The following is a 72,089-nucleotide window of genomic DNA, read 5'->3' on the forward strand; positions in this document are numbered from 1 at the left end:
ATGGGTGCATTTCTGAGGGTAGAGGTTAGGAACACTGTGCTAAGGGACTTAGGGCCATATTTATACTTTTTGATGCAAAACTGCGCCGACGCAGTTTTGCGTAAAAAATATTACCGCCGGCAAACGCCATTTCTGTGCGGCGTGTGGGTGTAAAATTTATACTTTGACGCACGGCGGCGCATACCACAGGTGTAAGTCATTTTTTTTACGCACACCGCAGTGTCGCGTCGTAAAGGAAAACTACGTTAACGCGGCGCAAATGACTGTGAGCCAATTTACGACACCGCAAACCGGATATGCAGCGTTTTTTGATACAATAGCGTCAAAATTCCCCGCAAACACAGCCAATTCAGCAGAAGGGAGCCAAAATGGATTCCAGATGCCTGAACAGACCCCAGGAAGATGACAACAGACCAGGAACCAGCCAGGAGGACCCACACAAGAACCAGGACAGGGAGAAGAAGAAATGAAAGTGTTGCTTCAGTGCAGAGGAGCAGTAAATTCTGGTAAAAGATGTGACGGAACACCAGCACCAACTGTTTGTCACCTCAAAGTTGCCAATCAGTAGGAGAGAGGCAATATGGCAACAAATTGTTGACAAGATCAACAGTGTGGCAGAAGTACGCAGAACAGTCATCGAGTGCAAGAAACGCTGGCATGACTGCAAGCGCAGGACCAAGGAAAAGATGGGCAGGAACAGGAAGGCAGCACTGCAGATTGGAGGTGGGTGTCCAGCACACCAGGAGCCCCTGGACCACATGGAGGAGATGGTCGCAGCTGTCATCACTGAGGAGGTCGTCACAGGGAATCAAGGACAGGACAGCGAAGACTACCAGGAGACAACACAGATGCAGGGTTAGTCGCATGGGAAACTAAAATGCACTAATGTGAACTGCAACCGGGGGGGGGGGGAATACCTACTACACAATGCATGGAAGTCATCATATACATGGAGTGGCATGGGTAAAGGGGTATGGCACGGGGGCATGGCCCGTACAGAGAAAAGCTGGGGCACACCATAACACAACACCAACAACATTTCCATGGGGGTATGCTGCCATGCCAACGATGTTGCAAAGGTAAAGCCACGGCAGGAGGGAAGGGCACAACATCAAAATGACATCCCGTCACACGTCAGCCACTATACCATCCTACATTAACTAGGGCCCAATTAACAACCTCTAGCCATACCGACAACTGGAATGTAACATGGACAACAGTTGCCACTACCACCTCCGCTGTGTGTGCTGGTCAAGTAGCCAATGGCAGTAATGTCCCCATGGATCATACACACCTACATTAGAGGGTTTAGCATGACGACGTTAACAATCCCCTGAAACAAGACAAATGTTCCAGTCCTGTCAAATGTGAATGCCCATAGTTGCTGCAAACATCAGCCAATGTCATCAACATTAGGAGGTACACAGCACTAATGTCACACCCATGCTGCACATGTCAGGGTCTATCCTGTGCCTGGGTCACAATACAACATCCCAAATGTCATACTGCTCAGGCAACAGCATTGAGGGGGAGGACACATGTAACTGGTCACTGAAATACACCTGCACAGTCAGAGGAGGAAATAGGACACTGCTACGAAAATCAGGGCAATCCAATGTACCACACATTCCCCACCATCAGCTGTACACATTACCAATGCTGACATCCATATCGTGCCATAACAATGCTATGCATAGTATACATTACATTTCAACTACATATAAGTGGATGTGAAACATCAGAGACTGGGGCAGGTCCAGATTGTTAAGTGTGCTGCTAGTACCATCACAGCACCCACAGTCAGTGAAAGGTCTCATTATGAGAATGGAAGTAGGGGGAGGGTTGAGTAGGACAAGAAGGTGGCAATTCACTATTTGGCCAAAACCAACACCTAGAGGATGTGATGCTGACACGTCCACTAACTGACCACAATGCATGTGACATGCAGGTGGGGCATAGGCCGGGGAGAATGCCCATCTGAAAGTCTGGATCAATGAACAGGAACCAATATCACAATGTGAAATCATCACAAGGCAGGCATGTCACATCACAAATGCCACAACACAGACACACTAATTGTACCCTATTTCATTGCAGAGGATGATGGATCCAGTCCAGGACTACCCTGATGACATGGATGACGAGCTGACAAACATCAGTCAGCAGACCCTCCAAGATGTCCTTGGAACCCTCCAGACCCCACCTTCAGTCACAAGGAGGAGCACAGAACAAGCAGCCATCACAGAGGACCCACTCACAACCCCAATTGTACAACCTTCCAGCTCCAATACAGCTGAGGACTCAGACGACACAGGCACCAGCTTTGAGAGAACTGTAGTGGGAGTACAGCGGGACTGGCCAAGGAGGTGTAGGCGGGGATGAAAAATATGGCAGCCAGCCTTGAGAGGATGCGTTCGTGCATGATGTCATCTGCAGATCAGGCAGCAGCCATGCAAGCGCTAACATCCATCCTGCAAGGACTACAACAAACTGTAAAGGAATTCACCACTGCAGTAAGGGAGTTGCCACAACACCTCGCACCCCAAACCTTCTACTGCATGCACGAATGCAATCATGACCCCCTCAGGGCCGACCTGGCTGCCTACCATCGTGATGTGGCTGCTATTCTAAAGAACCAGCAGATCCTCCTTGCAGCAGTACTGCCCTTAAGACCCCCAGAGGTAGCAGCTAGCGGGATGTCTGACTCCACGTCTACACACACTGAGGTGTATGTTGCCCCTTCACAACCACCACCACCAAGGGCAGAGGAGGCAACACACACATCAGAAGATGAAGACCAGGAACAGATCACCTTCACACGAAAAATGTACCCAGAAGCACTAGTCCCTGCCACATGGCCACCTATTACCAAGGTCCTGAGCTTCACAACATGCCAGTCTTGCAACAACTGTACTCAAGCACTGTTCTGCAAACCACTGTCTATCTTGTCAGCCTGCCCTGTGATTGTCTCTCACTATCTCATTGGCAAATCCTATCCCTCTGCACTGTCTGACACTTCACCCCAGAGTGTCCAATGAAATGTCCTCTTGCACATGTGTAGGATCACAATGGAAGATGTCACTATAATGGACTCACAATCATGGACAATGTACATATAGCACTACAGCACTTTTCAATAAATAGCACTTACACAACCACTTTGTCTCTGTGTAATGTGACACATCAACCGTGCAGTAGATCACTGAATTTTGCCTCCTGTCAAATAACATAGCTTGTCAATACAACTGTCCTGAAATAATGTAGGCTGATAACTATGCACAGTGGCCTGGATTCTACCATACTCTGCCCTTCCGGGAGGTAATATCTGAGGAAAAGACACCATAATGCTGTGTTGGACAGAATAATGCTTCCTCAAGGGATATCTAAACCATAAAATAGTTCCTTCAAAATGTTGCTTCAATGCAAAACTAACACATGTAACATTGCCCATAATATAAGCGAACAGTCACCAGACTGCATGCATGGAGGTGTATGAGTTTACATCCAAATAAGTAATCATGCTGAACAGTGTAACAAATGATCTATGTGAGTTCTGTACACTATACTACATGAGAGCTTTCTACCACTCACATTATAAGGGTTTCCTTGGACATCAGACTACAGTCAGACATAACAGAGTGTCCCCAATCATAAATCTGGAAGCACTGTATGTGACATTGAAAACATACATTATGAAAAAAACAAGTTGGGATCCATAGTAACTGTGATTGGTGGTTGCAATGAATGGTCTAATCTTTGCAAGGTAGCTTTGAGGTAGCTGCCAATGTTACAGCTCAGTTGGGATTTGCTAGCAGCATAGGACACAACATGTAATACAAAAGAAAAACTGTACACTCATGCCAAGACCCTGATCTACAAGCATGTCACACATACTGTAAATGGTGTACTACATATTTATTAAACAGTAAAAACAGAAGTGAAAACTCGGGGAAAAGCCTTACCTACCCTAATCTACTCTAACTACTCATTACCCACAACTATCCCTAACTAACCTAAGCTAAACTTACTTGTGACATTTAACGAAATGTTCTAAACATCAACCCCCCACACTCCTTATGGACGGGACACATGGAGGACAACAGATACTAACCTAAACACATACTATCCTATACTAAACAAATATATATATATTTTTGTTTTTTTTGTTTTAATATGTTTTTTTTTTTTTAAACACACGAACCCCAACATTGACGCCCATACCCACATACTTAAAAATAAACAGTAGAAATATTCAGGACCCCCCACCCACTAACACTAACTAAGCTAACGTCCTATACTAACCTAACACTAAGCCCCCTAAACCCACACAGTATAAGAATCAGGAAAGAGGAGGGAGGGGAGGGAATCATGTCCGTCAAAACTGCTACAGGTTGGCCCTCCGGAGGGTCCTCTTGATTGACCGCACCCGCCGGTTGACATGTCGCACCTTCTGCTGCAGTCGCCTCATCTTCCGAAGGACACGGTCCAATTTACGCTGCATATGTCCAAAAGCAGCAGGGTCTATGGCTGCAGCTGGGGTGGTCTGGGTGCCAGCCGAGGAAGTGTGGGGCCGTGTAGTGTCCATGGCTGTGGGCTGCCCTGCAGGTGGTGCTGAGCTTGGGCCTGGAGCACTTGCTGAGGATGTTACCCCAACGGTCCCAGCTGCTGGTGGTGCCACCTGGGTGGTAGTGGTGGTGGTGCTGGTGGTGGCTGTGGTGAGTAAAGAAGGGCCGCCTTGTGGAAATGCCCTCCAGGCTCCGGAGGCCCGTTCGTGCCGGTATCTGCGGGCCATTTTTCCGTACCCAGACTCTACTTGAAGTATGTGCTGATACCTCATTGCCCGCCGTTGAAACTCCCTGACCTGGATGGGTGTCATATTTGCAGCTGTGAAGACAAATAGAAAATCTAACATTAGGAACTGCATTGTGTGAAATGGCACAAGAAGTGAATCAGACAATACATCAATTGTACTTGTAACAGCTCATATCATCATACAGATCATTGATTGTCCCTAAGGAAGTACATGGCAAGCCAGCCTACAAAGGTTCTGTCACACAGCACATCCAAACCCTACAAGATGGGTAACAACTGGAATGATTTTGGGTTCTATGTTCTGCCAGTTGTCAGCTAACAATCATGCTGCACATCCTCCGCCAATGCCAGGGCTACAGATGTCATTGTACGGGATGGAAATCTAGGGCCACATGATCTGCAAGTTCTAAATGGACTTGCTAGTATAGTACTCATGTGAGAAACATGAGTGTGTATACTAGGTTCAGACAAAAGATTCACTGATTTACATGTCTGTGTACCAAACTTGTATCATCAGTCCTAGGTACACTATTCACAAACCCATGCCTGTGTTTGAGGGTGGGGGTGGACTAATAACTAACAATTTCAAACAACGGGGACACCCAGGAAGCTTAGGAAAGCTGGACATGTGTTTGGCTCAACACACACACCACCGGTAAGGAATATCTCCAAATAGGAGACAGCAAACCCTTGACCAATCCCAGCGCCACACATGTTTGGAAATGCAGACCTTTGTCCACATCATTTACTACCAGTAAGCCATGACTTACAACAAACACAGAGATGCAAGAACACCCCTGCCCATGAGCTGCATGCACACCTAGGCCATTGCACTCAAGTGCCACATACTCGTAGCACTACATGTGGAGCTACATGCTGCTAGGAAGTTCAACCTACAGTTTAATCAGTACATTAGTGAATTGGGAAGCAGAAGTATGTAGGTAAGCATTTTTCAGCCCCATTCTGGGAGAAATCGGGTCTGACTGGCTGACTATATCACAAATTAGGCCCAGTGCGACTCTTTCTGATTCAAGTGTTATCCACATGACTCATCCCTATTCACATTGCAGGGCCTATAGGACTGACCTAGAATCCCTAAATAAGACAATAGGATAAGGATTGGCCAACTCAAAGATGGTGATAAAATGAAATTCCACTCATGGAACAAAACAAAAGATTGGCCAGTGCATCACACCTTGCTATGTGTCCAACACACAGGAGTCCATCACACATCACCAGCAAACACAACACATAACAGACATATCAACACTTACTGGAGTTGTCTGGGTCCTCGACTTGAGCCACCTCGCCAACAGTGTAGGGTGCCGGTCCACCTGTAAGGCATGGAAGAGAGAAATGTGCTCAATGTCTGTGCACTGTACAACAATTCCAAAGAAAAATACTATGTGTAAGATTACATAAGTAAGTAAAGCCAGTCAGACATGATGATACTGCATCCGATATAGCACGGCTAACATGTACATACCATGGATCTCCAGTGAGTGTTACACACACATATCTGCCCACATGCAGTGGCCCTAACTATCATGTGGTGGCAAACATGCTCCTTCATTAGTGAGCAGACATAATAATGGAGTGTATTCGTCTCATCATGTGTATCCAAGAGAGACATCCAAAGCCACTTTCCGTGAGGACTGCATTACGAGTCAACCAGCCATTGTAACCATGACAAATTTATGACACACAGGTACAATGTACAGAGGGGCAGGGACAGTTGTTAGCCCTCATGTTGTTACAGTTTCTTCATTTGATGTGGCCCAGCTATGATGAGTTGTACCAACCATAGAGATATGAACCCATGTGCATACCTTTGGCCAGCCATCCCTAAACGAAATGTGGCACAACAAACTCCAAATACCAGTCTAAGATGTTAGCTAAACGCAGCTAGAGCTTGCTCCCTATGTGTCCACATCCAGATCTGACATGTATCCGAAATGAAGGAGGGGCACAATAATCCCTAAGATTTTTGGAATTTCCATGATCGGTTTCCTTACACACTCACCAGACACCATGAGACATATGTTTGGGCCACATTGCTATCATCAATTGACGTGAAACCTGCACTCATTTTCAGCCTCATGTAGTGTTTCAAAAGTCAGTCTAGCTGTTGTGTCAACAAATGTTGGTAATGAATTGGAAACTTCTATACCTCACAGGCAAATGTGACCTATATCTATACACATTTGGCTCATGATTTGTGTTGCTGTTTGACACAGAGGCTGCACTAACTTACATAATGCAAAAGTATTCAGTAAGTTTGCAGAGCTCTTGCTTCCTAACAGCTAGCAATTGCGGTCCTTAACAAAGTAGATATATGACCCTGTATGTTTCAGAAGCATTCCACACACTCAACAACATTCCCGGCAGATATTGTAAAAATCATCTGATGTAACTACAGAGCATTTAATCGTGCACATTTACATGATTTATACTCACCAACAGGGCCACCAATCACAATCCCCAGGTGGTCCACCAGATCCTGCTCCATGGAGATAAGGTAAGCTCAGTGGTGGTTCAGCTGGTGGTCATTCCTTGGTGTCCGATAAATCCGTTGCAGTGATGCAAGACCTTTGCCCACCGGAGCCTCCGTGCCTCAGTGTGATACCCCTGTATCACTCGCCCACCTGCCTCAATCATAAGGGGTACACCAGCCATATAAAAGCACCCAGCTCCTCCTCACCCATCTTGCCAAGACGAGGCCTACCCAACATCTTAGCAGCAAAAGATAAATAGGCGATAAAGGGGAACAAAGGAGCATAGGGGGAAAGTAGAATAGGAAAAACTTAAACTAAACAACTAACACAGCCCAACTATACCCAAACTAACACTACCCACAACAGGCTCCCAACAAAACAAAGACAATACTTTACAACACAATTGTACACAAAAACACTCAGACAGGATACAACAACAAGTTTTTATTCACAAAAAGACAATAAATAGACCACACAGGAGACAAAAGCACAATTTGACCAGACAAAACTCTCAACACAGCCACACAGTCAGGAAGTATCACAGACTGCAAAGTGAAAGTGAAAGTACACCCACTGTACATAATCTGTAAACAGGATATCCTATTACATTACTTCCTGCCTAAAATGGCGGGTGTTTTTATCGTTATGCATCAAAATTCTTTGACGCATGCAGTCTGCGCGTCATTTTTTTCGACGCACAGGAGTATAAATGAGCCCGCATCCATATGTTTGGAAATAGTTTTACACTTAACCAATTTTCTGAGGTACAGTGTGGAAGATACAGCTCAGGGGCAATGTTTTTTTCAGGGCATTATGCGTCGTTTTTCGGGCATAAGCGTAATTGTTTTATGCTTGTGCGTCATTTTTTTACACGTATCCTTCAACATTTCAGGCATTAACTGGGTTTGGGTCATTTTACCATTTTAATGTTATATTACATTTGTGACAAAACTGAGATAGGGTGATTGCACCCATTTTGGTCATGACGGTGTATGGGCACAAGTGAGACATCATACTACTGCCGACCATGATCCGCTACTTCATTTACAGGATTTGCACTCTTGACTGACGCACTAGATGGCCAAACATGTGGCCTACATATCTGTATTTCACAAATTGGGCATGTTTGGCGTCAGGAGAGGATAGCAAGGTGACGCACATAAGCACAATACCTCAATGCCTATGGCTCAATGTGTGTGCATTGGCTACTAATGTAGTTGTTGACCCACTGTGTGTGCATCACAAGATGCATCATTGCAAATATGCTTGTATAAATGTGAAGTCTATGTGTCCAACCCTCAGATGCAAGTCAGTGTGGAAATGAGAGAGGACATGTGTTAGTCATACATGTAGCAACATCTGTTGTGTGCACTTCCTAGTTTTTGAGTAACGTAAACACCACAAATGACAAAGCATGCACCGGATAGATGCCAGACGCTTGTTCATGTCAAAGGTCCAAAACTTGCCCATCACATGTCCTGGAAATTTGGATACTGCTTCCTAGGCACTTGTTGGTGAACCCACCGTGAGTCAGGCACATGTACAGACTAAGGGGGTCATTCCCGCCGCCCGCCAAGCGGGAACCGCCAGAAGACCGTACCGCGGGCAAAAGACCGCGGCGGTCATTCTGGGTTTCCCACTGGGCTGGCGGGCGACCGCCAAAAGTCCGCCCGGCAGCCCAGCGGGAAACACCCTTCCGAATGGAGCCGGCGGAGTGGAAGGGGTGCGACGGGTGCAGTAGCACCCGTTGCGAATTTCAGTGTCTGCTAAGCAGACACTGAAATTCTAAGTGGGGCCCTCTTATGGGGGCCCCTGCAGTGCCCATGCCATTGGCATGGGCACTGCAGGGGCCCCCAGGGGCCCCATGACACCCCATACCGCCATCCTGTTCCTGGCGGCCGAAACCGCCAGGAACAGGATGGCGGTATGGGGTTCGGAATCCCCATGGCGGCGCAGCAAGCTGTGCCGCCATGGAGGATTCCCCTGGGCAGCGGAAAGCCGGCGGTACACCGCCGACTTTCAGTTTCTGGCCGCGGCTGTACCGCCGCGGTCAGAATGCCCAAAGGAGCACCGCCAGCCTGTTGGCGGTGCTCCCGCGGACCACGGCCCTGGCGGTTTTTACCGCCAGGGTCAGAATGACCGCCTAAGTGGGTACCATGTTATTGACACAGAAAGCCAAAGGTGAACCACAAATGTAATATCATGCCGCAGTTGTGGTCATATGACTGAGCCACAACTCTCCTGTGGCAGTGGTGGACCAGCTGACGAAGCAGCACGTGGCCACATATTTCCAGTGATCAATTGCACAGAGGTGTCTGGTTCATGTATGTGGTCCAATGTTGATCCTGTATATTTTTAGGGGTCTATGTTGTCACAGTTACATCCAGGTCTCATCATGAGTCAGTGACGGATATTCCTGTATCTACTGAGTATCCTTCGGAGATCAATGGAAGTAAAGCCAATGAGGACATAAGAACCTACATGGGTATGGTGCCACCCCGTCACTTCAGATGTGTTATGAGACTGTCAACAGGGCAACCTTGGTGTGCTGAGTGAGATCATATCTCAGGAGTCATGTTCCGGCAGGTGTCATTACAACATTTGTAAACAGGTTGGCCTGTAAAGTTCCCACTGCATCTGAGAACATCATAGCCTCTGTGTTGATTAATCTTGCAGCTATTCGGCATGCACAGCCCATCAATATGTTGTGAGCAATGTGATTCAGCGTGTGAACTGTCAGGGTCCTAACATGTGTGGACTTTTCATGCACATTATCTGACGTTGCTGGTTCTGCTGGAGGCACCATACCCAATCCCTGCATACGGCCATGGTACACTGTCACACTTTGTCGCTCATGCATACATGAGACCCAGACAAGGGATAGGCCCTGATTTGGGTATTTGGAGACAAGTTCCCAATTATGGTACGATAAATAAGCAGATTATGCTAAGTAACTTTTTTGAGTATGCATTGATGAACCACCTGACAAAATACCCCCGGATGAATGTGAGGGTTGGGAAAGCAAGTATTATACATATGTAGCCACAAGGAACCTTTAGGGTAGCGCACAGACAGGTGCCAGTCAGGCTGAAAGGATGCATGGTCAATCAGGATCCAGCAATTTCACAAGGCACATACTCAGTGGTCTGACTAAGACTGGTCGGAGGAAGAACAAGACAGTTGACATGGAAAACTGTGTTTGTCCTGTGTTTTGGAAGGTGACACATAAACCCAAGGGCTGTGTTACACAGCTTATTTTTCTAGCAATGCATAACAGTGTGCTCACAGGTGTGTGCTACATCAGTTTCTCACAAGTCTGTAGGTGAGATTTGAGTTCAAATGGCCAACAGTACCTTTCACATGGGAAGCAAACTACAGGTGAGAACAGGGCTTAGAGACTACAAGCCAGTGCATTATTTAACCTGATGTCCATGCAGACAGATGTACTATGACTATGGCATACCAAACGAAAGGGTGAAGCACACTGGATTACTATTGTTAGTCTGTGTGTGTGTAGAGGAGGAAATTTCTGGGTACACATATTACAATTCCAGGGACCTCTTAAGACAGGTGGGATGAGACCAGGAGCATGGGTGTGTCAGGACTTAGGACATGGGCTGACATGTACATGGAATGTCATGTGCGCAATGCTTGTCATAGGTGTGGCACTTGTGCTGTCTATGTTCTGCTTATATGGAATTCTAGCCACAGATAGTCCTTGCAAAGATAGGTGCTGTACGACTTACTGCTGTCAAGGGTCTGGTCATACATTCCTGTTACCAATGCAATAGCACATCCACTGCCTCATGTATGAGCCTTTTTTCCCTTATTGACTGATGGTGTCTTACTTGTGTGCCATATGCTGCGACGAACCATGTTGCCAACATGTATGTGTGAAATAGGTATGGTCCTCTGCTATTGGCCTTCAAAGGTGAAACGTACAGGATATATGTCATTTACAGTGTGTGTGAAAGTGACTGTTGTATAATACGCATCACAATTGCTTTGGAAATTTCTGTGTCCTGATGGGTATGTCAGCAATGCTCCATGAGGCTACACTCTTATTCTGATAGTTAGAGATAAAGGTGAGAAAAAATGATTACCCAGACCATGATATGGCGTTTATTTACATATGTTGATACAGTGGTGATGGTGAGTTGTTTCCAAATAAATTGTTCACAATATGTTGGCACCTACGCAATTCAGCAGCTGTGTTTTGTTGTTCCCCCTCATGTTGTAGGCCAGCATCCTCCTCTTCCTCCTCTTCATGCATTTGTGGCTCTGGTTCTAATAGGGGAATGTTCCTTTGTACACAAATGTTGTGCAGGATGGCACATGTTAAAATGATCTTGCAGACCATTTCTGGTGAGTATAGGAGGCTGCCACCAGTGATGTCAAGGCACCTGAATCTCGACTTGAGAATGCCAAAGGTCCTCTCGACTATGGTGCATGTCCTCCTATGTGCCTCATTGTAGGCACGTTCTGCTGCAGTGCTTGGGTTGCCAAATTGTGTCATAATCCATGGCTGGATCCCATACCCCTGATCAGCTGAAAGAGAAAATGATTGGGATCATGTTGAAGTAGCTTGCCCCATTAATATCACCTTGCATGGTAGTGGTTGTCTTTTGTTGTCTGTGACTCTTTCGTGTTATTGTGTTGATTTCTAGGCTTCTAGGATGTACCGTCTGCATTGGGTTGTTTCCTTGGCTGAACGAGTGTTTGCCTGCTGACTGGTTGTCAGCAGTATGTTTTGGGATTTGCAGTACAGTGTGCACTCCCTAGCATTGTGACTTGTGATACAGGTGTTCCTGTGTCTTCACTGGGGGTGAGATGATAGTTCCATACACAAAATCAATTTGACAGTGGTGGTAACACGTTAGCATCTATGTACCCTGGACATCTCATACTTTTAGACATATGCAATGGATTAATTTAAACATCAGTGAGACACTTACATTTACCAAGGTGACAATTAGCCAAACCTCTCCATACGTTGTGATCATTGACGTCTTAACATTAGACTGTACACTAATTTTAGATGTGTGACAGGTTCACTACAAACCTATCAAACATGCCTAGCGGTGTCACGACCTCAGTGTGTTCCTGTTCACATGTTGCTGTCGTGGTGTATGTGTTGTTTGTCCTAGAGGGTTGCTGTGCAGTGTGTATATAAGTAGGTTTCTGTACTTACCAACAAGTAGTCCATTTCCATATCGTCCATCCTGGAAGTGTTGATTGATGGTACAGTGACGGAAGATGAATGAGTCATGGACACTCCCAGGATACTTTGCCACGATGTTGGTGATCAATCCTTGGTGATCCACAATGGCCTGCACATTGATGGAGTGTGTGTGCTTCCTGTTGCGGTATAGGTGTTCAGTTGCAGCAGGTGGCATAAGGCGTACATGTGTGCAGTCAATGGCACCAAGGACGTGTGGGAATCCATTAATGAGGTAAAACCCCTGTTTTGTCTCCTGCTGCTTCTGCTGTGTGTTTGGGAAGCAGATGTGGCGGGGTGTGAGTCTGATGATGGCATCCAGTACCTTGGGCAGGAAGGCGGAGAATGATGGCTGTGAGATCCCAGCAACCAGGGCGCCAGTGGTTTGAAAAGAGCCACTTGCCAACATGTGTAGTACAGTTAGCAGCTTGGTTTCTGTTGGGATGGTGCGGGGTGTCAGCAAGCTGAGTGCAAACTGTGGCTCAGTGTTGCGCAGCAGCTGCTGAATGGCTTGCCAGTTCAACCTGTACCTCTGGATGACGTCATGTTCCCTGAGGCCATGAAGGGTTGTCCTGATGCGGAATATCCTCTCCTGCATTCTGTGTTGCCTTTGGGGTCCCTGCTGGTCTTGTAGTAGCTGCTGTTGTTGTTGCTGTGCTCTGCGTCTGCGTGCACGCTGGATGAGAAGCAGCTCCATGTCTCCCTTTTGCTGCTCTTCTGTTGCTTCTGTGTGTTCTGATTAAATACAGGTGTATTTGCCCCATTTTAACGCCTGCCCTGACCCAGGCGTTAATTTTTGACGCAAATCGGGCTGTACGTCATTTTCCGACTCCGCCTCCCGGCCATGCAGGATTTTTGCCCGGCAGCATAAATACGACGCACGAGCGTTTAAGTCATTTTTGGGACGGGAACGCCTACTTTGCATATGAACAACGCAAGGCGGTTTCCAGCATCCATAAAATGATGCACACTGCGGGATTTTGACATCCGCGGGCTCGGGCGTCAAAGTTTAAATATGGGGCAAGGTTTGCGCTGAATGTGTTCAAGATTTTTGACGAACATTTGGCGCAGGCGGAGTATAAATATGCCCCTTGGGGTACACTTTTATGGACAAAGGGTTATTTGCAAAGGGATAAGCATTTGTACTGTAATTTGTTGTAGCTTTTATATAGTGCTTCATACCCCTATCTGGGGTGCCAAATGGCATTTTCCAGATGGGTGGCACACTACACCATGGGAGAGTGTGTGGTTGGCAGAGTGTTATATTTGTTGTGATCCTTTGTTGGAGATGCTTGTGTGTCATGTGCAAGTGACCAGAGAGGTGCACTTATTTTGTCTTTAGGGCACAACCCCTAGTAGTGTGATTGAGGAGAATGTGTGAAGGATCGGCACTCAAGTTCTAATTTTAGTTATGACTACAAAAACTTAAGTAGCTACCCAGCACCTTCCTGGCCAGAATGGCAACAGTGTATTTAAGTGTACACCAACAAGGGGAAAATCAGACACACCTAAGTAATCCATATGGTAATATGTACAAGTTAAAGATGCTCTCAGATGAGTAAAATTGTGCCTTATTGGGTAAGAATGGGAGTTGGGGGCATGAAGTAGCCATGCATATTTTTTGAAACAGTGATAACATGTATTGCTGTACAAATACATCTCATGAGCAAGGAAGAATTTGAAGCACAATCCAAGTTTGCAGCTTATGAAGAAACTGAAGTCTTTAAAATGCCCTAAATTCACCTCCTCCTGCTAGGTCAAATAAGCCAAAACAGTTAATACTGCTGCTCTTTGATCCCAAAGGTGGACATGCACTGCATGGGTGATCTCTATTAGTAGCCAGAAGTGCGAGGGTGAGATATGAAATGCTTGATGGGTTACTACCCTGTTAGCCCAAGAATAAATTGGGCTGCCCAATGTTACTCTTATGACCTTACCTCTCCATGTTAGCCCAGTACTTTTCTTTAAACTCCAGTGATCCTTACTCTTTTGGATTTAAATCAGGAGGCATCCTCCTACACATCTAAAATGTACTCTTAGACAGCATCTTCTTTATTAGTAGTGAATGACAGTTCATAGTTAAAAAGGCAATGTGTTGCAAGCAGTCATACCTAAATTCTACTGTTGCAGATAGAGTAGCAGCATTGCACGGGTTTGGTAGTTTTCATTTTGTTTGATCTTAGCCTGGTATTATCTGACCTTTTAGATTTATGTCCCTTCTGCATGGTATCTGTAGATTGGCTTCACAAGAGGAGAGATGCTTGCTACCTGCACTGCCTCAGCACATCATTTCCCCCGATCACTGCACAAGTGTGCTTAAGGAATGGGTTTTAGGACTGTTCTCGGCCTAGGTATAGAGCATACTGTTTTTCCCCTGTACCACCATGAGCCAACTTAAACTTGACTCTCAAGGTGGTCAGCCAAGACGTCCAAATAAAGGACCTGAGTGTCCACATTAGGAGTGGGGAGGTTATGGATGTCTTTCCTTTGCTAGGGTAGGGTAATGGATAGAGCTTGACCTCTGCCCTATTTTCTCCTCCTCACATCCCTCCCTGAAAGTGTGGTAACTTAAGTGCATTCCTTCTACCAAATCGCACCTTTGATCTTCTCACTTTGTTTCCTTTATGGCAGTGACAAAAAGTTTGGACTTTTATCACATGTGGGGTCATCCCTATCCTTTTAGAATATCCCACTGTAGAGTACTCATTCCTGTGTTTTGCCCTCTGTCTTCCTGCCTTATATTCTATATGCTCCCAGGAGTCCATCAAGGTGGACTCCTCAGAGCATATAGTATAAATCATTGCTCTGTGCTGCTACTCAGTAGATTTCAGACATACATCATACCTAAATGTAAAGTGACTGCTCTTTGCCATGCCTTGAGAGACTCCACAGTCAGGGTGCATTGGCACCCTCCTTTGTTAGCAAGTTTAATCTCTGGAAACTTTTCGAGACTAATGTTCTATGTGGTTTGAACTGCAAATGCAGACCACTACTCCTTGAAGTTGGTAGGTATTGACATACGCAACTGAATCTAGTTACTTGTTTATGACTAATTTTCAGTAACTACTGCCAAACATATGCAACATCAAAACACTTTTCACAAAGGCTACACTATGCTCACATACTTGTATCCATCCATACCATGGTGTTTAATGTCTAAGATGCCTTGCACTTTTTCATTTTAAATTCATTTATAGGCACTGCAACAAAACACAATAAAAGCTCAACTCTGGTACTGATGCATGACATAAAAATATGACCCACATCAGCCATTTGAAAAAGACGTACTCTTCATAACACTCCCATGCAGTAGCATTGTACCTGTCTGAGCTTTGGTTCATTACAAGGGATGTGAAGTCCTATATAAATGCAACAACAGTACAATACATTACAATACACTGAACCTGACAGCACTGTCTGGCAATACTACTGGTAATACAGCACTCTATGACCTATATGGGCCTCTTTTGTTCTGGCAATTTGTGGTGGGCACTGGAAGTTCAACTTTACTTTCCTAAACTCAGTCCTAGAATATTTGGTGAAAGCGCAACTTTACCCCAAATATTCCAAGAGACGTACTTACTATTCTAACTCAAGTCCTGGAATATTGTGGGGAAAGTTATAAATTACCCCAAGTATTTTTGGGATGGGTTGAAAAGAAATTATTTGGATTTGGATAAAATGCTGTCCTGAGAGCGCAGCTCAAGGCAAAAAACTAGCACTACATTTTTAAACGCCCAGAATGACAAAGTTGTACATATTCTGTTTACACATAGTGGGGTTGTTGATGATGTCGCCCTTGAAGCATATGAACACAGCTTACAGTGTGGCATTAAAATAGTTCTGCAAGTGTTTCTTGAGGAGAAGCTTTGACATTAATTAGGCATTAGAAATCAGTATTATACCACAAAGTGACAGATTGCATACACATCAGAAACACAGTACTCTGAACATTACCAGCAGAAATGTTTCATTTGTCCAATTAAAACTGCATAGGTTGGGATTTTGATTTGTGCTGGCATTATTTCAATATTTGCCCACATCAGTGTATCATAGACGAATCACTAGTTATAGACTGCTGATCATTTGATGACATACAGAAACAAAAGTATTGTCTGGAAACTAGCTGACGTGTTTTTCTCACTATGCATGCCACACTAATGAACTGATGGGTTGGAAACTTTTGTTTTACATTTTAATATTATATTATTTATTTTGAGGTTCATGAAACTATAACAACGGTGGCATGGTCCTTCACATAAGAACATGTCAGTTCAGGTTTGTATCCCATATATTTATTTATTCACACCACATCAGGTGTGCTTTCCCACTAAATTCTGTGTATGGAGAAATGCCCATATTTTTGTGGCCTCAAACATGAATATATGGCAAAGTCCCAGTGAGTAGATGCAAAAGATACCTTTAGACAGCAATGACGCAGGAGTGCCTTTCTGGGCTTGCCTTGATAAATATTTCATGAGCACATTGTCCTGTCACAAAAGGAACTGTAGCAAAAAGGTTTTTTTCATTGAAATACATTTGCAAAAACTGGTACTACTGTGCTATCTATTCCAATCTGTAGCAGCTGTATTTAAGTTGTGATTGCACTCAATCTCCTTTTGAAAGATCACTGACAGTAGCCTTTAAAAAGACAAAGAGACAACAAATCTTTGGGTCTTTCCAATATGTTAAAAATACACAGTTTTATGACATTTTCCCATACTGGCTCTGTGGGTAGCCCCACCCCTATTGCTTGAAGGGTTAGCCCCACTCCAAATTCTTACAGTGTTAGTCCTTTCCTCCTCCACCCCCCTTCTGCACCCCTAGGTTCAAGTCTAGTTGCACCCCTGGGGGCAGCTTTCAGTGTAAATTGCTTAAACTGTCTGGTGTGGGATTGAAATCTCAGTTTGATCCACAGTTCAGTGGGTCTTTGACACATCAAAACATTCCCCACTGTCAAACAGCCTTTTCACGTCTACGTTGTGATGCATGTCAGAGTGTCATTCACATGGAGAAGGCCTGGGTATCATTGATAGGTTTGTAATACTGGCAACCAAAGGTTTCCACTAACTCAGCCAAATGAGCCACAAAGACAATAACCAACATTACTGATCACATGGAAGCACAAGGCACATGATACATAATGAACTTTGGCTTAGATTCAAAGGAGGCTGAGAGGCATAATCTGGAAGTGACTAAAAAGACTCAACTGAATTTGTGTCGACTGTTGTTTTGATAAATAGTAATTAGTACTGTAGGTTTACTCAACTGTCATTATTTAGAACTAAAACACATACTCATGACTCATATCAAGCAACAACCAAGACCAAGTGCACACATACTGACATACAAATATGTAATCCTCACAAACACAACCCTACACAATGCTGAATGCCTTTGTGCACACACACATGTAACATTGTTTTTCAAAGCCTATCATCATATATACACCTTACAAGATAGAGATAGGAAGTTTAGGAAACTCCTTTTTTAGGTGGGAATCATTCCTTACACAAAATACATCAACAACACTCTGTTTTTCCTGCATAGCTATATTTTTATGCAATAATTTCAGCAATAGCGTTGCTGTGAGAGACAGACGTCCAGTGCATGTTCCAAATCGCACCAACGGCACCGAAACACGGGCTGCACACAATCCAAAACCGGTCTGAATGACAGAGACCAGTCACACCCCAAATGTTCCAGGAGTGTTGCTCCAAAGTGCTGCATCATGTGTTCACGACACAGCTGCGCTGATGGGTGCGCCCACATTCGTCCTTGTTGTGGCGGGACAGCCATTGCGTAAAAACAACAGCAACAGCAAAATGCCGGCTAATAAAGCCAAAGTTATCGGAAATCCCCCAAAAATGCTTCCGAAACTTGAATGAATAGCCGAAGGTATTAAACCGAATATGGAAGAGAAGGTGTAAACGAAAACAACACCAACAGCTTTGAAAAAATGTGTTAATCCAGCCGTTCTGGACGCATTAAATATACGTCCCACGAGATCACCAAAGTGGCTCGGAAAGTTGGTATTTAACAGGGACTGTATTTCCGCTGATGACCTTGCCACCTGAAGTGCGTAGGTCTCGCGTGCAGATGTAAGGGCCACATGCTTCTGAAACAATACAGCCTTTAGTCTACTTAACTTGTCGAAATTCCCTTGGAAGTAGCAATGTGAGGCAAGATATCTGCCACCTCCCTTAATTTAGTGGGGGGAAACAACACACTCCCGCAGCAAGTAACAACCTTAGTGACCGAAACAACGTAAACTATTCCGGCCCGCATGCCACAACAGTCTTTGAGTATTGAGGAGGACGTAGCTGCCGTTTGAAAGCACCTGGAATTTGCGTTTAATCAAGGGGACCGGAACTCCCTTCAGATAGCAAGCCAAGTTTGCAACCGAGGCATTACATGCCCCATGCAAGGACAGCTGTTTACAAATCATCGAATGGCTGAAGTCTTACATTCACTACCGCTAAGAAAGACCTCTTTCATGCCATTGAGACATTTGTACAAGAAGGGAAGCTCCCACACCTCATGGATACAACTATCCCCCAACTTCTCATATCTGCCTACCGGAACATGTTTCAAACAAGAAGTGAATTGTAACGTAGAAATAGGCAGATTAATAACCCCGTGTATTAACCACTCTGCAGACGGGATTTCAGCCACGGTAAAAGGAAATCTTTCTAATTTTTCAACGTTGAGCATGACATAAGTCGCCTCCTTTTTAGCCATTAGTTGTTGTTGTCGCGTTAAATTAAAGGAAAAAAATATCTCCCTGGCACTGATGTGCTGTCACGGAACGCGACCCGCCTTCAATGTCTGAAGTGTCCAACCCAACTGCATAAAGGACCGGGTCTGACTTTGTCCATGATATAAAGAAGACATATCAGATCGTATAATGTCAATAGCAGAAGAAACAATGTTGTTAATCGTATATATTCTGTTGGACAAGGTGTGAATTCCATTATCCACAACAGCTAATGACTTTTTCAAATTTTCCTGATCTATCTGCCTTAACTGGGCTGCAGCCTCCTGCTGGGAAAGTTTCCATATTTCATTGTATACTTCGTACAAGAAACGCTTCCTATGTGGTGTCTTCGGGCCTGACAAAAAATCTTGTAAGTCAGTGTTATTAGACAGGAAGTGAGATGTGTCTTGACTGCATCTAGCATGGATGATTTTAACCATTTTTGGCACAATTTACCCACGCTATATGTAGTAATTATTTCACCATGTTCTGATGATAAATAGCGAGGGGCTGCCCGACTCGTCCGGAACCCCCCCGAGGAGGTGACAAAACGTTGATGACACCCGTTGGTGTCTATAGGCCACAATAACCCCCCACCCAGACGTGTCAATGAAGTGTTAAATGTACCATTCTGGACCCAGTCTGTAAGCTCACTAAAAGTGGCATTTATGTATTTCTGCCAGTTATTAATTTTTGCAGGGACAGGTATACTAGGCATGTTCAATACTCTAATCATTGCTAAGCCCAAACAGCTAGTCTCTTGTACTGTTTCATTTAAAAAAATCATTTGGACGGGAATGAGACATGCTCTAAACAATGTTTCTCTACCCTTTGTCTGCCAATGTTTTGTTCCCCAAACACTTTTCAAATCAACATTATTTGACCAATATTGATAACCTTCAATCGACAGTCGGGAAACAAAAGAATCTGAGTGTATGAATTTCGTATTAGTCAACAACATTTGCTTATCTTTAGACGGAGTTAACTTAAAATAATATGACTTAGCATTCATTTGATGATGCCCAGAAAAATACGTAAGTTTGTCGGAATAAGTTTTGGAACTTCCCTGCGGGGGAGTCGGGCAATGTTCCCATTGCGTATAGTCAAATATCGTTTTTGGACTACTTGCTTTGTGTATAAAATGGTGCCCATAATAATTATAGCAAAACATGTCACCATAATTGTCTTTAAACTGGTAAACATCTTCATTTTCATAGGCAGTATAATATTGTAATTCAGTCATCATGGAATCGACTGTCATCACATCCCAATCATCAGATACAATGCCTGGTATTACTATATCATTCATAGATAACTTTAGGACATACAGTATTTGAATTATCTCAGTCGGACCATATATATCAAACAGTACTTTATCCCACACAATCCCATCCGGAATTGGCACTGCAGAAATGTTCACAAAGGACAAGTCTCTTCAAACCCTATGTGATGAAAAATGTGGCTTCAGCACCTCCTCCACCTGTTCAACCGCTGATCTCTCAGGAAGAAAATGACCATGTATCAACAGAAAAAAGGTAATGACAAACCCTATCCAGAGAAAAAATGCTGACATAGTCAATAAGAGCCACAGGTAGTTCCAAGGAAAAACAAAATACGTATCTTTAAGCCAACACATCAGCTTACGTGGACCTGACAGGTCAGTAGTCGAAGAGGCAAACGAGTCCGATAGACCATCGTTGTTGTTGGCAAAGTACCCAGAGGCAGTTCGTGCAAAAGGTGTCGCCGTATTCAATGGAGGAGTTGGTGTTTCTCACGGTGGTACACTATAGATAGCACCATCCATCACGTCAGTAGTCATAGTGACTCGATCAAATGTTTCTAACTTATTCGTTGTCAGTGGAACTAATGCGAGATCATCACCCACCCTCCCGAAGCTCAGAGAGGCCACAGTGTTGGTATAGAGAACTTGAAGTGGAACATCTTCCCCAGTAGTGAGAGGGATTCGGGAACTACTGGGCGTTCCTCTTGGTCTGCTGTGCAGAATCGGCCACATGTTGTAACTTGACATTGTCAATAGAAACAAAGCGATTTTCTTTGGCACCTGGCAACGGGGGTAAAATAACAATTCTCGTTCCGTGTATCCCCAACACAGGAACTGGTGCTCGATAAGAAGGGCCGATATTTTTTTTCACTGCAACCTTTTCACGCACAAGATCCCCTACTCTGGGAATCCAACCAGTAGGTGTTACTGGCACATCCTTAATTCCTGTGGAGGCAGCACTTTTAGAAGAGTTATCTTCTCTGAACTGTTGTAATTCCTGCAAAACAGTGACACAATAATTTTTGTCAAAAGGCCGCCTCCACACCAGGACCATCAAGATCCGGAACAAACATTTGTGTTCCGAACAGGCACTCATATGAAGTACGACCCCCCAGGGACCTTCTAGGCAGGTTATTTAGTGCTCTCTGAATTCCATACAGGTGGGTTAGCCAACTACGACCCGTACCTAAGACTCTGGCTGTTAAGGATTGCTTTAAATCACGGTTTAATCGCTCCACGACAGAATTTCCCTCGGGATGAAATGGAGACGAGTACTAGAGTTGGACCCCCAACAAAGCCATGGTGTCCCTGAATGCCCTTGAGGCAAAAGCAGGGCCCTGGTCCGAATGGAATGCCGCAACTGCATATGTACCGACAAAGACACGCAAATCTTTAATAACAGTTTGAGCGTCAGCCGAGCGCTGTGGCCACACCCACACAAATCTGGAGCAAGAATCAACAGCGACTAGTATATATTTGTAAGCACTATCCGGTGTTAGTGGACCACAATGATCCAAGTACACACATTGTAATGGTCTGTTTGATATTAAGAGGGGTGTCTGCGGCAGGCGCTTAGCTGTTGAAACTTTAATTTGTTGACAGATGTCACAACAAAGGACATACTGCTTAGTCTCTTTATAGAGACCAAGCCACCAGTAACGGGCCTGTAATAGCGAAATTGTGGCGGCCACGCCAGCATGTGCAGATGCCACTCCCTCATGCGCTGCATTAATCAATTGTGGTCTTACAACTTTATTGGGGATGTCGCGTACGCCTACGCTAGGTATTTTAACCTCAGCATTGAGCATACTTCCCATGAAGTATTGGTATTTATTAGGAAATCCTTTAGGATAGGGCGTGCCATCAACTGTAGTTTTTATGGCCATCAGAATCTCTGTGTCTGGTTTGGAACTCGAGTGAGTCACTGCAGCCATAGTGGCTACCGCCACTGCCGACTTTGCGGCTTCATCAGCCAAAGTATTCCCAGCAACGTGTATTCCAACGCGCTGGTGTCCAAGAGTATGTACAACATGGACTTTGGTTAGCGTCTCCTTCAGGTCTGCTACCTTCCCCCACAGTAGTCTGTGTTTTATGGGTTGCCTTTTGAATCCCTGAACCCATTCAAGCGCCAGTAATGTAGGTATTCATTAAAAGACTGGCCACAATAATACAAATTACAGACAATCAGTGTGAACTGTGTCGGATCTGTATGTTCTAATGCCATCAATAGAGCTTTCAGCTCAGCCAATTGTGCCGTAGAATCCCCTACGGTCTGTGTATAAGTATGTTAGGGGCAGAATTTCTTCCCCTCCATATGGCCGCTCACTACCGCACATGCCACAGAATATTGGTGTTTTGTTCCTACTGCCGGTTGCGCATAGCCATCGGTGTACATGACTACTTGATATTGATCAATAGGCAACGTGTCAGCGGGAACAGGATATTCAACTTCATATTGCAGAAATTCTTGAGTTTGTAATTTTGGGTCAAAAATGTAATCTACATCCGTGGCTGTTAAAGACGTAGCCCATTGTATCCATCGCGCGTGCAGTGCTTTTGCGTTGGGAACGCTAGCTTTTGTAACAGCCTCCAGGGCCGGAATAGGGGAAACGACAATAATGAGTTTACCCTGGGCAAGAGGTCGTTCTTTAATAACAGCCATCTGTACAGCAGTGAGAATTTTCTCTGTGGGTGCAAATCGTTGTTCAGCAGCCGAATACAAGTGGGACTTGTATCCAATCGGGACTGTCTCACCTTCATTAAATGTGACATACGTAAACCCAATGGCCCCAGCTATCACCATGATGACCAAATGCATCTTATTGTCCTGTGTATGTAAATGTTTTGCCGCTAGTAGATCTGCTTGTAACTCCCGAAGAGTATGTGTATGTTCAATTGTCCAGAATTTGCTTGAGAAATCAGGACGGATTAATTTATATAAAGGTTTAATGCGTGTAGCATACTCAGGAATGTACGTTCTGCCAAAATTTAGAAAGCCCAAAAAAATGACTGGAGTTTCTTACTCGTATTGGGTGGTTGCAATTGTGCACACTTTTCTAAGAATTGGGGTACTAGGCTCTTACCTTCATTCGACAGCTCGTATCCCAGGAATATAACGCTGAGGAAGGCAATTTTAGATTTTTTGAAGTTAAATTTGTAGCCAATGTCGGCAAACCCTACAACAATGCGGGCTACTCGTCTTAAATGTTGTAGCAATTCGTCATCCGTGAGATATATATCATCTACATAAGACAATGCTTCAGGGTCTAACTCGTGTAAAATTGCAGTCACACGAGCCGCAAACAGTCCCGGGCTGTTCTTATACCCCTGAGGCAAACAACAGAATTTTTTCTGGGAGCCTAACACGCTAAAGCTTGTCAAATCCCTGCTTTCGGGTGCTATATTCTGGCAGAAGAATCCATTCGAGATATCTAAAGTCGTTTTGTATTTTTTCCGCACAATGTTGTTTATCAGTGTGGCGCTATGTGAATTTTGTATAGCGTATGTACGTGTATGTCCGTTCAAATGTCTGTAGTCTAAGACTATTCTATATGAATGATCTAGTTTAGCTACAGGGAATAAGGGATTATTCATCGGTGAGACACAGAGTTCATTTACCCTTGTGTAAGTATATCCCTCACCGGTGCCCTTGCTTTATGTTTTATGGGATACTGCGGTTGTGGCTGAGGTTCACCTTTAATCGGAATTACATGATATTGAGAATCCCTATCCCACCCTATGTGATTTCTATATAAGGCAAGGACTTGTGCTAGAGCCCATTTGATACAATAGGACTCTGCGAGTTCCCCTGGAACAAGGGGCGAGAACGAAGGTTTAATAACCTCCTCCCCAACTGGGCAGGTGCGGACAAAATCAGGCGGCCAATCCTGTTCAGCCAGCAAAATGTCATATATCTTTACTACACGATCCCAAAAGATTGCGTGTATAGTGCGTTCAATGTCTCCTTCCAATTGTAAAGTCACTGTATACACCCTATCGGATTCAGAGACACGCATATCAGCTGTTTCAACTTGTATGAAGTCATCAGTTGCTTTCACCTCCAGATGCTCTAGAAGATTCTGGCGAACTATTGTGACCTCTGCCACGCTGTCTAGCAGTGCTAGTGCCCATGTCTTGTTCTTCAAGAGAACTCTCTTCCTAAGTGCCCGCTAACTGAGACTGCTGACACCTTTTTCTTTTTAAACTGTTGTTTTTGTTGTATCGGTTTCTCTTCCTTCTTGACAGAAACCTCAAAAGAGCGTTGTGATTCCTGTCTTAGTTTCACATACTCTGTTCTCCGCTCTGACCGCCCACCTCTCTCATTTCTCTTTTCCGATGAGTCCTGAAAGGAACGAGATTGGCGTGTATCAGTGAATTGATATCTATCAGGCATTTTTAGATTATCCCTATTTCTGAGATTATACCTATTCTGCGGGGTCTCCGTGCGTGGAGATTCTCCCCTTTCTTGTCTGTTGTTTTTTCTCCCAGCGCTTCTTATTACCCTTAGGTTGCTGTTTAGCATTTTCTTTACTAATTTTTCCCTGAAACTGAGGTTTTTGAGGTCTAGCCCCTAGGCTATCTCGACCGATACTGGAATATGTTTCCGCTATTATTTTTGCCAGTTCCCGCTCCTGATCTAGTTGCGGGACGTCACGAAGACGCATACGCATTGCAAGTGCAACTGCCTCCCCTTTAAGACTACTTGGGATTATTGAAGAAACCGTGGCAAAGTTGCCCATCAGTTGCATTCCTAAATCTAAGGCCGGGGCAGCCCCATATTCATCCTGAATTTGTTTAAGCACTTCCGGTAAGTTGGCCAATGTCGGTGTACCGTGTGCCGCTGTATAGAGCACGGCAAACACCGTGCCCCATGTATTACAATGTTCCACTGTGGGAACCATGCCAAATGGTAAACACATAGTTAATATTCTATGTTTGTCCTGAGGTCCCGTATGGGGAAATACGGCCTCCAGCGTATTGATTTTCTGTGCCAGCCAAAATGGAGTCTCCTCCCGTTTTGCTGGAACTTTACCCATGATGTGTACAGTCACCGGGTTTATACCTGGTGTTACTGCATGTGGTTGTGCCGGAGCAGCACGTGCTGGGTTTGTATTTAGTGTCTGCATCACAAATTGTACTAAGAGTCTATATGTAGCCGTTAAGTCTGTATATAAACAACGAACTTCAGCCACCGGCATATTTGCAACCGCAGGATGTGGTGTATATGTGGCCAATAAAGGCCAGGTCAGACCATCATTACTTAGTGGACCTAACCTTACCGGTAATATTGTATGGGGTAGGGCTCCATCAAGCCAATTATTATGTTCTTGATAAGATAGAGGTATCTCTAGGTATGCGTATGCCCTGTACTGGCCAGGCGCGTTTGCAACCGTATGCGTGTGAAATGTATTTGTATTCCCATCAACTGCTGGAAATGTGACCCAGGAGTAAAAAAGTTCTGTTCTATAGGCTGCGTGGGCGGCCACCACAAACGTGACTGGACCACCCTGGATCGTAAGACCATGTGCAAGCAAATGTGCTGTGAGGGGTTGTCTCATATTAAGAGCTATTTGTATTACCTGGGGATTCGCCATTAGAAAAACAGCGAGAGCTCAGAGAAGGCACACCAAGACGGGGCCCTTCCTTTTAAGGTTCAAGCTTGAACAACCATCCGCTATCATTAGGGTTACCCATACTGCGGTGGTGGAAGTCCTCAGTGCCACGGACGTCTCCGTTAAAGGAACTGAGGGATCATTATAGTATATGAGACCAAGAGAAACTGGTGGACCCGAAAATTAGAGCCAGACCAATCGTTGGCAGGGCCATGTCGCGTAGGCTCTCATTATCCTAATGAGACTACTGGATTTTTGGGCGGCAAGATCATTCACAGTGTGGGGGACTAAGTCTGACCCACGGCGAAGGACCCTTGTCATCCCAAATCCGGGTCTCACTCAGGTCACAACCAGTTTTCTCATACATAGTGTGGTCTCATATATAAATGACAAAGGCAGTTTGAGTTTTAAAGATTGGTTTAATAAAACAACTGCATTTTAGATAACAAGGTGTGAGCCGCAATAACCAGAACCATACAACACAGTAGGACTGAAATAGTAATGAGGAGAGTGAAACATAAGAATAATGCTATCATAGTGCAACTAGATTACGTTCTCTCTCTAAGTTATATTTTGAGTACAGCATGTGAAGCTCTAAGCCTGCCTTTCAGGTTCCCACGGGAGGACATCGACCCTCATACCTGAGCAAAGGCCTGTGATCGGGATCAGCATCTGCAACAGGGCAGCACGCGCTGGGTTTGTATTTAGTGTCTGTATCACAAATTGTACTAAGAGTCTATATGTAGCCGTTAAGTCTGTATATAAACGACGAACTTAAGCCACCAGCATATTTGCAACAGCAGGATGTGGTGTATATGTGGCCAATAAAGGCCAGGTCAGACCATCATTATTTAGTGGACCTAACCTTACCGGTAATATTGTATGGGGTAGGGCTCCATCAAGCCAATTATTATGTTCTTGATAAGATAGAGGTATCTCTAGGTATGCGTACGCCCTGTACTGGCCAGGCGTGTTCGCAACCGTATACGTGTGAAATGTATTTGTATTCCCATCAACTGCTGGAAATGTGACCCAGGAGTAAAAAAGTTCTGTTCTATAGGCTGCGTGGGCGGCCACCACAAACGTGACTGGACCACCCTGGATCGTAAGACCATGTGCAAGCAAATGTGCTGTGAGGGGTTGTCTCGTATTAAGAGCTGTATTACCTGGGGATTCGCCATTAGAAAAACAGCGAGAGCTCAGAGAAGGCACACCAAGACGGGGCCCTTCGTTTTAAGGTTCAAGCTTGAACAACCATCCGCTATAATTAGGGTTACCCATACTGCGGTGGTGGAAGTCCTCAGTGCCACGGACGTCTCCGTTAAAGGAACTGAGGGATCATTATAGTATATGAGACCGAGAGAAACTGGTGGACCCGAAAATTAGAGCCAGACCAATCGTTGGCAGGGCCATGTCGCGTAGGCTCTCATTATCCTAATGAGACTACTGGATTTTTGGGCGGCAAGATCGTTCACAGTGTGGGGGACTAAGTCTGACCCACGGCGAAGGACCCTTGTCACCCCAAATCCGGGTTGAGCTCCGGCTAACTAGCAGTGCCTTATCTCTCCCAAAAGGAAGAGACAATTTGGCAGCCGAGCGCATGACATCTTAGTGCTTCACAGGGAAGTCGTGGTCACTCAGGTCACAACCAGTTCTCTCATACATAGTATGGTCTCATATATAAATGACAAAGGCAGTTTGAGTTTTAAAGATTGGCTTAATAAAACAACTGCATTTTAGATAACAAGGTGTGAGCCGCAATAACCAGAACCATACAACACAGTAGGACTGAAATAGTAACGAGGAGAGTGAAACATAAGAATAATGCTATCATAGTGCAACTAGATTACGTTCTCTCTCTAAGTTATATTTTGAGCACAGCATGTGAAGCTCTAAGCCTGCCTTTCAGGTTCCCACGGGAGGACATCGACCTTCATACCTGAGCAAAGGCCTGTGATTGGGATCAGCATCTGCAACAGGGCAGTCAGCATCTAGTTGTGGGTTCTTGGTCGGAATCTCCCTCTTACGTGTGCCAGGACTGGGAAGTGTTTTTATGACTAATACGCCAGTGTTCTAAGAAACGTCCCTACGTAAGAATGTGTACTTTCTACAAACCCTAAAGACTAAACTTCTACCACGTCTATCAGCAATGTACCAGAGTGTATCCTTGACTGAAGCACAGAGCGAGCAAGAATGTATTGTTTGAGAACTTCAGTGCTGAAGTAAGCTAAACAGTGTGATAGAAGAAAATAAAACAAGACCGTGAAACTGGTTATTGTAAAATAACAGTGCAAGGCTAAATAAAATGCATCTAGGGCAAAGTGCACAGAGGCCTAATATTTTAAGCAAACGTGCAGAAAGCTACATTAAAAATGGCTATACTACACTAAGACCTTCCAACTCCAAGCCAAGAGACCAGACCATAGACAAATTTACAAAGTTCTGAAACATCCAAAGAAAATGTGAGTTCATGAGCATTCACAAGCTTCGACCATACTGTTTCATACCCTGTAAAACTCCGATTTATTTCTTTGGATGGGAAGAGTAAATCATTTCTAGTGTGGGAAGAGGAAGGGAACTTTATCCTAGGGAAGAAATTTTGTTTTCCCAAAAGGAACAAATGGAAAAGGCACACCACAAAATTAGAATGAAATAATAAAATCCATTCATACTTATTCAACAACACAAATCCAAAATGCCATGAGTTCAGAGCACTACGTATCCTTTATTTCATTTCACAACAAGACAAAACACACAGGCAATGTGTTTCATCCCAGAAAGCAAAAGGGACTTCTACTGGTCTGTCATAAAACAAGAAAAAGATATTTACAAGCACAGTTTAAAGATAATTTGATCATAAAAAGAGCATCATGACACAACTTTAAAACACCATCATCTAAAAGTGTATCACCAATGAGGTGTAATACCCATATATATGACACAAACCATGTGAAATTAGTCATTTGTCAACAAGAGATGCTTAGTGAAAATGTAAACATGCATCATATTCTATCTCAAACAAGAAACAATAATTGAGGCTATTACATCAAATGACAGTAATATAGAGAATTTAGCCTACTTTTTCTGTCAGGACTAGATTTTCGTATTGCATTGAAATATTATACACCATTATTTATAGGTAAATTTGCATTCCTGGCTAGTAATACATTTGACTCCCATACCATAGGATGGTCATATAATTGTCACGTTAATTAATTTAGATTGGCGATTTCAAGCTCAACCGTTGTCTTAGGTATCGTTCACTTCCAACTCCAAGTACATTATAAAGAGGAAACTCAGAACTGTGAATAGCATGTCTTACTTAAATGTAACACTTCAAAATTGATAAATTCTTATGATTTCACATATTCGGAATGTCATTTCGTATGTTTACCAGTTCCCTGTAAATGAATCATGAGCCTGATTCACAAAGAAACTTATGTGTAGTAAAGTTACTGATGCAAAGACTCCACACAGCACACTATGGGCTTTATTACAACCCTGGCGGTCACTGACCGCAAGGGTTAAAGTGGAGTTCGTACCGCCATCCGGCCGGCATACGAATCACCATATTATGACGTCAGCGGTAGCGCCGCAGTCACATCGCCATGGATGTCCCGGCGGTCAGAATCCGCCATGGCAAAGCTGCTTGCAGTGCTGCCCTGCGGATTTTGACTCCCCTTACTGTCAGCCTCTCCATGGCGGTAGGAAAGGCTGGCGGTAAGGGGAGTGGCGGGCCCCTGGGTGCACCTGCACTGCCCATGCATTTGGCCCCCAGGCAGGCACAGCCCTGTCATGATTTTCACTGTATGCCTGGCAGACAGTGAAAAGCGTGATGGGTGCTGCTGCACCCGCCGCACTGCCACATTGCCGCTGGCTCCTTTAGGAGCCGGCTGCAATGTTACGGCCGACAGCCCTGCTGGGCCGACCCAGCGGGGAGGTCCAAATGCGGCCGGCGGGTTTCCGGCCGCATGGGCGGCCAACTGGCGGTTCAGCCTTGGCGGTCGGCCGCGTTCGACCGCCAAGGTTGTAATGAGGGCCTATGTGCCATGCTGAGATTCTATCTGAGTGTGGAAATTCCTACACGTGTGCAAAGACTCATCCGCAAGGATGAAAACTCTGTACTCGTAACTTAACTACCCAAATTCCCTTTGTGAATTGGGACCCACAAACGAAATGTTGTTGCAAATGCTTGAAACAGTTGTTAATAAAAAAAAAAAGTACGTGATTCTCCGACTTCTTGTGCCTGTCTGACCTTTGGACAACTAATGTCTTTATCTCATCAAAAATTGGTACATCAACACCTTTTGATACTCATATCCGTTAGCATAATTCCCTAAAAGCAAAAAGATGTATCCCAAAATTACAAGACATACATTCAATCCCAATACTCCAGTGATTTTTTTTAGCAATAAAACAGCCCGGTTTTGTTAACTGTTGGTAGAAACCAATGCCTCACAGTTATCTTCAACATATATTTGATTTACGGACATGGTTTTAATTATTAACCCATACATTCATGGCTCATTTGAGGCAAACTAAATAGCACAGCAGAAAATGAAACGCCATGTTTGATTAATTTTAAAACACCCAGCACTCCAATAAGGTTATTCTTTTACAGCATAACATCATATTAAACACATTCAGACTAACACATATTATTGCATTCCATAGCAAATCAAAAATAGGTTGTACAAACACTTAATATCCGTCTCTCAATGCTGCAATGGTTAGAGCAAATACACATAGCTCATTCCGTCACATTAAGATAAAAATTGCAATTAAAACAAAACTGACCATGCCCATCTGGGACAATGCCCCTCTGAGTTATAATTCAGGGCTCAACCTAGGCATACTAACTATTGTGAATATTATATTAAATAATGTAATACCTATGTAGGAAGTCAATCCGGCATCTTACCTCATGAACACAGCATATCTCAAAAGGGCTCCAAGTTGAAATTGTTTACTTTATATGCACGCAACCCCAGTAGTGTTGCTCTAGTGTAATCTACATTAAGTATTACCTTCAACATTGGTCAAAACACTGGGCCGTAGCTTGCCACATGATCATATTTTGTTGTTCTTTCTACAGCCGCAATCCACAATCAGTTATAAAGATTTAGGGGGTCATTACGACCTTGGCGGTAAAAGCCGCTTACCGCCGTGCAGAAGACTGCCAAAACACCGCGGCGGTAGTCCGCCACAGCTATTATGACACACATCTCGGAATCCGCCGAAATTCAGACACCCACACAACTCCGCCACACCAAAGGTCAGTGTTAAAGTGGCGAAAACAAAACCTCCACCTCCACACCAACAGAAACACGCCCAGGCTATTACGACCCATGAATCTACGCGGCGGTCTTTCAACCACGGTATTCCATTGGCGGTACACACCGCCGCTCTCAAAATACACACACATCTCCAAAACACCGCCACATTGGACAATTCCAAATACACACACCTGATACACATATAAACACCACTCCCACACACCCAACACAATATAAAACACACACCCACATCACCCACAAACCCCTATGACCACAAGTCATGGACGAAGGCCAGATGGACAGCACAGCCAAGACACCACCATACAGAGGCACACAACACCATCACCCACACAACATCCACGCACAAAACACCACACATCACTACACATCACCACACACATCAACACTCACACCGCCTCACACATCACACACACCACCCCATGTCACGCCAAAGACACCCCCGCTTCTCCGAGGAGGAGCTCAGGGTCATGGTGGAGGAAATCCTACGGGTAGAGCTACAGCTATTTGGCTCACAGGTACAGCACACCTCCATAGCCAGGAAGATGGAGCTATGGCAAAGAATCGTCAACAGGGTCAATGCTGTGGGACAGCACCCAAGAAATAGGGAGGACATCAGGAAGAGGTGGAACGACCTACGGGGGAAGGTGCGTTCAACGGTCTCCAGGCACAACATCGCGGTTCAGCGGGCTGGCGGCGGACGCCCACCTCCTCCCCCACAACTAACAACATGGGAGGAGCAAGTCTTGACCATCATGCATCCAGAGGGCCTCGGAGGAGTCGGTGAAGGATGGGACACTGGTAAGTCAAATCTTCACCATCATATCCCCCACCCTACCTGCATGCTATCACACACCCACACCCTCACACCCTCCCCTATCACCCGAAATCCTAACTAATGTACTAATAACACAAACCACACATCCCAACACCAAGCCCTGCATGACACAACTAAGCATGGACACCCCTCACTAAAGCATGCCCACTGCACATACCCAGAACAACCCCCTAACCATCATCACACAAGCCCCCACACAGGAATGCCTGCACTGGGGTACACAGACACCCACCCATTGCACACCATCACACACACAAATGCATTAATCATGCCCTTATGCCCCTGCAGGAACCCGAAGGACCGTCACCACACCGGAGGGTCCAGACAACACCACTCCACCCCCAGAAGAGGCCCACAGTGACAATAGCAGCTCTGCCCTACTGGATCCTGATGACCAGCCCGGACCATTGTGGGCCTCGGGACAGTCAGTTCCCCTTGCACAGGCACAGCCCAACACTGACCTTCCACCCTCTGGTAACACCAGCACAGCACCCACCCAGCGGGCCCAAACCTCCGTACCCAGGACAGGTCAATCAGCGGTGTGTCCACCACTACAGGGAACCCAGGGTAACCCACCACCCCAACAACAGGGACCTGGGGGCAGTGGTAGTGGGCACACGGTCCAGGGAGCGGAGGCACAGGAACACAGGGGAACTGGGAGGGCTGCTGTGCGACGGGGGCGGACAGGCCAAGGGAACCCACTCTCCACAAGGCCCTCACCTCCATCATGGGAGCATACCACCACTCCCAGGAGACGATGGCGACGGTCCTGGTAAAGTTTCGGGAGACCCAGCGCCTGCAGGAGGACCAGTATTTGGTGTTCAGGGAGGAGATCAGGACCATCAGCTCTGCCCTGGGCACCATCGTAGGGGTGATGAAGGACATACAGCAGACCCTGAGGGACACAGTGGCACTCCAAGGGGCCCCTGACACTAGCCAGGACGATGAACTGCCCACCACCTCCGCCGGCGCTAGTGGACAGGACGCCCCGCCACAGGACCACCACACCAGCACCCCACCCCCTGCAGACGGACAACCATGCAAGCGGTCCCTGAGAGCCAGGAACAGGACAGAGCAAGATGGCAAGACCTCCGCCAGGAAATGAGACCACCCTGATTGTCCTCCCACTCACCCACTTTGTTACCCTGTCCATACTTTAACTGCCCCAGCTCCACTTCCAATGCCCAGATGGGCTGTGCACCTGTGAGACTAATAGACTGGACTCTGCCATGGACATTCCTCCGCCATCGCCCATCCTCATTTTACAACCCCCTCCCATTTCTGAGCACTTAAATAAACACCCTTGAAACACAAAACAATCTGGAGTCAGTCTATGATTTGTCAAAATGTAATATCTATGACAGTGTCAAAATGCGTAGTGAGATGTAAAGGCAACACACCCATGTCACACATCAAAAGTCCTTGAAGGATGGAAGTAGATGACACACGTAGGTAACCACACCTGTGAAACCGTAATGGAAAGAAACAACTCAATTACCAACGAATGCCTATAATTTACACACAGGATAGAGGAAGATGTGTGACAGTGAATGTAATGTTCAAACCGAAAATGTTCTCACCTGTGTGTCACTGGAAATATTGCTGTATGACTGACTCCCTGGTGTCGTTGACTTCTTCCTCAGCGTCCTCCTCATCACTGTCCACAGGCTCCACAGGCTCCACAGCTGCCACAACACCGTCATCTGGACCATCCTCCTGCAGAAAAGGCACCTGGCGTCGCAATGCCAAATTATGAAGCGTCGAGCATGCAATGATGATCTTGCACACCTTCTTCGGTGAGTAGAATAGGGAACCACCTGTCATATGGAGGCACCTGGCCTTAAGGAGGCCGAAGGTGCGTTCGATCACCCTCCTAGTCCGCCCAAGGGCCTCATTGTACCGTTCCTCTGCCCTGGTCCTGGGATTCCTCACTGGGGTCAATAGCCAGGACAGGTTGGGGTAACCGGAGTCCCCCAATAGCCACACCCGGTGCCTCTGGAGTTGACCCATCATATCAGGGATGCTGCTATTCCGCAGGATGTAGGCGTCATGCACTGAGCCAGGGAACATAGCATTAACCTGGGAGATGTACTGGTCTGCCAAACAGACCATCTGTACATTCATGGAATGATAACTCTTCCTGTTTCTGTACACCTGTTCACTCCTGTGGGGGGGTACCAGAGCTACATGGGTGCCATCAATGGCACCTATGACGTTGGGGATATGTCCAAGGGCATAGAAGTCACCTTTCACTGTAGGCAAATCTTCCACCTCAGGGAAAATGATGTATCTCCTTACGTGTTTCAGCAGGGCAGACAACACTCTGGACAAGACGTTGGAAAACATAGGCTGGGACATCCCTGATGCCATGGCCACTGTTGTCTGAAATGACCCACTTGCAAGGAAATCGAGCACTGACAGCACCTGCACGTCAGGGGGGATTCCAGTGGGATGGCGGATTGGTGACATCAGGTCTGGCTCCAACTGGGTACATAGTTCCTGGATTGTGGCACGGTCAAACCTGTAGGTGACGATTACATGTCGCTCTTCCATTGTCAACAGGTCCACCAGCGGTCGGTACACCAGAGGATTCCGCCATCTTCTCACATGTCCCAGCTGACGGCGCCTACGAAGGACAACAGTGACGAAAAAGTCAATATTCCTCCAGGTATGTACCCACAGTTACACAGAAGACTACACCAAACACAAAACCCTTCCTGTATGTGTGTTGAGTGTAGGCCTAGCTATGTGTGACGCAGTAGTAAATGAAGCCATGTGGGCCCTTGAAATGGCGGCTGCCTGACCTCTAAACTGGGACAATGGGATTGTGGGGTAACAACGCCGGCGTTGCACACAGTCGCAGTAGGCGGTCATAGACCGCGGCGCAATGCTGCATTGGTTAAAATTGGACCCTATGGGTCCCAGGAGCCAATGAACAGGTGCGCTGGCGGTGATGCTGCGCACCGCCGTGGACGTCCCTGCTGCGGACGTCACCGCCGCGGACGTCACCACCATTTTCTATCTGTTCAATCACTAGATACCTGACCTTCGACAGGAGAGGACCTACACTGCAAGTGCTTCTGAGACCTCGGTCTGGAAGCGACAATGGCTGCTGCGTCTGGGGAAAGGGCCCCTGCCTTCACTGCTCAGGAGTTGGAGAAACTGGTAGACGGGGTCCTCCCCCAGGACACGCTACTCTACGGTCCTCCAGACCAACAGGTTAGTACACAGGAAGCACGCTGTATGGGCTATGCCTGGGTGGGGAGGGCTGTTTGTAAGAGGGAAGGGGGCAGAGTTCATAGAACATTAATGCATGTGAATGAATGGGCCACATGGCTAGAGTAGGGAGGGGGCCACTCACATCGACGGTGCAGTTGGTAATGACTGTTCCTCTTCCCTTGTGCATGCCATGTAGGTCAGCGCCCACCAGAAGAGGGACATTTGGCGTGCCATCGCCAAGGAGGTCCGGACCCTGGGGGCCCACCAGAGACGGGGCACCCACTGCCGGAAAAGATTGGAGGACATTTGCCGCTGCAGCAAGAAGACGGCAGAGGCTCAGCTGGGGATGGCCTCCCAACGTGGGAGGGGTGCCCGTCCCTTGTGGTGGCGGCACCATCTGTGCGTCCCACTTCTACAGGTACAGCTGCCACCTCCCCTACCAGCACCGCCCTCCCAGCAGCCCCTCAGTGTTCGCCCCGTGCCCGCTCACCCAGGAGGGTGGGCATCACCTTCGCCCCAGGCACCTCAGGCCCTGCCCCAGTCACCCCTGCTGCCCTCAGTGAGGAGGCCATTGACCTCCTCAGGTCACTCACTGTTGGGCAGTCTACCATTGTGAATGCCATCCAGGGTGTAGAACGAGAGTTGCAACACGGTAATGCATTCCTGGAGGGCATTCATTCTGGTCAGGCTGTCCTTCAGCGAACCCTGCAATCTCTGGCCTCAGCACTGATGGCAGCCACTGCCCCTGTGTCTAGCCTCCCCCCTCCAACTTCCTCCACCCAGACCCAGTCCCCGTACCCCAGCTTATCCCAAGCACACCATCAGATCAGCATGCACACACCTCAACACACAAAAGTAGCTCAGGCAAACATAAGCACCACACAACCCACAGGCACCCACACAAGCATCACCCACATGCAAAGACTGCAACATCCACTGCCTCCACTGTGTCCCTCTCCTCCTCTTCTCCCTCCTCCCTCCCAGTCTCGTCTACACACACACCTGCATACACCACATCTACAGGCACCATGATTCGCACCAGGACACCCAGCACCACAAGCCGCTCACCTGCACTCACCACCTCCACTGCCATTTACACGTCCCCTGTGTCCTCTCCCAGTGTGTCTGTGACGCCCCCTCCCAAAGTATATAAACACCGGCAATCACACACCCAACATCCATCCACCTCACGACAGCCTCCAGTACCTGCACCTGCACCCAAATCACCTAAAGTGACACCTCCTACAACCACCTCCTCTTCCTCCACTCCCAGACCCCCTCCCAACACCCATCCCAGTGTTCGTCAGAAACTGTCCCTCTGTAAAGTTGACCTTTTTGCCCCCCCCCTCCAATTCATCAGTCCCGTCATAGCGCCTCAGCCAAAAAGCCTCCAATAACAGTGGTGCCTGTTCAAGGTATGTGGAGTGCACCGGCCACCAGGGCAGGCAGTATGACCCGGAGCCAAGGCACTGGTAGCCCACCCCCTGTAAAGGCTCTGAAATTGGAGAGTGGACGACGGGACCGTGTGAAGACTCCTGGTGGGAAAACAACTCACATGGGTTCCAAGGGGATTGGAGAGTCAGCTGTGACTCCACCAAAGGTGGGGAAGGGCCAGAGGAAGTCTGCCCAGCCTGTTGTGAGTATCACGGCGGAGAAGGGCGGCATCATTCCCGGCGGTCGAGACGCCACCGCCAGCACCGTCGTCACTGGTCAGGAGACCACCGCCGGAGTCAGTGCCCAGGAGGGCCCAAGTATCGTCACTGGTCAGGAGACCACCGCCAGAGTCATAGCCCAGGAGGGCCCAAGTATCGTCACTGGTCAGGAGACCACCGCCGGAGTCAGTGCCCAGGAGGGCCCAAGTATCGTCACTGGTCAGCAGACCACCACCGGAGTCACAGCCCAGGAGGGCCCAAGTATCGTCACTGGTCAGGAGACCACTGCCGGAGTCATAGCCCAGGAGGGCCCAAGTATCGTCACTGGTCAGCAGACCACCACCGGAGTCACAGCACAGGAGGGCCCAAGTATCGTCACTGGTCAGGAGACCACCGCCGGAGTCATACGCCAGGAGGGCCCAAGTATCGTCACTGCTCAGGAGACCACCGCCACCACCTGAGTCATAGCCCAGGAGGGCCCAAGTATCGTCACTGGTCAGGAGACCACCGCCACCGCCGGAGTCATAGCCCAGGAGGACCCAAGTATCTTCACTGGTCAGGAGACCACCGCCGGAGTCAGTGCCCAGGAGGGCCCAAGTATCGTCACTGGTCAGGAGACCACCCCTGGAGTCATAGCCCAGGAGGGCCCAAGTATCGTCACTGGTCAGGAGACCACCGCCACCGCCGGAGTCAGTGCCCAGGATGCCACAGCCCAGGTGGGCTATGAGGGAACGTCATGCCACACACCAATGCCCAGTCTAGGGAACGTCATGCCACACACCAATGTCCGTTCCAGAACCGCCATGGCAAAGCACAGCTGAACAGGCCAGAACCGCCATGGCAATGCACCGCTGAACAGCCCAGAACCGCCATGGCAAAGCACCGCTGAACAGTCCAGAACGGCCATGGCAAAGCACCGCTGAACAGTCCAGAACGGCCATGGCAAAGCACCGCTGAACAGTCCAGAACCGCAATGGCAAAGCACCGCTGAACAGTCCAGAACCGCCATGGCAAAGCACTGCTGAACAGTCCAGAACCGCCATGGCAAAGCACCGCTGAACAGTCCAGAACCGCCATGGCAAAGCACCGCTGAACAGTCCAGAATCGCCATGGCAAAGCACCGCTGAACAGTCCAGAACCGCCATGACACAGCACCGCTGAACAGGGCATGCACCGGGTAAGAATGAAAAGACGGCCACAACAAGCATCGTTATCATATGTGCAGCTGGGACAGTGACGGGACCGGAACTTTCACGGGGAGACTAATTCAGTCTGGGCACCACTCCCCCTCACGAGCCACTGGCGGATGTTATCTACATGCGAAATTGTGGCTTTGCACTCCCCAGGATGGTCCAGTGGGCAAGCCACCCAATGTAGAGACTTGAGAGACTGTGGCTTTGCACTCCCCAGGATGGTCCAGTGGGCAAGCCACCCACTGTAGAGACTTGAGAGACTGTGGCTTTGCACTCCCAGGATGGTCCAGTGGGCAAACCACCCACTGTAGAGACTTGAGAGACTGTGGCTTTGCACTCCTCAGGATGGCACAGTGGGCATGGAGCCCCGTCGTGGATCCGGCTTTGCAGTCATCCGGCTAAGGTGCCCCCGCTTCCCTTCCCCCTGAGGAGCCTGTAGTATTTCTATCTGATGCCCCGGCAGTGTTCTCTCCGATTGTGGTCAGGTATCTTTAGTGGGCCTCGCCCATGCATTTTTGGACTAGTGGTGCACAGACATTGATATGTGCATATCTGCACTACTTCTCGTACTGTATATATTTCTGGCTGATTTTATTATATATCTGTATATTTTTGCAAGACATGTATATTGCTACATTACAATGTTTGAACTGATTTCGCTTTGTCTTTGCATTTTTCCGGGGGGATTGTGGGCTGTTACTGTGATTTTTGTGGATGCATTGGTGTGTATGTTGTAATATGCGAGGGTGGGGGTGTTTCGTGGGTGTCCCCCTAACTTTTGCCTCCCCCCCATGTCGTAGGTGCAGTACTCACCGTTGTCTTCGGCCGCGCCGCTGTTGTTCTTTGTAGATGAGTTGGAATACAAGGGCTGGTAGAATGTGTAATTCGGGCTCCATGGAGTCCTCGTTCCTCGTGGGATGTGTTCAGGTGAGCGTGTTCCCATTGCAGTAACTGTTTCCGCCGTGTTTTTATCCACGGTGAATCCGCCCCAGAAAAGGTGGCGGATTAGCGGGTTGTGATACTATGGGCGGTACATTGTCTTCCGCCGGTCTGTTGGCGGTGACCGCCAAGCTGCTTGTATGTACCGCCGTGGCGGGCGGTGTGTTAAAGTGGCTGTCTTTGTTGGCGGTGTCCACCAGGGTCATAATTCCCTTTTTTTGTCCGCCGGCCTGTTGCCGGTCTTACCGCCAGTTTAACACTGACAGCCAGGGTTGTAATGACCCCCTTAGCACCTCCTGGTGTAGACATTCAATATGACATCCAAAAAACCCTATCTATAACTCTTTTCCAAAGGAGCTTTTCCAATTTCATTTGATATAGAACTCCATATAAGTCTTGAAAAATAAAACTTATGAATGTTTTCTCAATCTTTCAGTAGTCATACTGACATTAAGGTGGTCATTCTGACCCTGGCGGTTGAAAACCGCCAGGGCAGAGTGCCGCGGAAGCACCGCCAACAGGCTGGCGGTGCTTCATGGGCAATTCTGACCGCGGCGTTAAAGCCGCGGTCAGAAAAGGGCAACCGGCGGTTTCCCGCCGGTTTACCCCTGCCCCAAAGAATCCTCCATGGTGGCGCTGCTCGCAGCACCGCCATGGGGATTCCGACCCCCTTCCCGCCATCCTTGTCCTGGCGGTAAAAACCGCCAGGAACAGGATGGCGGGAACGGGTGTCGTGGGGCCCCTGGGGGCCCCATAATGATTTTCAGTGTCTGCCTAGCAGACACTGAAAATCGCGACAGGTGCCACTGCACCCGTCGCACACCAGCAACTCCGCCGGCTCCATTCGGAGCCGGCTTCATCGTTGCTGGGGCTTTCCCGCTGGGCGGGCGGGCGGCCTTTTGGCGGTCGCCCGCCCGCCCAGCGGGAAAGTCGGAATGACCGCCGCGGTCATTTGACCGCGGTGCGGTCTTCTGGCGGTCTCCGCCCGGCAGGCGGCGACCGCGGCCCGCCGGGGTCGGAATGACCCCCTAAGTCTGTTGACTATCAAAAGAGAGGTCAATATTGAAACTTATATTTGTAATTCCCAATGGCTAGCTACAAGAAATGTTAATATTTGTTTTCCTTGTTTAACCCAAGCTCCACTGATCTCAGACAGCAAATCCATTTTGTCTCACATTGTCTCAGGCTCCGTTCCCTGGTACCATCTCTCACATCACGAGATATATAATCAAACTCATGGAAATGAAAAAAAAAAGCCAGCATTGACAGTGCAGTTGAGAGACACCAAAGGGTATGTATTGTCCTTATTGTGACATGCTGTTGCATGTTCCATGATCAGAGATTGTAACTCTGGGGTGGTGCTGACCACATATATTTTGTTATAACCGCAAGCAATCACAAAGACAACCTACTTGGTATGATTGTTGATAAAATGTCTAATTGTATGGGTCTGACTGGAAATATATTTGAAACATGATACCCTAATAATTCCAAATTTGCATGCAAAGCACATGGTATAGGTAAAAAACCTAATGGTTGATCTGGTATACACATCTTATTGGTAGTTGATACTGATGGAATGAAACTGGAACTTAATATTTCTTTAATAGTGTGGCCCTTCCTATATATAATGGAGGTTTGTTAATAAACACGTTGGCTAAGCTGGCTACGGTTGAGAGTAGATCCCAGGATTTGTTTAAAATTGTGCCTATCTAGAAGAATATGTGTAACAAAAGCCCTAAAATTCCTATCTTCTAATTTATAAAGGTCATGCATTACCCTAACAGACCTATATAAAGCTTTACATGAAATAAAATTGGAAAGGCTCCTTTGGAAAAGAGTAATAGATATGGTTTTTGGATTTCAGATTGAGATGCTATACTAGGAAGTGGAAAATATAAAAAAATGACAAAGGTTGGTATGTTTATAACAACTTAGCTTAAAATACTGGTAAGATGTACATTGTTGGTGATGATTGATGTTTTTTGAGAGTTGTCGAGTTTGTTCTTCTAATAGTTGATATCTATTTGATCAAATGCTTTGATAATCAGATAGAGTTATTGGATAATAAAGAAGTAACTTTAGTTACTATACATAAAACTTTAATGTCTTGTATTTTTAAAGATGGGCAAAATATATCCTTGTTTTTTTGTTAGGGTGGTTATACTAATATTTGTTTTTATATAGAAGAGTATGTAATGGGTGGCCTATAGTCACCCCCTCAGGGACAGTTGTAATAATTTAAATTTTGTAGTTTTGTGTGTAGCTGGAGACACACAGATTGGAAAGGAGTGATTGTTTAGCATTGAGTTAGACCTTTAACAAGGATGTGCCATTTAAAGAGGGCTGACAGTTTTCTAGGCTTGATGACAACACTAAATAATATATCTGTCTTTGTTATAGGTAGATTTCAATTGTTGGATGATGTATACACTGTTATGTGGCATAGTCCAACCTGATTATAGTTGTAAAGAAAGCGACAAAATATGATCATATGTCATGTTAACAATATTGCCATTTCTTTGACTCCTTATTTTGCTATAAGAATTTTTCATGTGATGTGTCTCAATATGTCCCACATGTTCTGAGTTTTTAGCATTTACACTCAGGCTTTCAAAATGTCTGACGGATTCATACATATGAGTTTTGAGGTCTACGGCCCAATGTTTTGGTCATTGTTGGAGGTAATGCTTCCTTTGTGTTGATTACACTCAAGCCAACTTCTGGGACTGTGTGTATATAAGAACAGCAATTTCCACATGGCGCCCTTTTGAGACATGCCACGTTGATGAAGTAACACGCCGGTTTGGCTTCCTACACAGGTATTGAATTGTTCAACATAGTATATAGAATAGTTAGATTGCCTGGACTGAGCCCTGAATTAAAATTTATAGGGAGGCATTGGTAAAGATGGGCATGGATAGATTAATTTTGATTACGATTTTTGTCATGATGTTCTGTGACTGAATGAGCTGTGTGAATTTTCTCTAATAACTGCAATATAGGGGGTCGGATATAGAGTGTTTTTGCAACTTCTTTTTGATATGTGGTGGGTTACAATAATATGTTTTAATGTGAATGAGTTTAATATGGTGTTACGTGGTGAAAGAATAATTTCACTGGAGCTTCGAGTTATTTAAAACAAATCAAATATGACATTTCATTTTTCGATGGCCCATTTAATTTGCCTTGAATGCACCATGATGGTATGGGTTGGTATTCAAATACATGTCAATTAGTCAAATGTGAGGCATTGGTTTCTAAGAACCATTCACTAAACTGGGTGTTTAATTGCTACAAGATCATTGGCATATTGGGAGTAACGGTATGTCTTGAAATTTGGGATATGTCTTTTTGCTTTTACAGACTTGTTCTTTTAGATATCAATATCAAAAGATGCTGATAAACCAATTTTTTATGAGATGGGAACACTCGTTGTCCAAAAGTCAGACAGGTATGAGAAGTCGGAATTGATTTTATTTTTTATGAACAACTGTTCCTGGCATCATATACCAAAATTTAGTGTTATGATTTATTTTCAGGCAACTGGTAACCTTAAGAAATGCCATTTAGGATATTTGTAATCATGAGAACTGATCAATTTTGAAGTGTTTTGTCTGGGTAAGACATGTTATTCACATTTCTTAGTTGCCTTTTTATAATGTAGTTGGGATTTGAAGTGAATGGATACCCATGGCAATGGTACAGATTGAAATCGCCAATCTAAATTAGTCAACTCAACAATTATATGACTGGGTTATGGTATGGGAGTCCAATGGATTACTACTCAGGATGCAATTTACCAATGGTATGGTTCTCTGGGCATGAGAGAATGCATCTTTATGAAATGTAAATAATGGTTTATACTATTTTAATTCAATATCGAATTATTGTCCTTACAGAAGTAGAATTTCAACTTCTCAATAATATTGTCTTTTGATGTGATATCATTTCTTCTTTCTTGTTTGAGATAGAAGATAATGCATGTTTAATGAAAAATGAAAATATTTATAAAGTTCACTACTGCCCAACTGGCATCTAGGTGCTGTCAAACAGTAAAGGTAGTGAAACCTGAAGGATCCTAATTATAGGCTAAAAAGACATGTTTTAAGAGATTTGCTTTAAGGAAGAAGTTCTGTCATATTTTTCAGCCAAAACAGAAGCACATTCGAAAGCAGGGCCGTGCAGACAGAAAATCTTCTGCCTCCCCAGTTGTGTCTCTGGTGCCTGAAAATGACAATGTTTTTTATCAAGGATGATCGCCAAGATCATGTGGGAAAGTACCATGAAAAACCATTTTTGTTGTTGTCCGGCCCCATACCATGTAGTTCTCTCAACGCAGTACACATTGCTTTGAAATCAATACACTTTTTCACCTGGAGTCAGTGAAGTTGGATCAATGCTTGTTAGGCTGACCCATTCCTACAACCAACCGGGCTCCCACATTTTGAACCATATGAAGTTTATGAAGAAATGCTTTTTGAATGTTGAGAAAAAGAACATTACAGTAATCAGTTTTGGCTAGTACAAGTACCGCCACTAGAGTCTTTTTCAGGTCCTGTGGAATATAAGGAAATACCTTTCTCAGCAGATGAAGATATTGCATTGACCTGAGTTTCGAAAAAGCAGTTTATCATCAAAGTGCACTCTTAAATTTTTGCCTTTGACCACAGAGGTAGGTAGTGGTCCAAGGCTCTGCGGCCACCAACTAGGGGACCAGAAGAATGTATCCTTACAGAACAGTGTAACTTCGGCTTTACCGGAGTTTAACTTCAAGCAATTTTCACTTATCCAATTGCTAATGTGGACCATACCGTTTTGGAAACTGTTTGCAGTGTCGTCAGGTTGCCGGCCAAATGCTTAAACTTATATTGAGCATTTCTTGTTGAGAAATAACTAATTTCACATGGTTTGTGTCACATATTTGGGTGTTTCATCTTATTGGTGAAATACCTTTAGACAATAATATTTTAGAATTGTGTCATGAGGGACTTTTAATGATCACATTATCTTTAAACCATGTTTGTAAATATGTTTACTTGCTTTATGACAGCCCTAAAGAAATCCCTTTTGCTTTCTGGGATGAAACGTGTTGGCTGTTTCTCTCATCTTCTTGTGAAATGAAATAAAGAATACATTTAGAAACATATAGAATGTGCAGGACTCATGGCACTTTGGATTTGTATTGTTGAATATGTATGAATGGAGCTTATTATTTAATTGCCAAATTGTGGTGTGACCTTTAAATTTGTTTCTTTCAATGTATCTCATTTGTCCGTTGGGTTTTTGATACAGTAAACCTGGAAAGTAGAACACCCACTTCTGTGGAACAACTTTGTATGCAGCAACGCATATCATAACCATCCAAAGTGATAGGTTTTGTTTTCCCAATGGAGAAAAAATATAAGCTAAAAATAAAGCTCTGATATTTGACAGAGTGCAATTGTACGCTGCATACCAGTGCACATTGTCCTAATAAAAGTACCTATGTAAATGAACAAATTCACCCCACTTTGCAAGGATTACACCTATGTTTGCCACCAATCACAGAAAAGGATAGTGCTCACTTTTTATGTTTTGCTGTTCTTGAAGAACCAAGAGTTCATAGGAGGATACGAACTTCTATGAAATCCTCAGTATTCTTTTCTACTTTGAAGTTATCCCTCTGTTTGCTTTATTAAACATTTACAAATAATTTAAATGGCTCTCAAATACTTTTTTAAGAGATTTCCTAATGCGTTTGCTGTTTTAGACTTTAAGCCTGATTACGACCTTGGTGGATGGGCTACTCCATCACAAATGTGATGGATATCCCGTCTGCCGTATTACAAGTTCCATTATATCCTATGGAACTTGTAAAACAGCGGGCAAGATGTCCATCACGTTTGTGATGGATTATCCCATCTGCCAAGGTCATAATCATGCCCTTAGATTTACTATACTGTATTCACAGATTTTCACATTGGTTCTACTGACATAGACATAAAAATGCTGATTAGGCTTTAAAAATAACAGGCAGGCTACAACCCTAATTACACCTGGAAACCTTTGATAGATGCCACCGCTTACAATGATTAGTGAATTGTAAGGAGTTGTAAATCTGCACCCATGAAGTGGTTTTACTCTCTAAATTTGGATTTATATTTTGTTTTGTGAATCTGGGCCAAGCAATGGATAAAGGTGTTCTTAGCAAATGAGCATTCCTACTCAGATAATAACTCACTTCAAAACAAAGAGTTATCATACAGTTTACAACAAAATATTTAAGGATTGGGAAAGGAAGAACAATATGATGCCACCATTAATGATCTAAAATTGCCCCAAAGTGTGTGTGCTTCAGAGTTCATCACAGTAGCACAGTCAGCAATTACGCCATAAAAACACTATTCACCCTTGAAACCACCTCACTGAAAACATAGGGTATTACATGAATTAGGCAAAAAAAAAAAGGACCGGTGCCAAAACAAATTGATGAAAGGACAGTGGGTACTGTTATGTGACAATCCTACTCATCATCGTTTTTTACTTTTACCAATAGTATAGATAAAAGTAGGTCAGACCAACCTGACAGCAATTTTAAATAGTTCTTTGAGGAAAGTACCTGAAAAATAAAACAAATAAAGAAACATGTTTATAAATCCAGAAAGTTCTTAAATTTAATCTATTTCCCATGGATGGTTGACGCTGTATAATAAAGATTGCTGTAGGAGAACATTTCCCCTGGTTGCACAGCTAAACGTGATTGCGGATTCCAACAACCCAGTGCAATTATTCCTCTGGTTAATAGGACACCAAGGCCCATATTTATACTTTTTTAGCGCCGCATTTGCGTCATTTTTTGAGTCAAACAGCGGCGCAAATGCAGCGCTAAAAAGTATAAATATTGGCACAAGTTTTATCTACGAGTAACTCCATAACAAGTCAGTGTTTCAGATAACTATAAATTGAGGGAGATTAACTACAAATTAACTCAGATGCACCCAGATAATTTATTTAGGTGGATCGCTACCGTTTGTGTGATAAAAGCTCACATCTGAGAACAATGGAGAGCAATGGCATAGCTGCCACAAAAATGATGGGGTACGTTATGACATGGCTGGCAATTTGTTTTATGTAAACATGGCATGACAGTTAAGAGAAACAAATGCAACATTTTGACCAATAATATTTTATCAAAACACAATGTACTTATGTCCATTACTAATACCACTAATGCTGTCAGCAAGGAGCAGTTAAGGTCATCTATAGGCCTCATTGTGAAATTTTTTGCAGTATTCATTGAATCTAAGAAAAAATATTGTCATGGGCAGTGACGACAACATGCTTTTAGAAGGTAAGATGAATGTCACCTCTCACTTACTTAAATATTTTAGAGCCCGTTTAAAGTGCCATGTCTTCTGGTGTCAGCTCAATTGTAGAGGTAGGCGGTGAACTTTGGTCTAGTGGCGGAGTTTATAGAGTTTTTCCACCCGTGTGGAGTTCGGCAAAAACTTTGCCGCGTGGAGTTTACGGCTCCAGAGACGCCCAAACCCCACCCCTAAATTAACACCCGTTCACCCCACAGAAGTACAGCAATAACACCCCCCTTCATTAGTGATTTCTTTTTCATTGGAAGATGTGCGCCTTCCTCTGCCACAGCAATAATTACCGGACGTCTCACTTTAACATTATGTCCCGGTTTCTGTTACCGTGAGCCGAGGGCAGATGCCTATCTATACACTTGGAGGGCGGGAGTGGACACGTGGGAGTACATGAGGTATATACACACAGTGGAAGTTACTACGAGGGTTCACACAGGGCTTACACAGAGAGAGGTGGTTCAGGGGCACGAAGTGTGGCTGAGTGTGAGTACACACGGGATGGATGGCCCTATACAATAGCAACAACAGCACTGCAGAAAACGCTTGTCTGACTTATTGACTAATATCGCATACCAGAATACCTTCTCTCTGCGTGGTGTTGATTCTGTTTGTTTCACGTCTCAGAGTGGCAGCTTGCGTGAAATGTGAGTGACCCCGATGCTCGCACTGTCCTCCCCTTGTCTGGCCTTGAAGTGAGGTGGTTTAGTTGGGCGTCATCGTGATCTTCAGCTCCCATCAAATAGTCCCAGACTCTGTCTCCTGTTCTTGCCTCGTGGGATGGTTGGGAGGGATGAGCCCTGGCGGCATTATGCTTCTTATATCCCCACGCATTCTTCTGCTTGTTTGGTGCTAATGTTGCTCCTACCTGAGGGCTTTGGGGCTCCTGTATATACTTCAGAACCCCTGTTGTGCTTGGAAAGTGTGCTTTTGTGCCCTGTTGTGCAGTATTGTGCAAGTTGGGTTCTGAAATATAGTTTCATATTAATGGCTACTTCCATGCAAACGTTAACTTGCTGGGTTGTTTTCTGTAGCAACTAAAAGTGTTATAATAAATTAAGGCCACAATGACATTCATTTCACTTTCCAAAACACTTCTGCACCAACCCAAGAGTCCTTGTTCAAGCTTTGCTGACTGCAGGACCAGACATCAATGTGTTTTTAAGATTTTTGTGATATTTTCAACCTCTTTGGCTTTCATACTGTAGGGACATGGCTCTCAGCAGTTGCGGAATGAGCTAGAACACACTAAGGCCCATATTTATACTTTTTAGCTCTGCATTTGCGCCACTTTTTGATGGAAAAACAGCTCAAATTCAATTGTATTTTGTAAGTTTGCTCCGCTTTTGCATAAAAAAATGACGCAAATGTGGCGCTAAAAAAGTATAAATATGAGCCTAAGTCCATCATTGCTAGGAAGGCTGATTTTGAGCCTGTCTGCCATTTGCTTTAAGGTCACTGGGTGGCAATGTTGCTTTGATTTCATTTCGGACAGTTGCTTCTACATCGATATACGTATAGTGTATGTCTTGTCGACTGTGCATGAACTATACAGAAGCAACCAAATAAAGCATGCACTGCATACTCCGCCTACTCGCAGAACCACACGGACTCACCCAGAGTCTTTCGGTAACCTTGCAGAATTCCGCTGATTGAAACTCCACGAGCCCCGCCCAGGCCTACCCTATTGGTTTTGTGGCTGTTGTCATAAGGACTCTCGCAAAGTAACAAGACTGTTGGATTTGGGGCAGCAGCACCTCTGTGTTGTAGGCAACTGAGTCACTCCTACACCGGATGGCAGCTGTTGGCCCAACCCTCCCGGCTCACTAGCAGTACCTCACCACAACCCAACTGGTAGTGGTGATTTGTGGCAGCCTTGCATGGACTCTGAAAACCCCTCAGGGAAACCGTGGTGGAATCAAGCGTTACCCTTTTCTTTCCATGTTCAAGTCGCTTACACACACATAGGCAAAAAAGAGTTTCAGGACATTTTTCAATGCATTTATAGAAAGGACTGCAATCTATGATAAAATGCATGAACTACAATAATTAGGATAATGAGAAGTAACAAAATCAGGATTGTGAGAACTAGAGATGTGAATATAAGCAACTCCAACATATTTGCCATAACATGAACACACAGTTCCTGCCTAAAGGCCTAATCTCTAACCCCTAAGCGAGAGCATGGCCATGTAAGCCAAATCTGTCCGTACAGTGTCCATGAGATGCACACCCCACCCACCGTTACCTTGGTACAAGGTCAGGCCACCAGTCACTAGATCAGGATTTGTGGAGACACAAAAGCTGAGGTTGGCCGAAAACCCACATGTAGCATAGATGGAAATTCTGGTTGGAACCCGCTATAAAGCCCTTTGTCCTATAAAATGTTTTTAAAGGGGTCATGTTTATGTTCATGCACAGAAGCCTTACACAGGTATGTAACTAAGTGCTGGACTGTTTACGCAGGCTTGTAGCCTACAATACAAAATGTTATTCCTTGTGTCTCACATTCTGTTCTTGTGATTCTGAGGAAAAGAACATGAAGCAAAGTATGTCATCTTTAGCACTGATAATACCACTTTTGCAGAATAGCAGCTGATGGTGGAATTAAAACAATAAGGGTTTAGGAAAATAAAATGAATAAGAACAACAGAGCATGATAACTGGGTAAAAGGGCACAGGCTGCAAGCCTAAGCTAAGTTATCACTGTGCCCAAGTGACTAACTAAAATGGACCCACAACGCTGTATTAAGCTACTTAGTAAATGGTGTCCAAATACTATAGCTTTTGCTTCTAAGTTATGGATCAGCAATGTAATAGAGTGCAAATGAACATGAAGACCTAACTTGTATTTGAGCTCTTGAATATTTCAAAACATTTAGTTGAGGAACAGTGTTTGTTGTAGCAAGTGGCCATCTAGCTCATGCTTAGTACGTCTACCCTTCAGTATTGCCCAATTTGTGTCCTATTTCATAGTGCAGTCACCTGCTGCCTCTGCCTTGAGTGAACTGAGAGCCTGCCTGATTCTCAGTTTGCCCCCCACCTCCACCTGCAGGCTCCCGCCTACGCTCTCATCCCTGTAGCCTAGAGACCATCTGCATGTGAGCATCTTCTGTTTCTCTTTACTCCTGCTTTTACTTCTGCCTTTACTTCTGTCTTCCCTTCTGTTTTATTTTCTGTCCTTTTATTCAATTTTTTCCTTCTTTTCTCTTTCACTCTCCCCGTGTTTTACCCGCACCACAGCTGCCCTTGCGGCCTCACCCCTTTCCCTCCCTGCGAAACGCTTTTCCTGTCCTCTCTCCTCCCAGCTGACCAGACCCCCTACCTTCCTCCCTTTCTTAATTGGCAGCCGCTGCACACTGAGAGGGCGACTCCTCTGACCTCCAGGTTGCAGTTCCACCTGTTGCTGCTGCCTCTGCCTTGAGTGAACTGAGAGTCTGCCTGGCTCTCAGTTCTAGGCCCACCTTCATCCGCAGGCTCCTGCTTGTGCCTCTTCCCTCGTGGCTTAGTGGCCCTCTGCATGTAAGTATCTTCTGTCTCTTTACTCCTGCTTTAACTTCTGCCTTTACTTCTGTTTTTTTATTTTGTTTTATTTTCAGATTTTTAGTCAATTTTTTCCATCTTGTCTCTTTCTCTCTCCCCACATTTTTTGCTGAGTTGCTGCTGCCCCGCCCCCTCCCTGCGAAGTGCTTTTCCCGCCTCCCAGCTGACCAGACCACCCACCTCCCTCCCCGTCTTAATAGCGGCTGCTGCGTGACTGCATGCAGCGGGCGCACTGCTGGCGTGCCAAAGGCAAGCCTGTCTTCGCCTGTCCATTTCTGGACCGCGCCCAGCGCCACAGACCCTGGTCCTCGCTCCATTCGCCAGTTCAACACAAAGATCCTCAGCCTGCCACCTAGTTGACCCCAGGAACACTCGTGGACCTTTTTCATGCCTGCATGCTCCAGCACTCTACAATGACCACTGCACAATCCTGTACCAAGCACGGACGACCACCTCAGGTGCATACTCCTCAACACATGCTCCCTCATCAAGCATGCAGTAGAATTCTGGGATCTCCTTGACTAGACTGCCCCAGATGTTGCCTTCTTCACAGAGAAATGGATCACCCCCACCTTGGCCCTGTACATCGCCACAGCCATCTGGGACAGCTACAAAATCATCCACAAGGACAGAGCTAACCGACCTGGAGGAGGCATTGCCGTAGTCTACAAGAACATCCTCCGTCTGACAACCACCAATGAGTCACAGTCTCAGCCAACTCATGAACACCTACACTTCCAGATTCAGACCAACCCCAACTTCTCCCTCCATGGCACACTCATCTACAGGCTACCCGGACCCCGACCCCAATTCTGCAAAGACATCGCCAACCTCGTCTCCCCCCAAGCACTTACCTTCTCTGACTACATCCTACTAGGAGACCTTAACTTCCACCTTGATATCCACGATGACCACAAACCTCTTGGACAACCTCGCAGCACTTGGCCTCAAACAACTTGTTACTATCCCCACCCACCAAGCCGCTGACATCCTCGACCCCGTCTTCTCAGCAGGAAACAGCATTATCTCTCACACCTCCGAACACCACTGGACCTACCACAAGTGCATCCACTTTACCTTCACAAAGAACACTGCATGCCACTATGTCCTCTACCCCCCTCAACAGACGGTGGGGCAAAGTTACAGAAGCACAACTCACCAATGCTCTCAACCACTCCCCCCATACCTGACGCAGCAGACGCTAATGAAGCTGCATGCAATTTACACAGCTGGTTATTGGAATGCACCAACGATGTAGCCCCCAAAAGGAAACCAGCAGAAACTGACATAGCAGAGCACCTAAATGGTTCACAGCAGACCTACAAGAATCCAAACGTTCCTGCAGATGGCTGGAATGGAAATGGAGGAACAGCAAATCAACTGAAGACTACACAGCCTACAAGAACACAGTCACCATACACCACCAGAACATCAGAGCTGGCAAAAAAGCAACCATTCAAGAAGACCTCAGCACCAGCGCTCACAAGAGCAAAGAGCTCTTCGCCATCATCAAAGAGTTCACAAACACCGCAACAGTCACCTCATCCATTCCTCTTTCCAAGGACCTCTGTGACGACCTCGCCACCTTTTTCCACTGAAAAATCCTGCACATTTACGAAGGCTTCGGGAAACAAAACTTGTCCACACCGCCCACAAACACCACCACGGACCCAGCACCACACCAGATCCTGAACTCTTGGACCCCCATCCCCAAAGAGGACACCCAAGACTCAATAGGGAAGACCCTCGGATAAGTGCCCTCATCATATCTTCAACCTGGCCAGTGACACCCTAGCACCTGAGCTCTGCCAAACTATCAACCGATCCTTCAAGACTGCCACCTTCTCATCCGTTTGGAAGCACGCCGAGATCAACCCACTGCTTAAGAAACCCACCGCCGACCCAAGTAAACTGAAAAACTACAGACCCATCTCTCTGCTTCCTTTCCCAGCCAAAGTAATGGAAAAGGCCGTCAACCAGCAACTCACCAAATTTCTTAAGACACACCAAATCCTAGACCCTTCCCAATCTGGATTCAGAAGCAACCACAGCATCAAAACAGCACTCCTAGCAGCCACTGATGCCACACGCACCATACTAGATCACGGAGGCACGGCTGCACTCATTCTCCTCGACCTCTCTGCTGCATTTGACACCATCTCCCACCCCACACTCTGCGTTAGACTACACGATGCCATCATACAAGATAAAGCACTGGAATGGAACAGGTCCTTCCTCACCGGAAGAATATAGAGTGTCAGACTACCGCCGTTCACATCAGAACCCAAAGACACATGCTGCAGAGTGCCTCAAGGATCATCAATCAGCCCCACGCTTTTCAACATCTACAGGGCCCCGCTAGCCAAGATCACCAAACAACACGGGCCAAACATACTCTCCTATGCCGACGATACCCAACTGATCCTCTCCCTGTCTGATGAACCTGCAAAGGCCAAGAGATATTTCCACAACAGGATGAGAGCAGTCACCGCCTGGATGGAAGCCAGCTGCCTCAAACTCAACTGTGACAAGACGGAGATCCGTGTAATTAGCTCCACCCCTTCCCCCTGTAACGACTCCTGGTGGCCCACCGCACTGGGAAATGCCCCTGCTCCCATGGACCACGCACTCAATCTGGGCATCATCCTGGACTCCTCTCTATCCAGGACCCGCCAAATCAACGCTGTCATATCATCATGCTTCCACACCCTCTGACTCCTTCAAAAGATTTTCAAGTAGATCTCCTCTGACATGAGGAAGACAGTCACCCACACACTTGTCACTAGCACACTGGACTACGGCAATGCACTATGCCTGCCTCACCAAGAAACTATAATCAAGACTACAAAGAATCCAGAATGCAGAACCAGACTCATCCTGGACATCCCCGACACAGCCACATCTCATCCCACCTCAGAGACCTACACTTGTTTCTTAGTCAACAAAAGTATCACATACAAACTCCTGATCCACATTTACAAGGCACTACACAACATAGGACCGGCATACCTCAACCACCGCCTCACCTTCTACGTAAACAGCACCTTGAGACCCTATAGTTGATTAGCCACACTTCAGAAATCACTGATTGATTGATTGATTGAGCCCACCCTAGGGGGATAGTCCTAGCTGGGTGAGAAAAATGGCAATGATGAGGCTTGCCCCCATTTGGTGGGTGAGATTTGTTTCTTCACATTTTTAATATTTCTGTATGATATGTCACAGAATATAGCCGGGAACAAATACTTTGGACTTTTGCATTTTTTTGGTGTGTTCAGAGGTTTTTAAATGTCCGATAAATAATTCGCTTTAACTTCATACCTATGATATCAACTTCATTATTAATAAATATGCATGACAATGTTAAAAGTGCATATTGTGTTAAACAATATTTGTATTCAATAATTTTATAATAGTCTGTACATAAAGTATATACATGTGTCCACTATTTCATACTTTGTAAATGAATGGATGTTTATAAAAGCATTGCTTGTTTATAAAAGTATTGCTATGCTTTAAATGTAGGCTAATTTCCTAAATTATTCACTGCGTTTCATGTACAAACAGCAAGTTGATATACCTATATGTTTGGTGTGGATAATACATATATTGCGTACATAGATTTACCTTAGTATACATATCAAAGACTGTATCTTAGCTTTAGCTATGAAATTAAATCTTTTCAATTACATTCAGTATATCATAGGGGTGTGGTGTCACTTCCTGTGACATTACACTACTTCTCACACTACCTGTGCCCTTCTTAACGCAGCATATGACTGAACCACAATTGTACCATTTTACTGCCCCGTTATTGCGACATTAGGAGTGACAATTTAAGTACGTCAAAACAACTATATTTTTGCTTGCTTGGTTTTCATTCATATAGTCAAGATATGCTATCTTGGGTGTATTTTCTTGTATAACTCTTAAAGGAGCAGGATTCACATGATCATTAAGACAAACTGCTGCACTGCCTCAAACAACGCAGAGTGGTGTCTAAAGTCTGTCTGTACATTAAGGTCCAGGAAATATATTAAACGACTGTAAAATGAGCCTGGAAGGAAAAAGCAATCATAAAAGACAGAAACATATTAACTTATTAATTAAACATATGGTTCTAGACATCTTTCTATTCGAGCACCATGTAGGAAGATAGATAGGACTATGCAAAACATGGGAATGGCGCATTTAATAAAGAACAGCTATCAGAAGGAAGAGATTCAGAGGAGCTGACAAGCAGGAGAATATATTGCATTGTGATCTGTTCTCTTGTCTCTAGCAGCAATTTAAAAATCCCATTCTGAATCATTCGCCACTGGGAGACCCCATGCGGAGCTGGATAATGCTGTCAACTATGTGATGGAAATGCAATCAAAGCCAGGAAGAAAGTGCCTCTTTCTGGGTTCTATTGAAACTCCCTCTGCGATTTAACTATAGACATACACAGGCCCTCCTGCCAGGCTCCCCATGAAAATGTAAATAACTGAAGGGGACGCCAGAGAGTGCTCTAACATTTCAGAAGCAGATCACGGAATCCAAGCACTGTAATCTTATGGAGATGGCTGGATGAGACTGCGTCGGTGTTCTTACAAAAGGAGATTGCAGCCTTCTATGCATGCTTACGGTCCTCACACCGCAAACAGTATCTGCATTGATGCTCTGTCGAAGATGCCCTGTTTTGTACTGCATCCACGTGAATGATGGCTCACTCTCAAAGAGCCAAATACCAGATTTTGGACAGCACTCTCTCTGCTTCAGAGGCCAGTGGACAGTCTTAAACCTGTATTTTTATATTTCAAAAACATACTAGCCCAAACCCATCACAGTAGCACTGCTCAGTTCTTGGAGCAGAATATATTAATGTCTGTTTAGATCAGGCTTGGGAGCACAGCTGTGAATAACTTTATATGATGAAAAGAAAAACAACTTTCTTAAGACTCTGCTGAGAGAGGGGCTTTGACTCCACTCACATGTTAGCACAGCATTTAATTGAGCAGAAGGTGTGTGTTTCCACTGAAAGAGATCTTGTATTGCCTGATCTGCATATAGGAAAGCTTATGCTGAATACAGCAGGACTTATTTGATTATGGTGACAAGCCAAAGATCAAGGCTATCAGACTGAGCTGTGTATTATGAAAGGTAGGGACAAAAGTAGTAGGCCCCACATATTTGTTTTGAAAAGCATATGTAAAAAATAATAGGCATTTTAGGGTGGATTGTTATTATGCTATCTTAAAACTGTAAACAAGTATTTTGGTACATCAAATCCCGCTGATACCGGCAGTAAATCCCAGCCCCCTGATATATCTCTGTAAAAAATTGTAGTCCAGAGATTTTAATTTTTCATTTGTGTTTTTAGATCATCAGAGAAGTAATTTAGCTTGGGTATACATTGCTAATCTGGACGACATTCTTAAAAATGGCGGATGTGTTGCAGTGATGGTGTAATATTTCAGGACCCAAGAGACCTATATACTTCGTTTTCGCATCAAAACATAGGTTTTGGGGGTCAAATAGTCTTACAGAGACAGAAAATAACTACTCAGAGCAACCCTAGCTGCCATTTTCCAAAATGGCGGCTAGAATACAGGAAGTCGAGATATATATAGAAATGAAACAAAGAATAATGGTTTTCAATCCTTTTATATATATGCATCAAACAATGTTTAAGATCAGAATATGAAAAAGAATAATGTTTATCACTGCTTTTTTAGACACATTTTCATAGTTCACTTTATTTATTTGTTTCGGCAATCGATTGAAGTACACTTGCAGAATGTTAATATTTGAGAACAGAATATTGACAGGTACATCTGTTGATAGCACAGGTTTTGCAAGTATATTTACAAGTAATTTCTGTGAGTAGAGGCTTTAGAAATTTCGTAGATTTTAGCACCCCATCAATATCTTTCCAACCAAATTCACATGGATCTTTCTCTACTTGTGCATGATCCAAAACATTTACACATCTTCTATTCAAGTAGAATTCTCGTTTCTATTCTGTCCACGCACAGAATATGACATAGGTGGAGGATCACTTAGCTGGACTGCTCTCTTGAACTCACTGTACCAAAGATTGTAAAATGAGTGACAATCAGAACTTGTCTTCCAGACATGCACAAGGTTTTTTTCTAAGTCTTTTAAGACACATTCTTCTTCCGTCTCAGCAAATCCTTTAAGAAACTTCACAAGTTCAGCAGCTAAAGCTCCAAGCTTTGTTCCAATTTTGCCCTCTGTTATCACCTGTACAAATATATGCCTTGATAAGAACAATGGGCATCTCTGGGTCAGGTTTCTTGTACAGAACATGAAGTGGGATTAAGGCCCTCATTATGACACTGGCAGTAAATCCCACTTACTGCCATGCTGACTGCCGCCAACATACCGCCGCCGCAGCGGATTACCGCCACCCATATTATGACCCACACATAGCAATCTGTCACTATACAGCCACACACACAAGTCCGCCAGCCCAAGGGTCAGTGATAAACTGGCGGTATCCAAATCCACACCGTTACGCCAACAGAACTACGCCCACAGCATTATGACCCACAAATCACTGCGGCGGACATTCAATGGCACTAAACCATTGGTGGTACATACCGCTGTGCTCAAAATACACACACACATACAAAACAACACCACATTGGACAATTCAAACTACACACACCTGACACCCATACACACACCACACCCACACACCACTATAAAACACACACAAACATTACCCACAACCTTTTACCATTATAAACAAGTACGACAAGAGAGATAGCAAAACCACAGACAAGACCACATACACACACCACCATCACCTACACACCATCCACGCACCCCACATCACATACCCCAACACAGCACCCCACACACCCACACCACTCACAATACACCCATGGCACCGCAACAACACCCCAGGTTCTCTGAGGAGGAGCTAAGGGTCATGATGGAGGAAATCATCTGGGTAGATCCACAGCTATTCGGATCACAGGTGCAGCAGATGTCCATTGCAAGGAAGATGGAGCTATGGCAGAGAATCGTGGACAGGGTCAACGCCGTGGGACAGCACCCCAGAACAAGGGATGACATCAGGAAGAGGTGGAAAGACCTACGGGGAAGGTGCGTTCTCACAGCAGCAAGACACCAAATAGCTGTACTGAGGACTGGCAGTGGACTCCCACCTCCTCCCCCACAACTAACAACATGGGATGAGCAAGTCTTGGCAATCATGCATCCTCAGGGCCTGGCAGGAGTAGGAGGAGGACTGGGCTCTGGTAAGTCAAATCTCTATTACTATTACCCCCTCTACCTGCATGCCATCACAAACCCCCACCCTTACCCTCACTCCTATCACTCCACCACCTCACACACACCCTACCACCATAACCCACTCATCTCAATACCAAGCCCTGCATGCAAAACCAAATCATGGACACCCCTCACAGACCTGCATGGACACCCATCACTAAAGCATGCACATTAGAGAGAATCACCTAGCCCACAAAATCACTACTCACACAAGGCAAAGCTGCCAGGGCAATGACAAACATACAGGGCAACACACCCATGCACAAAATGACACACAGAAACAATAACAATGTATTTACATCCCCACAGGTCCCCCACCCAACGTCACCAGAGAGGAGGTGCCAGCAACTTCCAGTCCACCCCCAGAAGAGGCCCACAGTGATGACAGCAGCTCTGGACGCCTGGATCAGGATGACCAACATGGCCCATCAGGGATCTCTGGACAGTTGGTAACCCAGGCACAGTCCCATACCACCACAGAGCCTCCCCCCTCAGGAAACACCACCACAGTACCCACCCAGCGGGCCCACGCCTCTGTCCCCAGGACACGTCAATCAGCAGTGTGTCCACCACTACAGGGACCCCAGGCCACCCCACAATCACAGGACGATCAGGGACCTGGGGTCAGTGGCAGTGGCCACACGGTTCAAGGGATAGAGGCACAGGACAACAGGGAAACTGGGAGGACTGCTGTGTGACAGGGAGAGGACAGGCCCAGGGAACCGACTCTCCAGGAGGCATTCACCAACATCCTGGGAGCATACCACCATTCCCAGGAGATGATGGGCCAGATACTGGACAAGTTGCAGTAGACCCAGCGGCTGCAGGAGGGACAGTACCACGGGATCAGAGACGACTTGAAGTCCATTAACACCACCCTTGTCACCATTGCAGGGGTGCTGGCAGACATGGCCAACACCATGAGGGAGGTAGTGGCACACCACCGGGCCCCTGACACTAGCCAAACTGATTAAAAGCCTTCTACCTCTGCTGATGCTAGTGGACAGGAGGCCCCGCCACAGGAACAACAGGCCACCAGCACCCCAGCCCCTGCAGAAGGAGAACCAACCGCAAACGGTCCCTGCGATCCAGGCAGAAGCCAGAGAACATTGCCAAGACCCTCGCCAGGAAATAAGACTCTTCTGAAGGTCACCCTTGTGTCCCACTCTGTCACCCTGTCCACCTTGAACTGCCATTGCTCCCCTTCCTATGCCCCCTTGGACAATGCACCTGTGATACAAATAAACTTGGCTCCATCCTGGACTTTCCTCCATCATCACCCCAGCCCATTGCACATCCCCCTCTAATCATTAGCGCTTAAATAAACACCATTTGAAACAATACAAGTAAGCAGTCTGTCAAATCATTTAGCCATGTATCCATTTAACAAGCTTTAAACACTGCAATATAACTGTACAGTGTTGTATATGTAGGAATGACCTATAGTTGGCTGCAGTCAACACACCAGGAGCGATAGTGGGACACAAATATCTGAAAATAGAGATGCCAATGGGTACTGTAAGTGGCCATAGAAGTTGGAAAATCAGCCTGCCAGTGACAATGTCAAATACAAAACTGTCAATGTAAAGTGTAATTACAGTGTCTTACCTGTGCGTCATTGGAAGTACTGTCCTATAATAGCACTTCTGTTGTCTTCATCCTCTGCCTCCTCATCTTCACTGTCCAAAGGGTCCACTGCTGCCACACGTGCATCTTCAGCCTCACACTCTTGCAGAAAAGGCACCTGGCTACGTAAGGCAAGGTTGTGCAACATACTGTATGCAACGATGATCTGGCACACCTTCTTGGGTGAGTAGAACAGGGATCCACCTGTTAGATGGAGGCAACGAAACCTGGCCTTCAGGAGGCTGAATGTACTTTCTATTATTATTCTTGTTCACCTATGTGCCTCATTGTTACTTTCCTCTGCCCTTCTCCTGGGATTCCTCTCAGGGGTCAGAGGCCTTGATAGGTTGGGGGTAACAAGAGTCACATGCAAATATTGAGGGAAAACTGTTAGACACACACTAACCCTTAGGTCCCACACCATACGCCAACAAACCCTGGGTGGGAACCAGGGCTCACCTATTAGCCACACCCAGAGCCTCTGGAGTTGAGCCATCACATATGGGATGCTGCTATTCCTCAGGATAAAGGCATCATACAGAGACCCAGGATACTTTGCATTGACATGTGGATGAACTTGGCCGCCAGGCACACTATCTGCACATTCATTGGGTGAAAGCTCTTTCGATTTCTGAACACATGTTAATTTCTCCGGTGGGGGGGACAAGTGCAATATGTGTACCATCAATCGCCCCAATAATGTTGGGGATATGTCCCTTAGCATAGAAATCAGCTTTCACTACGGCCAAATTCTCTACCTGGGGGAAAACGATGTGGCTGTGCATGTGGTTAATCAGGGCAGACAATACTCTGGTCAGCACTATTGAGAACATTGGCTGAGACATTCCTGCTGCCAAGCACACTGTCACTTGGAAAGGACCAGTGTCAAGAAATGGAGCACAGATAGGACTTGCACAAGAGGGGGGATCCCGGTGGGCTGACGGTTAGAAGATATCAAGTCAGGTTCCAATAGGGCACACAGCTCTGTGATTGTGGCCCTGTCCAGTCTATAGGTGAGGATAATGTGCTTATCCTCCATTGTTGCCAAGTCCACCAGGGGCCTGTACATGAGGGGATGTCTCCATCTCCTATTCATCCGCAGCGGTTGCAATCTAGGGGGCAATCGTGAGTAGCTGGTCAGTATTCCATATTTCCAAATACTACACTCCATTGCATGTTGTGAGTGTAACACAATATTGTTGTATAGGCCCAAATGGTGCCTATGTGTACTGTGACACAGTTAGGTGCCATGGCCTGCCCCCCCCCAAAATGGCATCCGCCTGTCCTTTATGGGGGCATATGTGGAAATGAGGTAATTCTGCTGACGTTGTGCGCCGTTGCGGGAGGCGGTCGAAAACCACTGTGCAACTCCTCATTGGATCCCATTGGGCCCTATGGGTTACAGTGGCCAATGGTGATGTATGCCGGCGGTGACGGTACGCACTGCAGCGGACGTGACAGCCATTTTCTATCTGTTCACCCAGTTGCTACCTGACCTTCAACAGGAGAGGACCTACACTGTAGGTGCTGCTGTGACCTGTGTCTGGAACCGACCATGGCTCGTGTCACTGGTTAAAGGGTCCCTGCCTTCACCTCTGCGGAGTTGGAGAGACTAGTGGATGGGGTCCTACCCCACTACCGATTGCTGTATGGGCCTCCAGACCAACAGGTGAGTACACTGTGAGCACGATGCATGGGGCATGAATGCATGGAGTGCTGTGTTTGAGGTCCTTGTGAAGGAGGGTGTTGGTGGAAGGGCTCTGGGCTGCGTGCTGCATGTATGGTGGGCAATGTCTGTGTGTAAGGGGATGGGAGGGCTATGGTGAGACATGAGTGTAACAGGCCGGACGGTCTGACTGATACCTTTTGTTATGTGTATAGTTCTGCAGGTCAACACCCATCAGAAAAAGGGTATATGATGTGCCATCACCAAGGACGTGCGGACCCTGGGGGTCTATGGCAGGTGGAGCACCCACCCTTTGCAAACGGTGGGAGGACCTGAGACGCTGGGCAAGGAAGATGGTGGAGGCCCAGCTGGGGATGGCCTCTCAATGAGGAAGGGGTGCCTGTAGTACCCTGACCCCCCAATGGCCCGCATACTGGCGGTGGCTTATCCGGAGCTGGATGGGCGCTTGAGGGCATCACAGCAGTACAGTTTCCCAATATACTATTTGCGCATGGTGGGGTGGTCTCCGGGTGGGGGATGTGGGCCTTTGGGTACCCGTAGGCCAGGCGGACATTGCAGGGTAGGTCCCATGTTGGGTAGGGTATGATGTGAACCACCTCCAATCAAGCTAGTAGGCATCCATTACTGGGCAGAGGTCTGTGCGTCTCACGTATGCTGTTATTGGCATTAGGTATTACTGTCCATGGCCTGGTGACCAGCATTGTGACTGATAGTGCATTGCCTAATGCGTAGGGCTGTTCCCTGTGTGTGTGTGTGTGTGTGTTGAGTACGCCAACGGTGGTGTTGGAGCAGCCATTGACCAAATGTATCCTTTGTCTCTTCCCCCCCTTTTTGTTTTGTCACCCTGTCCTTCTGTGCATTAGCATCATCTGACGGAGGAGCTGAGGCACCAGCGACGAGGGAGCTGCATCCCACATGGCCCAGGAGGGTGAATCCACCGACGGTGAGGTCACCAGTGGGACGGTGGGTGAGGGGAGCACCACGGCGGAGACAGGAGGGGACAGTTCGGACAGTGATACCTTCTCTGATGGAAGCTCCCTGGTGATGGCGGTCACCTCTGTGGCCACCTCAACTACAGGTACAGCTGCCACCCTCCGTACCAGCACTGCTCTCCCAGCAGCCCCTCAACGTGTTTCCCGTGCCCGCTCACTCAGGAGGGTGGACATCTCCTTCACCCCAGGTACCTCAGGCCCTGCCCCAGTTAGCCCTGCTGCCCTGAGTGAGGAGGCTATTGACCTCCTGCGATCCATCTCTGTTGAGCAGTCAACCATTGTTAATGCCATCCAGGGGCTGGCAGCCCATTTGCAACAAACAAATGCATTCCCCGAGGGCATTCACTCTGGCATGGCGGCCCAACAGAGATTAATCCAGGCTCTGGCCTCTTCTCTGATGGCAGCCATTGTCCCTGTTTCTATCCTCCCGACTCCAATTTCCTCTCCCCAATCCCATTCCCCTCAACCCCAACCTATCCCAAGCACACAGGCAGACCAGCATGCACACAGGACAACACACAGGAGTGGTTCAGGCAAACACAAGCACCACACATCATCCCACGGGCACTCACACAAACACCATCCAGATGCAGACATGCCAACATCCACTGCCTCCACTGTACCCCCTCCCCCTCGTCATCCACCTCCCTCCCAGTAGCGTCTCCACTCACACCTGCATGCACTACATCCTCATCCACTAACTCCATCACCATCACACCCATCACTACACACCCCTCACTGGCAGTCACCACCCCCACACCCATGCACACATCCCCTGTGTCCTCTCCCACTGTGTTTGTGCCCCCTCCTCCCAAAGTACACAAAAGCAAGCACTCAGACACCCAACAGTCATCCACCTCACAGCAGCATCCAGCCCATGCACCTGCACCCAAACACAGCAGACACCTCCTACAACCACTTCCTCTTCCTCCACTCCCAAACCTTCACCCTCTTCCCGCCCCAATGTCCCTAAGAAGCTTTTCCTCTCCACCGTTGACCTCTTCCCTACCCCTCCCCCGTCCTTCATGTCGGACCAGGGTGGTCAGAACCCAGGCGAGCACCTCAGCCACCCAGTCCACGGCCACAGTAGTGTCGCCAGCTACTACAGGTGGGAGAGGATCCTAGGAACCAGCCAGCAGCACTGAAAGTGTGCCTGCACCGGGTGCATCAAGGAAGGGCAAGGAGGCACCACCAGCTGCAAACGGGAAGGGCAAGGAGGCACCACCAGCTGCAAACGGGAAGGGCAAGGAGGCACCACCAGCTGCAAAAGGGAAGGGCAAGGAAGCACCAACAGCTGCGAAAGGGAAGGGCTAGGAGGTACCACCAGCTGCGAAAGGGAAGGGCAAGGGGCCTGCATTTGCAGGCAGGTAGGACAGTAGGCCTGCCGAGGCTACAGGGGAAGGGCTGGAGCCTCCCCCCACCACTGCCAGCACCGCCACCAGCACCACTGCCAGGAGCAGCAGCCCCAGTGGTCAGCCATCTGAGGCTGCAGGGGAAGGGCTGGAGCCTCCCCCCACCACTGCCAGGGCCTTGCCGCCAAAAGTGGGGCCGTGGCCAGAGGGGGCGGGAAACTCCACTAGCTGGAGTGCCCTGTGGTGCTGTAACAAAGGGGGTGAGCCTTTGAGGCTCACCGACAGGTGTTACAGTTCCTGCAGGGGGAGGTGAGAAGCACCTCCACCCAGTACAGGCTTTGTTACTAGCCACAGAGTGACAAAGGCACTCTCCCCATGTGGCCAGCCACATGTCTGGTGTGTAGCAGGCTGGTAAAACTAGTCAGCCCACACTGGAAGTCGGGTATGTTTTCAGGGGGCATCTCTACGATGCCCTCTGGGGTGTATTTCACAATAAAATGTACACTGGTGTCAGTGTGCATTTATTGTGCTGAGAGGTTTGATACCAAACTTCCTAGTTTTCAGTGTAGCCATTATGGTGCTGTGGAGTTCGTGTTTGACAGACTCCCAGACCATATACTCTTACGGCTACCCTGCACTTACAATGTCTAAGGTTTTGCTTAGACACTGTAGGGGCATAGTGCTCATGCACCTATGCCCTCACCTATGCTATAGTGCACCCTGCCTTAGGGCTGTAAGGCCTGCTAGAGGGGTGACTTATCTATGCCATAGGCAGTGTGAGGTTGGCATTGCACCCTGAGGGGAGTGCCATGTCGACTTAGTCATTTTCTCCCCACCAGCACACACAAGCTGGCAAGCAGTGTGTCTGTGCTGAGTGAGGGGTCTCTAGGGTGGCATAAGACATGCTGCAGCCCTTAGAGACCTTCCCTGGCATCAGGGCCCTTGGTACCAGGGGTACCAGTTACAAGGGACTTACCTGGATGCCAGGGTGTACCAATTGTGGAAACAAAGGTACAGGTTAGGGAAAGAACACTGGTGCTGGGGCCTGGTTAGCAGGCCTCAGCACACTTTCAAATCATAACATGGCATCAGGAAAGGCAAAAAGTCAGGGGGTAACCATGCCAAGCAGGCATTTCCTTACAATTATGTCTTTTGATTAAAGTGTACCCTGTGCCCTGATCACTTCTGAGATACGATATGCAAAACCTAATTTGTCATTCTTGTTCCAGAAAGCATTTCAGTGCAATTTTTCTATAGCTTTAGATACAATGAGCATGCCTTGTAAAGAACAAATATAATGAGTTCCGCTCAGTACTGACCGGACAGTTTTCCTTTCAAAGTTTTCAGCCTCAATAAGTGCATTGTCTGTGCCACATCCACTGAGATAATGTCTTGCACACCACACCCCAAAGTTTATCATGTGAAGAATACTCATCATTGGATAAAGAACATCAAATTCTACTGGATTGCTCATAAAAATGTCAGCTACACTACGGAAAACACCTTCATCGCAGACAACTGGCAGGGCAGGCTGGTCTTCAAGTAAAGCACGCACATTTTGGAAATTTTTTAGAGCTGTATACACACTGTCGTGTAGTTTGTGACTAGAGATGGTATTGCTGGTAAAAACCCAAACCTCTTCAGTAAAATGGTATTCTACGAGATCAGAGCATGAGTTCCAGCCCACAGATGAACTGGCTTTTCTTCGTCCTACACCAATCCTATAGTTCTCTACTTTTGCACTTCTCATAGATTGCCTGGGTGGTCATCATGTGTAGCAGAGTTTTCTTTTTGCTGTGATGTAATTCGTAAAACATGATTTGGAAATGACAGTACATTTGCACAGCATAAGCCTGTCAGTTCATGGGATTGTCTTCCACTTCTTAACTTATATCATCAAAGTCGTCATCAATGTTGTTGGCGTCAAGAAGTTTAGTTTGTAACAGTTTTGCTTTGCTGATATTAAACAATGATGTAAACAATGTTAAGACAACATCAGGCATTAATGTTGACTCCTAATATTTGCGGAGCTCTGGCGCATCACAAAATTTGTCATTAAGTGCAAAATCTAAATCTTTCAGGACATTTTTTCAAATTGTTCCTGCTGATTTTACTGCATCCTATGATCTTATTTTGGCTGCGAGAACCTCAGGAATCAAATTATTTGAGAACAGTATTAGTGGCTTGTTCTTTTTGGTAGATTGACAAAAATGATTTTTGTCATTGACATTCTCACCAGAAAAATCTTAATTTCATTAATATTGATCAATACAGTTTGACCAATGTTGACCAATATTTCTCTGATCTGACTGAGTGGGAACCCATAGGCAGAGCTCAAGAGTGGCTATAAAACTTAATTTGCTTTTTCAAAGAGTGCAAACTTAACTGAAAGCTGGATGATGCGTTGCCGCTGGGAGCTCATTGTACATTCATATTTTTAAATGTATGCATGCATGCAGTTCGGGTGGGCATACAAATCTGCTGCAAACACATTCACCTTGCTGTTCAGATCAGCTACTCAGTTGAAAACGTCAACTTGAAGAAACTAGCTGCAGATAAAAACATGTTTGCCCTTTGAGACTAGCAAACTCTGTACTTTTTACTTTCATTAGTCCCTTTGGCCCTTGCTCTGGCAAAACCACAGATAACACATTGAAGATCCCCTGTTTTCTGAGCAGTTGTTGAAGGTGGACAACGGGTAGCCACCAATCTTCTAAGAGGATGGGCATTGGGTTTGGTTGTCATCGCTTTTTCAGAAGACTCGGATACTTGTTGTGATTCACTGGTTTCTACTATTTTTTGACAGTTTATTTTCAGCCTTTTTTCCATTGTACATGACTCAAAGCACTTGTTGTTACAATGATAAAATATTTAATCCAGTTCACCCATCAGTTTCAATCTTTTGAGAACTTTGTCTTACCGTATTTCTGCAGCATCTCAAATTCTCTTCTGTCCAGCTGCAGTTGATGCTAGCTTTTCATTCCAATTAGTTTAGCATATGACACATTTTTCTTTGTTGAAGTAGTCCTCGGAGTTTGTAGTTAGCAACACTGTCAGGAGTTAAAGATCCTCTGCTGCCACTTGCTTTACTCATGATTGCAAATCTGAATGAACAGAACAACTGAAACAAAAACAATATTAAAATAAATTACCAAAATGATGGCTAAAATACATTATTATAGAACTGCCATTTCAGAAAATGGAGGAAGGGTTTCTCTGAGGAAATATTTTCTGTGCCTATAAGACTACTTGACACCCAAAACTTATGTTTTGCCACCAAAACGAAGTATAGGTCTCATGGTTCCTGAAATATGACATAATCACTGCAACACATCCGCCATTTATAAAAATGTCTTCCAAGGAACAAATCGGCCCGGATTAGCAATGTCTACCCAAGCTAACATACTTCTCTAATGATACAAAAACACAAATCGAAAATTAAAATCTCTGAACAACAACTATTTCCCGGAGGTATATCAAGGGGCCAGGACTAAGTAGTCAAAGGTTTTGGTGTTGGTTATCCACTCTGACACACCCTGGGGTAGAAGAGTTTCACCAGGATAATCTTTGTTAACCTATTTTAGGAGAGATTGTGTATGGGTTTGCCAATTATAATTTTGTATACATTTCTAGTTTTATGACTTATACCACAAGGTTGACCAAGGGTATGGACTTGATTAGACTTTTGGGAAAAGTGATGTCACAGGCCATGAGTTTGAGCTATTTAATATGAAATGTTATGACAAAGACCTGATTTATTTATTGTCAAAACCCAATTATTATTTATTGTTAAACCCAATAGACCTTTAAGCGCAGCTTGTATTAAAGTAGATTAAAGACTGTAGACATTACTTGCACATAGAGAGGTGCAGGAAAAAGAGATCCCTAATCATCCTCCCAGCAGTCATTTCAACACACAGAGAGATTGATGGACCGCAGAACTAGCTGCTGTCTCATGATACTACTAGTTTAGAAGCAATGACCTCACCCACTTTTCATAGCATGCTACATCATAGGGAGTATTTTTACACCTCTTGTACCAGTTAAGTCATCATGACATGACACACTGCACATGCAACACACAGAACGCAGAGCATGAAACACATGGATGGGAAAGACAATTTTGCTAAAAAGTGTTTCTCTTCATCATGCCATCTTATAATGTCCTATTTATGCTCCATAACACTGTGGGAGGGGTAATTGTCTTTCCCGCAACATACATTGTATGACTAAAGGATGCCCTGGATAAAGGACAACTTTTAAGATGAATGGGTAAGAACAATATAATATTATATTTAAGCCTTCTACATATTGACACTCATAGCTATAATTATGATTATGATCCCTCAACAGGTGAAATCATCCATCGTCCAAAAAATGTGAGCAAAGCTCTTTTGATACTTTGTAACTTACACTTTTGGGATGACCGCACTATGACTGACTACTTAAAGCTTAGATAAGTAGAAATCTACTAATCCTGAAGAAGGCCATCGACCTTGTGGGGTGTATAAATACTGGCCAAAACATGCCAGTTCTCTGGTGTGTCCTTGTTTCACAATATATCTCAGATAGGCCTGTTCGACAAGACAATACTATAAGCCCTTAGATTGTTCAAGAAATGTAATTGTCTCTGAATATTTGCACCAATATAAAAAAAATGACCTTTATGGAAATTATCCCTCAATGTTCTTGGATAAAAGGAGTTGTAATGAAGTAGGGGATTTTTATCCTTTAATTTCTGAATCACTGATGTTATGAAGTGTGCATCATTTACCTCAATTCCCAGAACTTAGTAGACATTCAAACAATAGCTGATGTTCTACATAAAATGCAGGTAAGGGTCCCGACCATTCAACCACCCTAGGAATGTATTTAGTTCAGCTTCTGATCCAGTCTATATGCACGACACATTATCGATGTATCATTTCCAGAGGGTTAGTTGAGACCCTTTACAGATTTGAGTAACTTAATATGCAATGAGATTCAAACATGCTGAGGTAGACTGGGAGCATATGTTGCATACATAGAAGTCCCGGATACTTGGAGATAAAGTAGATCCTTATATTGAAAGAAATTTCTCATACGAGCTAGCTCTACATACTGTAAAAGTAAACTTTGGGGGTGTCATAAAACCACTCTTCTGCTGCCAACCAGAGTTTGAATACAGGGACCTAATGTCTAGGGTCAAACTCCATGTGCTATGTCAACTGTAGGACATTCATTGTGTCTTTTTAATAAGCAGGCTTAGAAATTATGCTTTAACAAAGAACAAAATCTGCAAATTGTGGCAGTGTTTCCAGGAGCGAATTGACTCTTGTTATGATGGGTCTCCCCAGTCGTGGGTGCTGACAATCATGTATTTTAAGGGAAATGTAAAAGGTTGGAATGCAAGGTTGATTAGACATCTCAACTCACTTCTTGTGATCCACTGTTTTTTCAACACCCCATCCACCAATTTTAATTGTATTTTGTAGTTCCAGAGTGGGATCTCTCATCAACAAGACATATTTTAGGCAATTATCTTTAGCATTATAAATGATGGCATTTAGGATCACAATCACATTGTTTTTATCCACAGGCTTAATGACAATAGTATTGTTGGACTGAACATTCCTAATTGCTTCTCTCTCTTCCCTTGCAGTATTCTGAAAAACCTGGTGCAGAGTTCTTCAGGGCAGTAACTTTAGGCCAGATGTATCAAACGTTTTTGCATGCCCAAATGGTGCGAATAACAGAAATCGTCCGCTTGCGAATGCAAAAACTTGTTTTGCGATGTATGAAAAGGAATTCGCAGGCCAAAAACAAGGAATCGCAAAAATTTAGATTCTGTGCAAAGCGACATGGTTTTGCGTGTCGCAATCTGCGTATCGCAATTTGCGACATGAAAAACCGAATCGCTATTTGCATCCCGCAAATTGCGAGCCTGAATCGCGACTCGGAAATACAGAATCAGTATTTCTTGTCGCAAATTGCGATACGCAGAATGCAACACTCAAAACCATGTCGCAATTCGATGCATCAAAAAATCGCAAATTGCGAATATTCGCAGAATGGCCTTTTGCACATACAATTTACCACGGATTGAAACCAGGTGGTAACCATGTGCAACCTATATAAAGAGGCCCAGAATGCCTCAGCCTCTTTTCCACAATGGCTGCACTCTACGTCATGGCGAGAATGAGGATCTTGGCAGGTTTGAGTAGAGGGAGGAGGAGACAGGAGCGCATTTTCAGAGTGCGCATTACCCTTTTTGACCAGACTGAGGAGGACATTTTTGATAAGTACAGGTTGAGCTCAGCGCTGATACTTGACCTGATAGCTGAGCTACCACCCATACTGCAGCGCACAACACACAGGACCAATAGCATACCCACCCATGTGCAGGTATTATGCTCCCTGTACCTACTTGCCTCAGGGAGCTATCAAGGTGTCATAGCAGCAGCTGGAGGGGTATCACAGAGTGCCCTCTCTAGATTTTTCAATGCATTTCTAAATGCCATGCTGAGCAGGATACACCAGTACATCAGATTCCCCCACATCCCACAGGAAATACAGCAGACAAAAATCGATTTCTACCAGGTAGCACAGTTCCCCCATGTCCTAGGTGCCATAGATGGGACACATGTTGCAATCTGTCCACCATCGACCACAGAGTATGTGTAGCGCAACCGTAAATACCAACTTTCAATGAACATATGCAATGCCTCCTACATAATAACAGATCTCGTGGGCAGGTACCCAGGGAGCACACATGATTTGTACATCTTTCGCCACAGCGGGATTCACACAAGACTGCTAGCTGGGGAATTTAGTGAAGGATATCTACTAGGTAATTTCCAACTTTATAATGTTGCATTGATGGCAGTGTGACGTCAGATGGCACAGCTACTCATTATACCCTCTGTTCCTTCCAGGAGACAATGCCTATGCAGTGTGCACCTACATGATGATGCCCTACCTAAATCCTGCAACACCAGCAGAGCGGAGATACAATTCAGCACACAGGGCAACCTGCAATGTGGTGGAGCGCACCTTTGGCCTGCTAAAGAGTCGCTTCTGGTGCATCCAGAAAAGTGGAGGGGCACTACAGTACAGCCTGGACACAAGCTGTAGAATAGTGCCCACATGTGCAATCTTGCACAATATAGCTACCACCAGGGGCATACCTATGGAAATATCTGAGCCAGACTCAGATGAGGATGATGATCCCATACCACCCCAACTGCCAGCAGACAGGACCAGTGCAGCAGAGGGCAGGCAAAGGCATGCTGACATCAGGCCCAACCATTTCAGATGTAAGTAATGACAACACCACCTCACTGAAACGTATTCCGGTAGTTAGCACCTTTATTACCTTGACTTCAGGTAACATACGTGTCACTAGGACAAAGCAATACACATGAGGCAGACATGAGCCATTAACAGCGTCACACTATTATCATCATAGTTTACTGTATTGCTACATGTGAAGGTAGTCCCCTGTAGCCCTCAATGTCACTTCTTACGACCACGCATTCTACTTGAGTGCACAGTGGCCTCGCCGGCACCTCTTGTATCAGGCTCACAGGCAGTACTGTGCCTGGCACTGCGATGCCTAGAATCCATCACGGGGACTGCAAGACTGCTGAGGCTAGATGACTCCTCAGTATCCCCAACACTAGTTCGCTGGGTGTAGCACTGTGTGCTGTAAGCATAGCGTCCAGAACGTTGGTTATTTGCACCAATTCCTGGGCAACGTCCCGACTGCTATGTGCTGCCTCCACCAGTGCAGCCACAGCATACCGTGATATCAGGGCAGTTGATATAGCAAGACGATTTACAGATCTGCAAAAGCCATTGAACATTCTCATGAATTGCCGTTCGTGCCTGCGGTGGCTAACACGCTCATGCCTAATCTCAGTACAGAGTTCTTTAATGGCATTTGTCAGTTCCTTGGTGTTATCTGCTGCTGTTTGCTGTCCCTCATGCTGCTTGCAGATGTTTGCATTCAGAGAGTCCAACTGCTTGTGCAGTCCCCCCATATTGGCATTGTGTGACTGCAACTGCCTGTGCATTGACCTCATGTTTTTGCATTGCAGGCGCTGCACTTTGAGCATTGACGCTTCAAGGCCACCAAAGAATGATGGGCCCTCACCTTCATCTGTGTGCTGTGTGCCTGCATTGTGAGGCCTCCTGCGGGTTGTTGAGTGACGCTGGGGCAGGGACTGCTGCCTTCCTGTGGATCTAGCTTCTGGGAGTGGTGTGTGGCCTTCATTCGGCATTTCGTAAGAGTCCAGGTTCAACTCCTGGAGAGGTAACACCCTTGCCCTGCGTCTGATTGGTGCTATACACAATGACTCGCTGGTGTTTGAGTCAGACAGAGGCTGTGTTTCTGCATCCCCCACATTGGCACATTCTGCTGCTGCTGGGCCTGAGCCATCTGCAACGGCAATGTGCAGCATGTCATTTATGTATATATCACCAAATGTGGCACAATGGTAATAAATGTACACTTACATCGTATCACTATGAACTGTGTGTTTTGTTCTTCTGTGTGTCGGTACACTTAATTGCTATCTATGTGCTATTTTCAGCTCAGGGTTGTGGACTACCACTCCCATAAGGCATTGTTGTGACACATGTAAGATATGGAATGGACTACTTATCAGAATGCTTTGCACTAATTGCTATTTCCTAAGGGGCATTTGTACATGCACATATGGGGGATACACATCATTATTGGACTTACCTTTACTGGTGCTGGGTGTGCCGGAAGTGTCAATGTCAGAGACTCCACTGACAGCTTCTGGAAGCAGTGTGGACTCCGCCCGGTCTTCCATGGGGGTGGAGGGTGTCTGGGTGTATGGTCCGTCTCCTGTGCTCCTTGCCTCCTTTAGCATGCTGGCCACCCTCTCCTTGGCACGGGAACGCAGGTC

The sequence above is a fragment of the Pleurodeles waltl genome, chromosome 6 (assembly GCF_031143425.1).
Source record: "Pleurodeles waltl isolate 20211129_DDA chromosome 6, aPleWal1.hap1.20221129, whole genome shotgun sequence".
NCBI classification, from domain to species: Eukaryota; Metazoa; Chordata; class Amphibia; order Caudata; family Salamandridae; genus Pleurodeles; species Pleurodeles waltl.